The following is a 72,089-nucleotide window of genomic DNA, read 5'->3' on the forward strand; positions in this document are numbered from 1 at the left end:
CCAGCCAATGAAGTAATGTTTGAAGGGTAGTCACTACTGTAATATAGGAAATGCAGCTGCCTTTTTGCAAACAGCAAAATCCAACAAACAATATGACCAGACAGCACAGTGGGTGTCCATGTATCCTAGAGTCTACAACAGCACAAGAAGGCATCATGGTGGCTCAGTGGTTAGCATTGTTCCTTCACAGTGCCAGGGACCCAAGATTCAATTCCACCCTCAGGTGACTGTCTGTGTGGAGTTTGTACATTCCCCTCGTGTCTGCATGGTTTCCTGGCTGCTCTGGTTTCCACAGTCCTAAGATGTGCTGGTCAAGTAGATTGGAGCTGAAAATGTGTTGCTGGAAAAGCGCAGCAGATCAGGCAGCATCCAAGGAACAGGAGAATCGACGTTTCGGGCATCAGCCCTTCTTCAGGAATGGTCAAGTAGATTGGCCATGCTAAATTGCCCCCTTGTATCCACGGATGAGCAGGCTAGGTGTATTAGCCATAGGAAATTCAGGGATAGAGTGGGAGCTGGATCTGGGTGGGATGCTGTTTGGAGGGTCAGTGTAGATTTAATGGGCCAAATGACCTTTCTTGCCACACTGTAGGTTTCTAAGGCAACACAGCACCAACTTCTCCAGGGCAATTAGGGATGGACAATAAATACTGTCTAGCCAATAATGCCCATATCCCATGTACAAATTTTACCAATCTGTTTTGGTGATATTGTTTGAGGGGTAAATATTGATGGATGAAATCTGTTTGTGCTTTAACAAATGCCAGGCAATGACCACCTTGTGTGTGTCTGTGCTTCTGTAATGTTCAGTGCACAGTGATCAGCGTTGGCACACTGATCGTGGCATTGACACCACTGCTGCACATGGACCTCAGAGGCTTGTGCAACTGGTGAGAAAATTAGAGGGAATGCTGGCTTTAATATCTCCAACAAATGGATTGAATGGGAATCCCGACGATCGACATTTGGGGGGTCACCATTGACTACGAACTGAATTGGACCAGCGCACAAATACGGCAGCTAAAAGAAAAAAATCAGAAGCAGGGAATTCTGTGGTGGAAAATTCACTTCCTGACACTCCAAAACCTGTCTACCATGAATAAGGCACAAGTCAGAAGTGTGAGAGAATACTTTCCTCTTGCTTGGATGGGTGCAGCCCCAGTGACACTCCAGCAACTCATTTTGTCAGATTTTCATTGCTTTCAAGTATGTGAGCTTGAATTGCTATAGCATGTTACGTGCAAACAAAATAATCCTCTTGATTACCACCTCATTCACCAACTTCAACATTCAGTCTGCCCACCATCACTCCCCAGTGACAAGTTGCTCTGCACTAACCCACCAAGACTCCTTAGGTGGCACCTTCAAAACCTGTGCGCTCAACCATCTGGAATAATGAGGGCAGCAGTACACACACGTGCTCGCGGACACACACACACACACGTACTCGCGGACACACACACACACACACGTACTCGCACGCACACACACACACGGCACTGAGTCAAAATCCTTGAACACCCCTCCTAATAGCTATCCAGCACCCTCCTCCCCTCTCCACTCAAGGATTGTAGCAGTTCATGAGCTGTTTCATCATCAACACTTCTAAGGCAATTAGGGATGGGGAATAAATGCTGATCAAATCAACAATGCCGATGCTCACATTAAGTAAGAAATGCATTTTAACAAAATGCATCATCATAACCATTTGGGTATAAAGGCAATGTATCTCATTCAATGCTTTATTCATTTTGTGTCCAATTTTAACTACCATTAAATTTATTTTAACAAATAAATTTAGCTCACGTATGTTTTAACCTCCCAGAGCAACCTGACTTATAATAATGTCAACAAACTGATGTAACAGTAACTGACAACCAGTGCAAAACCAGAGTGTTGGTCAGTTTGCAATTGTGTGGTTTACCACAGATCAGGTAAAAGGAAAGGTGCCCAGATGAAGTTGAATAATTGGATTTGGAAGTTGTGATTTCCATCAATTGCATCGAACTTCCTGCCACAGATTCTCGAAGATTTGTTTCGATGGGTATGCAATTGTTTGGAAAACTGTGATCGGTTGAGGTGAATGGTGTCAGCCAGCAGTTCTTTGAAACCTGTTGTACAGCAGCGTTAGTCTCTGAATGCCTAATCAGTTTGGCTGGCTGCAAAGCAACAAAGACAAGCCTTTGTCAGTGCTGGATTCAAGGAAAAAGCTTTTGTGCTGGATATTCATTTTGGACAATCAAGCCAGTCAAACAGCTGTTTTGTCACCTTATTCATCATGGATACTTGACCTAAACTTTTTTTTTGCCATACAATATCAGTGTCTGACTGCTCAAAACATAGCCCATTGGGCTTCAATCAACCAAGTAAAAATTGGGAATTCTCAAATGGTTCAAAATCCAAGCTAATAAGCAAAATACATACCCCCCCCCCCCCCCCCCCCCCCCCCCAGCCCCCCACCCCGAAGCAGCTCACAGGATGCCTCATGATAAATTATTAAGTAGACATACAGGAAATGGGTTATTATGGCATTCTTAGAGATGGCAGTCTTGGCAATGACTCAGCTCAATGTGATAACAGACATGGAAAATCTGAGGGGGTGGTTATTTTATTTTGATTTAATTTTCATCTTGATGCAGAAAAGTTAGCTTGAATGGTATAATAAAACAGCTGAAGCAATGTGATTGATGGGTGAGCTCTGCTATCCAATTGTCAACATAGAGTGATAGAGTCATAGAGATGTACAGCATGGAAACAGACCCTTCGGTTCAACCCGTCCATGCCGACCAGATATCCCAACCCAATCTAGTCCCACCTGCCAGCACCCGGCCCATATCCCTCCAAACCCTTCCTATTCATATACCCATCCGAATGCCTTTTAAATGTTGCAATTGTACCAGCCTCCACCACTTCCTCCACCACTTCCGCAGCCTATTCCATACAAGCACGACCCATTGTGTGAAAAAGTTGCCCCTTAGGTCTCTTTTATATCTTTCCCCTCTCACCCGAAACCTATGTCCTCTATTTCTGGACTCCCCCTACCCCAGGGAAAAGACCTTGTCTATTTACCCTGTCTAAGCCCCTCATGATTTTATAAACCTCTATAAGATCACCCCTCAGCATCCGACGGTCCAGGGAAAACAGCCCCAGCCTGTTTAGCCTCTCCCTATAGCTCAGATCCTCCAACATTGGCAACATCCTTGTAAATCTTTTCTGGATCCTTGCAAGTTTCACAACATCTTTCCAATAGGAAGGAGACCAGAAATTCATGCAGTATTCCAACAGTGGCCTAACCAATGTCCCATACAGCCATACCATGTCCTCCCAACTTCTGTACTCAATACTCTGACCAATAAAGGAAAGCATACCAAACGCCTTCTTCACTATCCTACCAACCTGCACTCCAAGGTCTTTTTGTTCAGCAACACTCCCTAGGACCTTACCATTAAGTGTATAAGTCCTGCTAAGATTTGTTTTCCCAAAACGCAGCACCTCACATTTATTGAAATTAAACTCCATCTACCACTCCTCAGCACATTGGCTCATCTGATCAAGATCCCATTGTAATCCAAGATAACCTTCTTCGCTGTCCACTACGCCACCAATTTTGGTGTCATCTGCAAACTTAATAACTAACTACAACTTAAGCTCACGTCCAAATCATTTATATAAATGATGAAAAGTAGTGGACCCAGTACCGGTCCTTGTGGCATCCATTGGTCACAGGTCTCCAGTCTGAAAAACAATCCTTCATCACCCACCCTCTGTCATCTACCTTTGAGCCAGTTCTGTATCCAAATGGCTAGTTTTCCCTTTATTCCATGAGATCTAACCTTTCTAATCAGTCTCCCATGGGGAACCTTGTTGAACGCATTGCTGAAGCCCATATAGATCATGTCTCCAGCTCTACCCTCATCAATCCTCTTCATTCATTCTTCAAAAAACTCAGTCAAGTTTGTGAGACATGATTTCCCATGCACAAAACCATGCTGACTATCCCTAATCAGTCCTTGCCTTTCCAAATACATGTACATCCTGTCCCTCAGGATTCCCTCCAACAACTTGCCCACCACTGACGTCAGGCTCACCGGTCTATAGTTCCCTGGCTTGTCCTTGCCACCCTTCTTAAATAGTGGCACTACATTAGCCAACCTTTAGTCTTCCGGCACCTCACCTGTGGCTATCGATGCTACAAATACAACAACGAGAGGCCCAACAATCATTTCCCTAGCTTCCCACAGATCAAGTCCTAGAGATTTATCCACTTTTATGCGTTTCAGGACATCCAGCACTTCCTCCTCTGTAATAGGGACATTTTAAAAGATGTCAAAATCTATTTCCTTATATTCTTTATCTTCCATGTCCATTTCCATAGTCAACACTGATGCAAAATACTTGTTCAGTATCTCCCCCATCTCCTGCGGCTCCACACAAAGGCCGCCTTGCTGATCTTTGAGGGGCCCTATTCTCTCCCTAGTTAACCTTTTGTCCTTAATGTATTTGTAAAAACCCTTTGGATTCTCCTTAACCATATTTGCCAAAGTTATCTCATGTCCCCCCTCCACCCAAAGTACCAAGGGTACATTAAATGTGCAAGGTGCTGATGCAAGAACAATGCAATAAAAAAAAGATGGTGAGAAAGGAAGAAATAAGTCATTCTGAATCCTGAAAGGGCAGAAGGAGAAAAGTACCTTCACTGCAGGCGGTACAGTGACTCAGCGGTTAGCACTGCTGCCTTACAGCACCAGGGTCCCAGGTTCGATCCCATCCTCGGACGACTGTCTGTGTGGAGTTTGCACATTCTCCCTGTGTCTGCATGGGTTTCCTCTAGGTGCTCTGGTTTCCTCCCACCATCCAGGGATGTGCAGGTCTGGTGAGTTGGCCATTCTTAATTGCCCATAGTGTTAGGTGCATTAGTCAGAGGGAAATGGGTCTGGGTGGGTTACTCTTCAGAGGGTCGGTATGGACTGGTTGGGCTGAAGGCCCTGTTTCCACACTATAGGGAATCTAATCTAAAAAAAAATTTATATGATACCTTTCAAGACCACCAAATGTCCCAAAGTGATATACACTCAATAAAGGAATTTGTTCTTGACATATAGTCAATGTTTAATTTTGGGCAACACAACGTTAGACTTGCACGTGGCAAAGTTCTACAAACAACACTGTGTTAACAGCCAAGTCATCTGTTTTTGTGAATTTGATTTGAGGGATAAATATTAGCTGGGACATCAAGGGAAAGTTCACCAGCCCTTTGTCTAAACTTCTAGGTATCTTTTCCATTCACCTTAAGAACATAGGAACAGCAGGCGGCCATTCACCTCCCCGAGCGCATTCCACCTATCGCTGAGATTATGGCTGATATGTGGCCCATCTCAATATATCTGTCCCATATCCCTTAATACTTTAGCTTAACAAAAGCTTATCTATCTCAGAGTTAAAATTAACAGTATATATGAATGTGGCCGGGGTCTCAGTTTGCTACACCACAGAAAACCAGCATTACCGATGGTGTAGCACTCCCTCGCTACCTTAATTATGGTACTGCTTTCACCTCCTCTCTTCTCACCATCCATGACATAAGATGGCAATTTAGTTCTGTTTCATTCCATTTTGCCTGTATTCACTGTTTACAATATGGTCTCCACACACAGAGAATGGGTGCCCTCCTTCACACACAGAGAATGGGTGCCCTCCTTCACACACAGAGAATGGGTGCCCTCCTTCACACACAGAGAATGGGTGCCCTCTTTCACACACAGAGAATGGGTGCCCTTCGCTCCATTCAATCCACAAGCATGGTTCCAAATTTCCTGTCGCTTGTCATTTTAATACATTTTAATTTACTATTCCCACACTGCCTTTCTGCCCATGGCCTGTAGGACAACAGCACCTCATCTTCCATCTCTGACCTTGAAACCTTCTAAACTCAATATTGAACTCAACACTTGGTTTATACGTCTGAGGAAGGGTCAGTCAACCTGAAGCATTAACTCCATAGGTGCTGCCACAGCAGCAATTTCTACTTTTGTCTCTGATTTATAGCATCTGCAGTTCTTTCAGTTTTTACTTTACAGTATAACCTCTGCTTTCATCAGGAAATCACTGTCTGGAGCACCTCTGCATCACTTTAGGTCTGATGGCCTTATGATGTTTTCAAGTGAGATGATTAATAATGTCAAAAACATTGCAGGATAACAGCAAAGAGTCTTTGTTTATGTTCACACTTCTGACACACCTGATATTCATTCAAACGTTTTACTCAAATATCTCATGGATTAGATTAGGTTTGATTCCCTACAGTGTGAAAACAGGCCCTTCGGCCCAGCAAGTCCACACTGACCCTCCGAAGAGTAACCCACCCAGACCCATTTCCCTCTGACTAATGCACCTTACACTAAGGTGCAATTTAGCACGGCCAATTCACCTGACCTGCACATCCCTGGACTGTGGGATGAAACTGGAGCAAACCCGGGGAGAATATGCAAACTCCACACAGATAGTCGCCCTAGGCTGGAATCGAACCTGGGACCCTGGTGCTGTGAGGCAGCAGTGCTAACCACTGAGCCACCATGCCGCCCTAATGTTAACAATTGCCTGTCTTCTCTGTGTGATCTGTCACCAGGGTATCTGGCTGTTTTTGCCTTGAAGAGTTGCTCCCTATATCAGACACATGGCACTCCCACTGTACGTGCGAACCTTTACTATAAAACATGGAAATTCTAGTAGGTCAATGGCTTCGGCGACCCACGTTTTTATGCATTGCAACAGTTAGGTCTCCACTTCTAGTCAAAAAAAACCCCAAAGACGTGTTTTTCCATTTCTTTGTGGTGATGAATCTCTGGCCTCTAAGGCAGCCAAACTAGAATGGCAGACAGAAGCAAGATAAATAGTAGGGAGAGCAACACTGAGGTTGTAGGACCTCATCTGAACACTGCTCCTGGCAACGCCTTCAAAGGGAAAAGTGTTTTTACTTTGATTACAACAAAATAGAACGCATTGGGAGGGTGTGGATTGCAAAACCAAAGTAAGGATTTAGATTAGCATGATAAAGCGTGGCCAGTGGAGTTAGATTTACCCTGAGCACAGAAGCAGTTAATTATGACAAAGTATGACTTAAGTTTTAAAATACTGAAGGGAGTAGACAAATTGGGACCCAGTAAAAGCTTTGAACTCAGCCCAGAGCATTGGACTAAACTTGCAAACCACAAGAAAAATGAAAATTAAGACAGAACAACTTTGTTTAGAGAGTTTGGAGTTCTCCAGTAACTTTTCATCCCTGAGGGAGTGCTCTCTGGATTTCTAAGTGGGTTGTGGGGAGGTAGTGGGTCACAAGAGCACAGTCAAACAGCAGCGCCTGTATCAGGCCGAGGGAAAGGCCATGTGAAACTACATACAATGTTCAATTCAAGCTGCAGAAGGGACACATTATTGGATTCAGGTCTCGTCCTCTTCCAATGGGCCTAAAGTAGCATGGGCCACACCCCTCTCTGTGTTGTGTGCAATGGTATAATTGAGCTGCACAAGAAGTCCAAACAATGGAATTGTTATTTTGGCCTTTATAAAGTCATGGCTTCAGCTACTCATTTTACCCAGAGAAAATATGTGTTTGCGAAACCCATCCAAGTTATTCCTTAAAAGTCATCCATACATTCCCTGGGGAACAATGACAAGAAATTACAGAGGGTTGTGAACACAGCCTAATCCATCACACAAAGCAGCCTTCCCTTCCATCAACTCTGGATGCACTTTCTGCTCCTTGGGGAAGCAGTCAGCATCATCCAAGACCCACTCCCATTCCCACGACACTCTCCTTCACCCTCTTCCATTCGGCAAGAGATACAAAAGTTTGAGAACAAGTATCTACAGATTCAAGATGTGGAGATGCCGGAGTTGGATTGGGGTGGACAAGGTCAAAAATCAAACAGCAGCAGCTTATAGTCCAATAAGTTTATTTGAAATTGGAAGCTTTCAGAGCTCAGCTGCTTCCTCAGGAATGGTATGATAGAAAGGTATAAGACACAGTATTTATGAGCAAAACGTTATCAACGTTAAAACTTGCTTCCCTTGTTGAATCCTTTAATCGGTTAGGAGGTAGACTGCTGATTAAAATGCAAAATTCAGATTCCTTTTGAGTCTTTGTCCCTTGATAATTACAGGTTTTATCAATTTACAAGAGGTGACATCTCAGGTTAGACACTGCCCTTTAGGTGTGAGGTCCCGCGTTGAATCTGTCTATGGTTTAAGCTGGGGTCAGGTTTCACTTTTTTGACAGAAAAGAATCTTGAATGAAATAATTTGTGTGTGTATGCGTGATAGAGAGAGTTTTTGTGTGTGTCTGTCTGTCTCTCTCAAACACAAACACACCCTCTCTCTCTCACACACACAACACATTGTCTAACCTGGGATGTCACCTCTTGTACATTGATAAAACCTTTAATTATCCCGGGACAAAGACTCAAAAGGAATCTGAATTTTGCATTTTAATCGGCAGTCTACCTCCTAACTGATTAAAGGATTCAACATGGGAAGGTAGTTTTAAAGTTGGTAACACTTTGCTCATAAATACTGTGTCTTATATCTTTCTAACATTCCATTCCTGAGAAAGGAGCTGAGCTCCAAAAGCTTGCAATTTCAAATAAACCTGGTGGAACTAGAACTGATTCAAGAACAGCTTCCTTCCCACTGTTATCAGTCTTTTGAATGGACCTCTCATATACTAGAATTGAGCTTTCTCTGCAACTTCTTGGTAGCTGTAACATTATATTCTGCATTCTATTCTATTACTCTGATGTAAGTATGATTTGTCTGGATAGCATGCAAAATAGTACTTTCCGCTGTATCTTTGTACATTTGACAATAATAAATCAAATCAAATCAAGCACATTTAGGTAGCACTTTTAACACAGTGAAACGCCTGATACACTTCCCAGGATTATTCCCAAACATAGTTTACCACTAAATCACATAAGAAGACACGAGGTCAGGTGACTTGCTGAAAGAGGTAGGACTTAAGAAACATCTTGAAAGAGGCGAATAGAAGAGGAGGATGGGTTTGTAGAGAGAATACCGGAGCTTCAGACCCAGTCTGAAAACACAGCCGTCAAGGGAAGGTGAAGGGTAGGGATGGATGTGCGCACGGTGTGGAGCCAGTGTAGTTTACAGGGCTGGGAAATGATGTGAGGTCAGGGATGGGATCTTAACATGCTCGTAACAGAATTTTAACTTTAAGGTGTTGCTGGAGATTCTATAGGGAAAGCAGACACAAGAACTAGAGGGTCTGGGAAATATAGAGAATGAAATAAAATCATGACTGTCAAAGGATTTTACACTGCCCATTTCTGACCTAGAGTCATTCTGACCTGGAGCGAACACTAGCATTGAATTAAGTAACAAGCCCCAGTCATGCGAAAGTAAAAAAAGATTATACAAAGAATGACAGGAAGACCAGAAGACTTTTCCTAACAGAGATTGCCGGCAGAAAGAAGGAAACTTGTGCAATGCTCTCAAAGGAAAAGCCCGCAAAGAGCTTAAACTTGATGTTATCAGTGGCCCCTGACAGTGACCCGTTGTAATAGAGCAAATTTAATTTCATCGACCACCCAATGGCTGCTCCATAAGGCAAGTCAACAGCTGAGATTATTATCTCACAAGGCTGGAGGAAAGCAACAAGGAGGAAGCAGTGGTAACATATTCGGTCAATTCAATGAGGTCTTTAATAACAGGGGAAAAAAACTGCACGGGGAATCAAATTTATCTGAGAGGAAATAAAAGGAAGAGGTGGAATGGGATTCTCCTTGAAACATACAATAATCTGCTGCTTTTGATAAAACATCGTTTGGCTTCTTGTCTCAATTAGCTGGAGACGCTGATGACTGTCAAATATAACAAATACTTCAAATGCTTGTTTCTTTCTTTCCACACAACTGTTAACTATTATATTTATATCAGAGTAAACATATGAACTCAGGGTCTGGATAGTTACTGCAATTTGGGAAAAGTAGGTAGCAATTGAGCAATTGACATTAGCACTGCTCCTTTGAATCCCAGGGTGTGCCCTGACGATCCCTTCCCATCGCCTACACCTTCCCCTCCCCCCACCCTCTCACACCCTTCCTTCCCTTCCCTCTTCTTCCCACCGTCCACAACCCTTCCCTCCCCCACATCCCCATCAATGGGATGGAGAGAGAAACGTGAGGTGAGAGGGAGGGTGTAAAGAGAGAAAGGGTTGGGAACGGGGTTGAAAGAAGGATCAAAAGAGAGAGAGAGAAAGTAAATGAATGACCACGAGAAGCTGAGAGCAAGTGAGAGAAAGAAGAGAAAGAGAAAATGAACGAGAAAGAGGGGGAGAAACAGAGCACAATCTCAGGTTTCAGGTTAAAAATAAGGTCACCTTTTGTACTTTACTTGTAACATCATCTGAGCCCCTTTGATTATATTACTCATTTTGTAACAATCTGCTGCCAATCCATCATTACAATCCAGCATTGAGTGGATTAGAGTTTGGCGAAAGGTGCTTTGAAAAGTTCCTGACACGATTAACTGTTAAGTAACATTGGTCACAGATCAGTGTTGTGTACAACATCTTGCTCTGGTGCCATTTTGTCTGTGAAAATTGGTGATAATCATTACAAACTTGATCTGGATTCTAAGCAGCAGGTTGGCAGCTATTTCATTTTAAGGGTGGTTCAAACAGAACTCAAGGCACTGGATTAAAGGGCCAATCCGTCTAAAATTTACAAACAAGCTGTCAGCAATAAGTGGTTAGCAAAAACAATGATCAGAGCTCCTAATTCCCAAGATGAATGCTATAATTTAACCCTTATCACCCTCCATTCAAGGACCATTTTATACAATGAGATGTTAAAAAATCATAACAAAAATATGTTCTTAGAAATACTCAATTCTGTGAAGTAATTTTTTTCCTAGAAAGACAACATATCTCAAAAATTTGAATGTTAAGGAAGTCATATCATACTGCCAGATGCTATGACTATGCATATGGTATTTTCCACTGACAGGATGTATCTGTCAGTCAAAAGTATGTCTGTCCATCACGCCATTGAGCAGCATTATAAAGTCTAAGGGGAATAGTTGTTCAGTCAGTGGGTCCCAGCACAATACATTAAGGGCAGTCTCTGATATCAGTGCAGGAGCGTGGCAACAATCACTCAGCCACCCAAAGCAGTCAGAGTCAAGATTCCCTCATCATAGGGAGTGAGGAACCAAATATTGGTCAATACAACACCTGCCCTGGCTCTTTCTGCCTTATTTTCAGCTGTTTTCTCTTGGAGTGACAGAAAGGGAGGGATGATGTGAGATGAAATTGGGCACAATGTTCGTGATGGCATGGGTGAGAGAAAGGAGCCTTTAGTGAGTGAGTAGGGAGCACACGCAGAGTGCATTCAGAGTTAATGGAATGGGAGAATTGGATGGATAAGTGTGGGAGAGAGAAGATGTTTCAAGATATACACAGCATTAGCAGTGGAAAGTGATAAGCATGAGCCTTAATGGGAAGTGGGAACTGTAGCAGAGATAAAGTCAGTATGAGGTAGCAGAGAGGAGATGATGGCACTTACCCTGGCAGAGCAGAAAAAGTTGTTGACCAGGAAAAAGGTGTTGCTCCAGATCATTGAGACTGCACTGACCCAGGTGGGACCATTGGACCAAGATTGCAGGATCTGGTATCATAGACTCATCTGCCAGTCTTGGGGAAAGAGGATGCTGTCAACGAGAACCTCCAGATCCCTGTTTGCAAATGGGACCCCAATTTCCTTTTATCTGCCATGTCTAGGCGAGTGCCAGTAACTGTATAGGGCAGCTCTGAATTGACAATGTTGATCGGGTGCACAACTGTCTTTCAAAGATGGTACCAGTGTCAGTGAATCCAAGATGCTCTAGTTATTCCAGTTACAGTGAGTGAGAGAATCAAGGTACATAAGATGAGATATGTGCATTAAGAGTGTTGTACATCATCAAGGAGTTGGCTTTAGGAAAATAGCGTGAAAAACACCCGCTCGAGTTTTTTGACACTTTGTCCACAACATTTGAGATAGGATTCAGCGCAGGACCGTCCACATTGCTGCTCTTGTACATTTCCAAATGATGCCAAGTCAACACAAGATTCAGGGTCTCCTTCTCAACTGTTGAATATCATTATTGCTTCTGGTCACTTTCTTTGAATAATAACTGATTGTTCGTCACCTTGCAGTAAACAGGTCCACACTGAGGTGACTGGCATCAACAGCTAGTTTGAATGGCTTCTCATATTTGGCATGACTAAAACCAGTGCAGTTATTAGATTAGATTAGATTACTTACAGTGTGGAAACAGGCCCTTCGGCCCAACAAGTCCACACAGCCCCGCCGAAGCGTAACCCACCCATACCCCTACATCTACATCTACCCCTTACCTAACACTACGGGCAATTTAGCATGGCCAATTCACCTGACCTGCACATCTTTGGAGTGTGGGAGGAAACCGGAGCACCCGGAGGAAACCCACGCAGACACGGGGAGAACATGCAAACTCCACACGCTGACACTCAAAGTGTCTATTCAAACGTCTATCTTTCCTTATAAATTAATTAAAGGTGCAACAATACAGCTGACGTTCAGGACTAACACAAGGTGAAATTGTTTCATGCCAATAATGTGGAAAATTTCACATTTTGTCTGAGGCACAGGAAAATCCAAAACAGCCCTGACTGTCACTTTTCTGTCACTTGGAGTTGTCTCACAGTGTGGCCCAAAATAGTGATTTTGTTTTGGTAAATTCACTCTTAACCATATCTTCCCAATTTGGCTTTTTGCAGCTGATCAGGTTTGGCTAAAAACAACTAAATTGTCGTTGTAAACAATACTTCAATGCCTTTATAGGTTAATCATTGGAATACTACCAGTGTATTTTTCATTCCAAATGTCATGACTTTGTACTGACAATGTCCATTTGGTGTTACAGAAGTCAATATTTCTTTGGCTTTATCAGACAATTGAACTTGCTAATATCCTTTTAGTGAATTGACTTTTGTGACAAATCATGTGTCTAATTGGTTCAATGCAGTTCTGCAATCTTGGAAAAGAGGTAAGTTCACATTTGTTACTATGTTGAATTTACAATAAACAACACTGAATCTTTGAAACTTGTCCAGTTTCAGTAAAGTCATGATTGGGGGGAGGGGAGGGAGGTGTTCCAGTTACTGTGACTAGGTTCATTAGTGTCAATACTCATCATAAATTTAATCTCTTCCCTCACTTGAGTTAATCAGTCTGGATTGAGTCTGTAAAGATGTTTTATAGGTAATATATTCCCCATATTAACATCATGAACAGCAAAAACAGTTTTCTCCTGACCCATTCAAATAAATTGATTTATGATTCTCTAATAACTTTTCTACGTCACTTCAATAGTAAGGCTGTGATGTGGGAGTAGTTGAGATGACTAGCTAAAATAGATTTAAATGGAAGCTAACCAAACACGCAATAGAGGAAAGAGACAAGAGTATCTGCTGGTTAGCTGGAGTGAAGTCAATTGGGTGAATTCTAGTTTGGAAGATATACACAAACATGGACACAGTGAGATGAATGGCCTGTTTCTGTGCTGCAAATTGACATCATTCATGTAATAAATGAATAATATGGCAGCTGAAAACCCTAAGGAGATACCACAGTAAACCGTCAATATAAATTAATTCACTCTGCAAATAGTAAAATATTTCTTCAGATTGTATTACTTGCTCAGCAATACTTGTGAAAGAAAATCGAGTTTTGTAAACCTCTTGAAAAAGGGTGAGTTGATCACGTTGATCAGACAGAGACAAGAGTTTGGAATTTGACTTAGGTTGTGGTGAAGAATGGGAGGAGCAGACTGACCCCCTGTTACACACAGCAGCGTTTAATGCCATTGAGTGCAGTCCCATTGATATCTGGTACCATATGTAATGGGAAGTCGCATCGTACTGCCCATTCTGCAGTGTGGGCCAAGTCAAACATTGATCCCCTATAGAAAAGTATAGGCGATCTCAAGCTCTGTGAATGGTGTGGGTTAAATGGAAGACCTTCCCGTCTGTGTGGCTCGTCACCACACCAAATGTTCAACCCACAAGTCATAACATTTTTTTGAAAAAGAAGGTTTAGCACCACAAAAGTAATATGAGATATGCTTGTTCACTATGAAGGAGGGAATAAAGGATAGGCAGGGATCTGTAATATTGATGCTTCTGTACCATGGCTTTCTATAATGGGATGTTGAGAAACCACATCATATGCAGCCAAGCTGCTAGCTGTGTCATTTTTTAGTCAAGCAACGTGCATTTTCAAGGGTGGGTGTTTCGTATCCTAACTCAAAAATGTTGCACCGCTTAAACATTCAATAATATTTAAGTGACTAAATGTTAGGGATGGCAGGGAATTATGCCACGCACACCATTGGGCTAGAGCCATCCCATCCCCTGTTCGGACTGAATGTCTTCTTTCACAGTGTGCAGGAATATGACTGCAGGATGGTGGCCAGATCTGAAAACGTTTGCACAGTTAAAACTTTTCCTTTTGAATTTTATTTATAGTTGTGTGGAGGATTCTGTTTTTTTATATATATATATATATATAAATTGTAAAGTCCTGGGAGGATGTGGTAGTATTTCCCAATCGAGTCAGATATAATCCAAGTATCCCTTTCCCTCTGCCCTTAATGCAAGCAATCACAGCTAGAACAAAGCAAGCATTCTTAAACAAAGATGTATTTTTCACCCGCTTTAACCGCTGAACCTTTTAATAAGACCACATGTGTAGTGACTGTAACACTTCCCGTTCTGAATTGGTGACTATGCCAAGGATTTCCCCACTGATTCGGCAAATACTGGATATTTCCATGTCTAGCCCCATTAAAAAGATTGGCAAAGTTGTAATCTTGAGTTCAAAAGTTCTTCATTCTGCCATTTATGTCAGCACAGGCCTGTAGTGGCTGAAGACAAATACGCACTTTTCTTGCAGGACCTGATTCATGCTGAAATATAGTTCCAACTTGTCGTGCTATCAGTTAACAGTGTCGGCTGTGGCTCAGTGATTCGCGCTCTCACCCCTGAAGTCAGCAAGTTACATGCTTGTATCTCTCTGAGGCTTAAATACAGAAATCTAGGTTGGCAGTGTACTGGGGTATTAAAGGTCCCATTTGTTAAACAAAACCCTGAACTGTGGCCCTATCAGCTTTCTTAGGTGCACATGATAGGTCCCAATATGCTAGTGTGAAGAAGAGAAGTTTGTCCTGGACAATATTTATGCCACAATTAACATTACAAAAACAGATTATCCAGTCATTATCACATTCCTGTACACAAAATTTCTTTGAGCAAATTAACTGCTGCATTTTCTACATTACAACCATCACTACAATTCAAAGTGCTTCTGTTCATTATAAAGCCTTTTGTGACAAAAATTGCTGTAGTAACTCAGTGGGTCTGGCAGCATCAGTGGAGAGAAAGCAGAGTTAACGTGTTGAGTCCAGTGACCCATCTCCAGAACTGAATATTGTTGTGGTGTCTGGTGACTATGAAGAATGCTATAGGAATGCAAATTTTCCTTTTCACATGCACAGTCAAATGCACTCTCTGTAAACAATCGCTGTCACAATTGGAACTTTTCCATTAAATTCCCTCAGGTGTTCTTTAATATTCCAACATTTGATGGTTTCTATTCCTTTACATAGAAATTGGCACTTAATTGTGCACACCATGACCACTGTGGATAGTACAGTTTGTCAACTCTTCATTATTCTTCCTTCCTCCAAGTCACTTTTGCTGTAGCTCTGTATGCCTGTGCCTGTATGATTGTTATGTGTGTGTGTGTGTGTATGTGTGTGTGCGCGCGCGCGCGCGTGTGTGTATGTGTAGTGCATCTGACTGAGTGTGTCTGTGCATCAGTGTGGGTGTGAGAGTGTCTGGTGTCTGTGCGAGAAAATGTGTCTGTCTGTATGTGTACGTGTCTGTGTGTGTATTTGTGTGTGCAAATCTGTGTGAGCTTGTGTGTGTGGGAGAGTGTGCGTATTTGTGTGTGAGTGTGTGTGAGTGAAAGTGTAGGAGACTGTGTGTGTGAGAGAGGGTGTGTGAAAGAATGTGTAAGTGAAAATATGAGACTGTATTTGTGATAGGGTGTCTGAGTGATAGAGAAAGTGTGTGTGTGTGTGTGTGTGTGTGTGTGTGTGTGGGACTGCATGTGTTTTTGAGATGATGTAAGTCAGAGGCAGTGTGTGTGTGAGAGACAGTATGTATGCAAGAGAGTGTGTGTGAGCAACAGTGAGTGTGAGACAGTATGTATGAGAGAGACAGTGTGCATGTGAGAGACTGTGTATATGAGAGTTTGCATGAGTGCAAGTGAAAATACGAAAGATAGTTTGTGTTAGTGTGTGTGAGTGCGTGTATGAATGAAAGTGTGAGAGACTGTATGTGTGCACACAAGTGCACATGTGTGTGGGGGGGTGTTAAAAACCCCAATTTGATTGAGAGGTTGCCAATGAAAATAAGTGCTAGGCCAAACTGCCAAATTCATTGAAGGTTCCTTACATAAAGGGGCTGACCTTCCACATCTGATCAATGACCAAGCCTGTCTCTTTGCACAGAATGTGGGAGTTAGCAAAGTTTCCACCAAAACATAAATTCCTAAAAACAGGCAGTAAAGCTCCACTTGGGGGGTAGGAAAGAGAGAGAGAAAGAGGAGATGGTGGCAAAGGATTCTTTAATCATGAAAATAAGAGCCTCCAAGGCATTGTATTATTGACTGAGAAAATACAATGGGTTTAAGTGAATGGAACTATTGAAATTGCAAGGCTATTTTATTTTAACACATAAAAATTTGTTTGTTAGACCCTTCTAAAAAATACTTAAAGTTCATTTACAGTCTCTTGTAAATACATTACCACCTGGACTCTTCATATTCAGCTGTGGTTGATCAGTAATCTTTCTCTAAAGTCTACTAACTTTTAGGGATATAACAACTGGGGTTTCATTTTTGAAGATAATTCAAGCTCTTGGCTCCTATTTTTAATCATTCAAAGCGAGTTGTTTTTTAAACTGGCAGAATTTTGTTATTCTCCTTGTGTCATCGTTGATGCGGGGCCAGTTAATGATTTGCCAGGTGGGCTGTCACCCAACGCAGGACACCCCTCTTTTGTCGAAACCAGATATTTTCAATACGAGGTCAGTGGCCATCTTCCAGATCTCAGAAACTTCTTAAAAGTGAATTTGACTTATTCCTTTGCAAGAACAGGGAGCAGTAATCTCATTGAGATTGTGGCAGGGGCATAATGATCGGTAAGCTTGACTACAACATTGTATGCTAAACATCCTTGCCTCTGAAAGATTAGAATTTCAAGTCGAGACTTCAAAACGTTATATATTAAGAAGCATCTCACCATAAGCAGCGATCAATTTGGAAATCCCTTAAGAGTCAATGACAAGATCATACATCACAATATTTCACTATCTGAAGGATATATTCAGAGGTGTTCTCCCATAAACTTCATGGGTCCATTAAAAAATGCTTACAGAGTGGCAGCGCAGAGTAGTGGGAACAGAAGAATGTAGTAGAGAAATAATTGCCTCCTAGTCAGACAACATTAGCCCTTCAAAACCTGTGTTCACAGTCTTGGGTGTAAACAAAAATAAAGAGCTGTTGTCCCAGGCCATTATAGTGTTTAGCTTCATTGTTGACAGTGTCAATAAAAAAGGGCCTTCGACTGTTACATTTAAGAGCTTTGATTTCCGATGGAGAAATAACACATGAATGTATGCATGGTATCGTCATGGAGCCCAACTTAAGTTGTGCACCATTCACAAAGCACAAGCGGATCTAGGAAACAAAGGCATGTGTCATCCTCAGCAGTAAGTTCAACAGGTCAGGATTTTGAATTGTCCAGTTAACCCTTCTCTTGCTTTTTTAATCTTAAGATTCCTCCCATTCCTCATGCCAGCCTGTATGAATAAGGCACTGCCCATTAGAAAACAGGAACAATAGGAGGATATTCATCCTCCATTCAGTGAGTGGATGGTCAGTCTGTAGTTTTAACCCCAGCCTTGCTTCCAAATCCCTTCATATTCGTTCCTAAAAAAAACACCAGTTGTTCTCAGTTTTAACATTTTCACAAGGCTCTAATTTTAACCAGGAGACACCTTTCAGGAGATCGCCCACCAAAGGAAGCTGGGTTGAGTCTTCTGGGATCTATAATGTTGAATTTGAATGTGTGTGGGGGGGGGGGGGGGGGGGGGGGGGGGGGGTGGGCGGTGATAGCGGACTCCTCTCCCATATAACCCCACTTTTAGGAGATTTTCTCGGGGAGTGCCAACCAATTGGTGCAACAATGCCTGAGCACATCCGCACACCCCCCAACACAACGCCACTGTGTGTGGACGCTGATTGGAAGAGATTGTCTACCTCAGCCACAGCAAATATTGAAATTAGAGGTTCCGTGTCCCAGGAGCATGGGCTCAAGGATCCAAATCCATAAGAATGTCTGTCAATATTCCTGGCAGTGGGATTTCCCCTCAGCCCCAAAGGCCAAGTTGGTTTATTTGAACCTCCTTGACTGATGATGTCTCAGCGGGCAATTGATGGGGACTCACATTGAGGCATCCATGTCCACATCCATGTTCATCTCTCACAGTGACACTGCTGGTCTGGCACTGACAGAAATACTCACCATCCTCCCAGAGGCCACGTCCAATAACGTTGGTACCAGCAGGCAGGGACAGTAGTGTTGTGGTAATGTCACTGGTCCAGTAATCTAGAGATCCAGGTTAATGCTGCTTGAGTATGTTCTCAAATCCTGCCAAGGCAGCTGCTGGAATTTACTTCAATTAATTAATAAAGCTGGAATTGAAGGGTTGGCTCAGTGGTGGTGCCATGACGTTTTCATCAATTGTCATCCAAACCTATCTGGTTCACTGGTGTTCTTCAGGGCAGGAAATTTGCTGCCCATTCCTGGCAGTCTACATGCGTTTCCAAACTGCAGCAATGTGTCTCTCAGAGGCCCTCCAGAATGACCTCCAAGCCACACAGTTGTATTAAGATTCACCATTTCAGATTGAAGAGGTGGCTCAACACCACTTTCTCAAGGGTACAATGATGGGAAACAGATGCAGCAATGTCCATATCTCAGAATAAAAAATAAGGTAGATTTAGTGCAACCACCAGAAAATTCAATTTCTGGTCTCTTCACCCTATCAAATTCCTTGATCATATTAAACACATCAATCAGATCCAACCCCCTAACTGCCTGTACTATTTAGGATATAAATCTAATCTATGCAACTGGCTTCATATTTAACCCCTTTATCAATCTGGTGTACCTGTGCTATGTTTTCTTCAGAACTTCGTTTCCTGAAGTACAGTAGCCACAACTGAACATCGTTACACAGGACACTATCTAATCAGAGCATTAGACAACTAGAGCACAGCTTCCATCCTCTTATATCCAGTCACCTGGAAACCCCATTTAAATACTTTCCTGTGAAACTCTGCCCTTTACAAGTCAAAATGACTAAATCTAAAACGTTTTATTGAGTCAGGAAGAAATAGATTTATCTAGAGACCTTTAGGTTTCCAATGTTTTGAACTGTTGTCTTGATTGGTATGCAAACACATGCATCAGGAAGATTTTGAAATATTTTATCCAGTCAAAAATCCCAGACAAACTAACTGTTAGGAGGGGAATGGGAGGGAGATAACCCAATGGGAACCATTTGCAATAGCTAGCCAGGCATTGACAGCTAAAGACCTTCCTGCCAAATCTTTCCCACTGTTAATTCGCTGTTCTTTCTGCCAGTTAGATTAGATTAGATTACTTACAGCGTGGAAACAGGCCCTTCGGCCCAACAAGTCCACACCGCCCCGCCGAAGCATAACCCACCCATACCCCTACATCTACCCCTTACCTAACACTAGGGGCAATTTAGCATGGCCAATTCACCTGACCTGCACATCTTTGGACTGTGGGAGGAAACCGGAGCACCCAGAGGAAACCCACGCAGACACAGGGAGAATGTGCAAACTCCACACAGTCAGTCGCCTGAGGCGGGAATTGAACCCGGGTCTCTGGCGCTGTGAGGCAGCAGTGCTAACCACTGTGCCACCGTGCCAGTTATAGATTATTTCTAATCAACCTGCTCAGAGATGTTATCACCACTTCTACAGCAAGTTGGACTTGAAGCCAAACCTCCTGGCTGAGAGATAGGGACATTGCCACTGAACCACTGGAGCCTGGTCTGCCAATTATACTTCTAAGATTATTTGGTGCCCAGAGCAAATCTCAGAGCACACATAAAATAATCTAATTTAAAATATACAAAGCACATCTGCACGTGTAATGGGATAGCATTTCTCTTATTAAAGCAGAACCAAGGAGGGATATAACACTGAGGTTGCCTTTTCAAATCACCATATCTTTCCCCACTCCTCTGCCCTTGCTTCACGCAGGTCTGTAACTACATTCTCTTCAAAAATTTAAATACTTTGAAGTTTATTTGGAGAAGATCTTTGTGAACCTTGGATTTAAAATCTTCATTCTGGCTTTCAAATCCTTCTGTGGTCTTGCACTTCTCTGTAACCTCTTCCCACCCCAACAATCCTCTGAAGTCTCAATACTCTTCGAATTCTGGCCTCCTGAGTATCCCTGATTTTCATCACCATTGGTGGCCTTGTTTTTAGCTGCCAGCTCTAAGCTCCAGAATTCCCTCCCCGAACACCTCCGCCTCTCTTTTTCTCCTTTAATATGCTCCTTCAAATCTACATTCCCCCATTTTAATATCTCCTTATGTTGCTCAGTGCCAAAGGTTATTGGATAATGTTTCTGAGGCATGCTGTAGAATGGTTTGCTAAGTTAAAAGCATTAATGAATGCAAGTTGTTGTTCAAACTAATAATTATTTTTCAACTCATTCCAATTCTCCAGTAATGATGATCTGATGATCAAGATGAAAGTTTAGTTATCCAGTACCTCGTTAAGATAGTGGATGAAATTTTGCATTTTCGGCTTTCCCTCTATTTGAGGATGATGTGAACTCGAATAGGGGTCACAAGTTTCTGCTGTGGACCTTCAAGTGGCTGATTCCTGATCAGGTCTTTGGGCAGGATATCTCATAGGATTATGGGATATGGAATGCGGGATTTCCTGCCTTTCCATTCACTCTCTGCCTCACCATATACACATTTGGACTCAAAAGGTGACACAACTTTCTGAATAAATAGTTGCCATTTTGAATGATTGTTCGTGAGTGCCTGTCAGTCATTAGTGTCAATGCTCCCCTACTTTGCAGAGAATTTCAGAGTGTCTCAGTTGCATTTCCTTTGTCCTGCCCTGGAATGTTGGGCATTTGAGAGTTGAAAGGAATTATAGGAAGGTTGCTGGTAAAATGAGAGATTCAGCGATCTGGAAACAATTACATTGCTGTGAGGCTTCAAAATCAAAAGTGCATCATTTTTAATCCCCCACCTAGTGCATCAGGCCAAGAGTGAACACCCAGGCCCATTTGTGTTTTATAATGTATCATACCAATCCCTTGTCCACATTGAAAATCTCAATCATGTTATTAATGCATTAATTAATTGCTCAGAAATCAGCATTTTTACCAACTGGGATTGCTTTTCAAAACTGCAATTACAGGCATCATACCACAATACAGGCAACAAATCCAAAAATTGGTTATAACCATCAAAAAAGGCAGATTGTTGGTCTTTTTACACAGAAACAGAACGCTGTGGGTGGGGGGTGGGGGTGAGGGTGAGGGTGAAGGGGGCTACACCTAATAAAGATCATTAAAGTTATGAAAGCATTTGATAGAATTGGAAGGCCAAAACATGGAGCTGTATACTTAAGATTGTCATCAATAAATCCAGTAATGCATTTCGGAGGCAATACCTGTACATTAAAAGATGTAAGCACGTGGAAAGGTGGCAGTGATTTGCACAATGTATTTAAGGAGAAATTTGATAAATATATGAGGATATTCGTGATAGGGTTGAATCAGATCATGTGGGAGGAGACTTACATGCAGTATAAACTGTGGCACAGCTTACTGTAGTTGGGCAGGATGGTGAGTTTCTGTGCAGTAAATACTAAGTAAAAATTAATGGGGTTTGTTGTTGAATATTTCAGTGCCTCCAGTTACTTGTTCTCACTCTTACTGACCATTTAGCTATGTTTTGCAAACCAGGGCTTAATGGTCACCCTGTGTTGGCCAAGGGCGGACATAACTTTCTCTTTGCCAGTAAGCATTATGAGGTCAATGTGTGACAATGGGTGGCAGTCTCGCCCCCAGTCAGAAGGTTTGTTCATTCAAACCCCACTCCAAGGACTCGTGCACAAAAATCTGAGCTGACAGTCCCTGCTGCAAAACTGAGGGGGTGCTGCAGTGTCAGATGGAACATTAAGCTGTGGTCCTGTCTGCCTTCTCAGATGATTGTTACAAGAAGCAGTGGTCTTCTCAGTGTCCTAGTGAATACTCAGCTTTCAGTCATCATCCTAAAACTGAGTATCTTCACGTTGCTGCTTGTGTGACCTTGCATTAATTGGCTGTTACATTCCCAACATTACTGGGGTGGCTACACTTAAAAAATTACCTACTTGGCTATGACGCACTTTCGAACATCGTGGAAAGTGATATTTCAACGATGGGAAGCAAAGTTGGATCTTGGTGAAGCTAAAGGAGACTTCTTTCGATCCAATGTGGCACAGAATCCAAAGTGTGGTCGACACCATTAGTATTGTTTAATCAACCTGTTCGGCGATGTTATTACACATCTCTGACTTGAACCCAAGCTTCTGGCCCAGAGGTAGGGACACTATAACAGCACCACACGAGATTCTCAGCTGACACCATATTGATAAAGACGTTAGGGTGCACAGTTGACATCCACCAGAAGCCTGCAAGCCAAGCCAATCATCAGGTCAGTCAGTGTGCAGTGCTGGTTAGAAAGCCGAACAGCCAGTTTGGACACCGTCTCCCTATTGCGCTTCTGCAAACCTTCCCCCTTAACTTTAAAGAGTTAAGTTTGACATGAAGCAGAAAGCCAGACCTTCCTACTGGTACTAACAACCAATCCCAGATTCCTACCAATTCAGTCAAGCCCAATTTCCCCAACTGCCCCACTTTCTATCTTCTATCTGCCATCAATCATCACATGCCCAAAATGAAAAAACAGCCAACAGGAAAATATGACATGTTCGACCAAGAGTGGGAGAGCTGTGTCAGTGATTGTTGCGCAATCTGTTTGGGTACTGTTAGGGGTTATGGTTGAATAGCAAGCTCCATCGTGTGGGGGTGAGGTTGTAACCATGGTGTGTCAGGGCGGGGTCAGCAAATAAAGATGAGTATGAGTTCTGACTGATGCTAGTTGATTGAGTGGGATCCTGATTGATGGTAGAACATAAGAACACAAGGCATGGAGCAGGAGTAGGCCACCTGGCCCATCGAGCCTGCTCCACCATTCAATAAGATCCTTGCTGATTTTTTCATGCCTCAGCTCCACTTACCCGCCCTGTCACCACTGCCCTTAATTCCCTCACTGTTCAAAAATCTATCTTCGCTTTAAAACATTCAACGAGCTAGCCTCAGCTACTACACTAGGCAGGGAATTCCATCGCTACACAACCCTCTGGGTGAAGAGGTTTGTCCTCAGCTCAGTCCTAAATCTACTCCCCCTAATTTTGAGTCAATACCCCTTAGTCCGAGTTTCATCTGTCAGTGGAAACAACCTCTGTGCTTCGAAAACTCAAGTGAGGGCGATCCTGACTGATGGTAGTTGAGTGAGGGGGAATCTGACTGATGGTAGTTGAGTGAGGGGGAATCTGACTGGTGGTAGTTGAGTGATGGGTAACGTGGTGAATTGAATGAAAGCTGAGGCTGGTGTAGGTGATCAAATGTGGAATTTGAAGGTGTCTTCCGTGATCTGGACCATTCAAATGAGGTCATTGAACATCATGTGGCACTATTTTCACATCACTGGCACTCGAGCTCTGACATTGATGTCCATAGCTTTCTTCTCCTACTGTCTGGAGTCCTCTCTGGCCTTTGGAGATGTAGATCATCTGCCCTCATTTCCACCTCCCTGGCCAGTGTAGTATTTGAATCTTTGCAACCTTTTTCTCTCATTTGGTGCCATTCTCCACTCTTTGCCAGGTTCGATTCTTCTCTCAAGTGATTCCCAGCACATGCCCCAACCACAGGGCACCATCCCTTTTAGATGTGTTTTCATTAGGACCTGTTTGTCAAGATGTTTGGCTTCCTGATGCTGTGAGCAGACAAGGAGTAACACAATAGCACTGGCTGCATGTCAAAGTCATTGTAGAAATTCTATGCCCTGTTTCACATGCATATTGCATTAAAGCTCATGTGGCAGCCTTGTGTTCGGAGTGTGAAACTCACAACTTAATGATATAAAAACAAAATACTGCAGATGTTTGGGGTATCTGGGCGTTCAGTTGGTTTTAACATTGATGCAGCTGGCTGCATTCCACTACATGGGAGTATGTTAACCATGTATCATGATCTCTAGACCTGTATGTAGGGTTTCACTAAGTTTACCCCCAGGTGCATTTTCTTCAACATTATGCTGTCTTTTGTGGTTATTTTGTTATGTTACCTCAGAGATTGCTAAAATTATTAAAACTCAACTTTGCAGCCTTACTGCAGAGGGGCATGATGAGTACAAACATAAGGTTGCCACACAAGGTTATATGGAATGTACATTAGAAGCATGCTACAAAATCTGTGACTTTCACACAGGAATTGGGATTTGTTATTAGATTGTTTAAGGATTCTACTGATGAAAACTAAAGCCGTTTTTCCAACTGAACAGAATTAATCACCAAACAAACTGAATGAAGAAAATATGGCTTTTTATTAAGTGCAATAGATTTTGATCTTCTGCACAATTACAAATTAATAGAATTACATTAACGCTGAGGAAAGAGGGCACGATCTTCAGAATACCATCTAAGCTCAAGACCTATTAACAACTATCAAAGGCTGCATTTTATCACAAAAAGAAAGCATTACTCTCTAATTGGCCTGACGTACTCCCATTCAATACCAGATCGTAATCTTGACTGATTTTTGAAATATTTTCCACTGAAGCATGTTATATTGGACTTCAATACATCTTGACCCAGTCTAATAGCTTGTCCATAGGTCAACTGATAATATCAGAGATTCACATTAAATGGATATGATCAAATCCACCCACCATCTTAAACATTCACTCCCTCTCCCAACAATGCACAGTGGCAACAGTGCGCAGCATCACAAAATGCATTGTAGCAACTTGCCAAGGCTGCTTCAACAGCACCTTCCAAACCCACGATGTCTATGTCTAAAGGATCAGGGCCCTGGAAACACACCTTCTGCAAGTTCCTCAGCAAGCTACATAATACCCTGTCTTGGAAGTGTATCACTGTTCCTTTCCTGTGGCTGGGTCAAAATCCTGAAACTTCCTCCCATTTAGCTCTGGTATATTAATACCATGTGGTCTGCAAAAGGTAGCTCACCAATATCTTTCTAAGGATCACTAGAGTTGGGAAGTAAATAAATGATGGCCTTACTAGTGTTGCCATTAATGTATCAAAATTGCCATGTTACAAAAGAAAGACTAACAAGTTTTTATGAGGGAGTTACCACAGCATATCAGTTAGCTCAAAGAGGTTCCTAATTCAGTCCAAGTTCACCCCAAAGTAAGGTCAACACATATAGAGTCAAGCTAGACAGTGCCAGAATAAATAGCAACTCTCAGCAGCAGCCTGGGGTGGAAATAGGAGCTACACTGAAACCAACTAGGAATTATATTCATCGCTGACCTCTCATCATGACTGAAACATAAACAGAAATAACAGTCCGTCTGTGGCTGAAGCTTCTAAAGTATGATATCATATAAGCAGAGATCCACCCTCTAAAGCATAAGGTTGTAATAAAATGCCCTAGCCAATATTTTCTCCTCAACTAACTACATTGCGAGTTGTACAGCACAGGACAAGACCATTTGGTCCATTGTGCCTGAACTGGTTCTTTGGGGGAAAAAAACCATCCAGTTAAAGAAAAGCTTGCTTTTACACAGTGGTTTCCATGACCACCAGCCATCCCAAAGTGCTTTGCAGTCTCTGAAGTATTTCTGAAGTGTGATCACTATAATAACATAGGAAACGTGTCAGACAACTCCTGTGAAGGTCTTGGGCAGAAACAATTACATATCTAGGTGGAGATTTTTTAAAAATTAGAACTGCAAAAGCAGTGAATGATAAATCATTTATTTCTTGTTTTTTTCTGTCAGACTCCCTCTGCTGGTACATGTGTAGATAGTATACAAGTCCACAAAATGCAATTAATAATAGACTGCAACTGTCAAAAAAAGGAATGTGATCATGTTTTTGTTATATTGATTGAATACCAAATATTGGCCTGGGTGCCAGGGTTAACTCCCCTGTTCTACTTTGAGGTAATGCCACAAATTCTTTCATGTCCACCTGACATGAATTTTGCAGCAGTATCTCCAACAATGCAGCATTCTATCAATGCTTCACTAAATGGTCAACCTGGAGTTTTAGACTGAATGGGGACTTAAGCTCACAACTGTCTGACTCGGATTTGATCTTTTAACATTGATGGAGGTCTCAGGTGGCTTCATTAGAGTATTAATGGGGAAAGTCTGACACATAAATGCATAAAGAAATACTAGCTTGGTCAAAGAGAAAGGTTTTGGGTGTGGTTTGAAAGTGGATAAAACTTTTCTATTAAGTATAAAAAAATTCTCCTCCCCATTGCTTTTGCCAATGATCTTAAAAACTGCATTTACGTTGGGAAGCGAGAAAATAATGCTTCATCCAAGGAGCACCAGATATTCCACACTTAATTGTATTTAGCACAGAAGCTGACACAGAATCCCAGAGTTTACTGTGTCTTTGGTTAGGTTAGATGAGATTCCCTACAATGTGGAAACAGGCCCTTCAGCCCAACAAGTCCAACCGACCCTCCGAAGAGTAACCCACCCAGACCCATTTCCCTCTGATTAATGCACCTAACACTATAGGCAATTTAGAATGGCCAATTCACCTGACCTGCACATAGAACATAGAACAGTACAGCACAGAACAGGCCCTTCAGCCCACGATGTTGTGCCGACCATTGATCCTCATGTAAGGTAAACCTAATGTACGAACCCTCAAATTTCTGTGACCATATGCATGTCCAGCAGTCTCTTAAATATCCCCAATGACCTCGCTTCCACAACTGCTGCTGGCAACGCATTCCATGCTCTCACAACTCTCTGCGTAAAGAACCCGCCTCTGACATCCCCTCTATACTTTCCGCCAACCAGCTTAAAACTATGACCCCTCGTGTTAACAATTTCTGCCCTGGGAAAAAGTCTCTGGCTATCAACTCTATCTATGCCTCTCATTATCTTAGTTAAAAATCACACAACACCAGGTTATAGTCCAACAGGTTTAATTGGAAGCACACTAGCTTTCGGAGTGACGCTCCTTCATCAGGTGATTGTGATCTCATTATCTTGTACACCTCAGTTAGGTCCCCTCTCTCCCTTCTTATTTCCAATGAAAAAGGTCTGAGCTCAGTCAACCTCTCTTTGTAAGATAAGCCCTCCATTCCAGGCAGCATCCTGGTGAACCTCCTCTGAATCCTCTCCAAAGCATCCACATCTTACCTATAATAGGGCGACCAGAACTGGACACAGTATTCCAAGTGCGGTCTAACCAAAGTTTTATAGAGCTGCAACAAAATCTCACGGCTCTTAAACTCAATCCCCCTGTTAATGAAAGCCAAAACACCATTGGCTTTCTTAACAACCCTGTTCACTTGGGTGGCAATTTTAAGGGATCTATGTACCTGCACACCAAGATCCCGCTGTTCCTCCACACTGCCAAGCATCTTGTCTTTCATCCCGTACTCAACTTTCAAGTTCGACCTTCCAAAATGCATCACTTCGCATTTATCCAGGTTGGACTCCATCTGCCACCTCTCAGCCCATCTCTGCATCCTGTCAATGTCACGCTGCAGCCTACAACAGTCCTCTATACTGTCAATGACACTTCCAACCTTTGTGTCATCTGCAAACTTGCTAACCCATCCTTCAATCTCCTCATCCAAGTCATTAATAAAAATTACAAAGAGGAGAGGCCCAAGAACAGAGCCCTGTGGAACACCACTCATCACTGACTACCAGGCAGAATACTTTCCTTCCACTACCACTCACTGTCTTCTGTTGACCAACCAATTCTGTATCCAGACAGCTAAATTTCCCTATATCCCATTCCTCCTGACCTTCTGAACGAGCCTATCATGGGGAACCTGATCAAATGCCTTGCTGAAGTCCATATACACCACATCCATCGCTCGACCCTCATCAACTTGTCTAGTAACATCCTCAAAGAACTCAATAAGATTTGTGAAGCATGATCTGCCCCTCACAAAGCCGTGCTGACTGCATTTAATCAAGCCATGCTTTTCCAGATGGTCATAAATCCTATCCCTCAGAATCCTTTCTAACACCTTGCAGACGACAGACGTGAGACTGACTGGTCTGTAGTTGCCGGGGATTTCCCTATTTCCTTTCTTGAAGAGAGGAATTACATTTGCCTCCCTCCAGTCCTCAGGTACAACTCCGGTGGAGAGCGAGGATGCAAAGATCTTCACAAGCGGCGAAGCAATCACATTTCTCACTTCCCAAAGCAGCCGAGGACAAATCTGGTCTGGCCCTGGTGACTTGTCAATCTTAAAGTTTGTCAAATTTTCAGCACATCAGCTTCCTCAATCTCTATCCATTCCAGCATGCTTACCTGCTCCTCAATGGGTTCATTCACTACAAGGTCCTTTTCTTTAGTAAAGACAGAAGCAAAAAACTCACTTAGGGCTTCCCCTACCTCCTCAAACTCTATACACAAGTTCCCTATGCTATCCCTGATCGGCCCTACTCTTTCTTTGATCATTCTCTTATTCCTCTCATATGTGTAAAATGCCTTTGGATTCTCCCTAATCCTTCCGGCCAAGCCTTTATCGTGCCCCCTCCTGGCTCTCCTCAGACCATTTTTGAGCTCCTTCCTCACCTGCCTGTAATCCTGTAAAGCTGAGCTAGACCCTTGCTTCCTCCACCTTATGTAAGCTGCCTTCTTCCTTTTGACGAGAAGCTCCTCCGCTCTCGTCATCCAAGGTTCCTTTATCTTACCCTTTCTTGCCTGTCTCAGAGGAATGCACTTTGGCATCACTCGCAACAACTGTTCCTTAAACAGTCTCCACATGTCTATAGTGCCCTTTCCATGGAGCAATTGCTCCCAGTCCATGCTTCCCAATTCATGTCTGATAGCATCATAGTTTCCTTTTCTCCAATTAAATATCCTCCCATTGTGCCTGCTTCTCTCCTTCTCCATAGCTATGTAAAATGTGAGGCAGTTGTGGTCACTATCACCAAAATGCTCTCCCACCGCAAGATCTGACACCTGCCCCGGCTCATTGCCAAACACCAAATCCAAAACGGCCTCTCCCCTTGTCAGTCTGTCAACATACTGAGTTTGGAAACCCTCCTGAACACATCGTTGGACTGTGGGAGGAAACCAGAGCAAACCCATGCAGGCACGGGGAGAATGTGAAAACTCCACACAGACAGCTGCCTAAGGCTGGAATCAAACCTAGGTCCCTGGTGCTGTGAGGCAGCAGTGCTAACCACTGAGCCACTGTGCTACCCCAATCAGGGCTGGTTAGAAGTATCTGTCTCAATTTAATACTGGGCCTATCGTGATGTTGTAATGAATGGACGTTATCATAAAACAAAGTGACATTGGCTGGATCTAGGGGCTTAGGATGAAAATATATTGCAGGCAAGAGGGGAATGTTGACTTGGATGAAATGAGTTTGAGGAGCTAACCTTTAGTGCAAACAGGTAAATTGTTAATGTTGAGTGACCTTACCCTTTGCAATTTGATGGGTCAGGAGGGGGAAAGTGGTGAGAGTGTGGTGCTGGAAAAGCACAACAGGTCAGGCAGCATCTGAGGAGCAGGAGAATCAACATTTCGGGCATAAGCCCTTCATCGGGAATGTGGCTCATTAAGGGCTTGTGCCCGAAATGTCAATTCTCCTGCTCCTCGGATGCTGCCTGACCTGCTATGCTTTACGATCACCACACACTTGAATTTGATGGGTGAGCCAGTTGCAGTGACACACCAATAATGCAAAAAACCATTCACTTCTTAGGAAGTGATCTGCTTCCAAGGTAGAATTCAAGGCTAGCCAACAGGATTACACTGATATCAATGGGATTAAATATGATTTTTAACTGATGCCATTTAAAACTACACAGTGACAAGTCACAAGTGAATGCACACTCCTCCATGTAACAGGTCCATGGAATAACAAAGCTTGACACCAATACCTGTTGACACATTGTCATGATATTAGAATTGCAAGATGACAAGAGGTCAAGGAACATCCAGCTCATTATCCAATCTTCTAGTGGTCTCATGCTCCACTGACAAGGAAGCTGTTGACTAATCTTACAAATCAATCTCTACCTATTGGTCTTTAACATAATGAGACATGAGAAAAGATTCTTCATTGTGGTGAGCTTCAGAACCCTGGGTTGAAAGCAAACTGTTCCTATGACAAGCTACACTCAACATATAGTTAACTCAAAATGTACTCATACACTGCATCCCAAAATATTATTCCCAAGTACAATTATGGGGAAGTGGTGCTTTCGTGGTAATCTCACTGGACTAGTCACCCACAGCTAATGCTCTGCGGACATGGGTTTAAATCTCACCTGGTAGAAATTATAAGAACATAAGAACCATGAACAGGAGTAGGCAATTCAGCCCCTTGAGCCTGTTCTGCCATTCAATACAATCATGGCTGATCTCATCTCAGCTTCAATTGCACTATCCCGCCCGCTCTCCATAATCCTTTAACCCAATACTAATTAAAAATCTGTCCATCTTCTCCCTAAGTTTATTCATTGTCTTGGCATCCACAGCACTCAGCGATAATGGATTCTGCAGATTCATGACCTTTTGAGAAGAGTAGCTTCTCAGAAGTACCAGCATGGTGGCTCAGTGGTTAGCATTGCTGCCTTACAGTGCTAGGGACCTGGGTTCAATTCCAGCCTCAGGCGGTTGTCTGTGGGAAGTTTGCACATTCTGTCTGGATCTGCTTGGGTTTCCTCTTGATGCTCCAGTTTCCTCTTGGAGTCCAGGGATATGCAAGTTAGGTGGATAAATTGTTCAGAGTATCCAGGGATGTGCAGGATTGGCCATGGGAAATGCAGAGTTACAGTGATAGTTGAGTAGGGGGGAGATGGGTCTAGGTGGGATGCTCTTTGAAGGGTGGTGTGGAATTGATTGACTGAATGGCCTGCCTCCACACTGCAGGGATTCTCTGTTCTGAATCGGTCACCCTATTCTCTGACAAATTCATTAATAAAAGTCTGGATTAACAAAATGTAATCTAAAGTCGGCCATTATCACAAAAACCAACCTAGTTCACTAAAAGTCCAATATTTAAGGAAATCTAATGGCCTATGTATGATTCCAGATCTACAGCAATGTGGTTCGCTGTTAACTGCTTTCTGGCTAAGTAGGTTTAGGAAATAAATGCTGGCCTAGCCAGTGATGACCACATCTCATGACAAAATAAAAAAAAGTAAAGTGGTTTCCCAGAGATCTAAGTTAGCCCAAGAAATGGCTTTGTGCCTGATTCAGGCTTAATCAAGAGCCCTAGCCTTCATTACTGAATAGGATTATTGAACTTGTCCTTCAAATGGGACACAAATAATTGCTCCTTTCAAAAGGACCAGATGTATGTGGGATGCAAGGACATGTCTGAGAGGAAAATCAAGATTGCTAAAGCCATCTGTGCATTTGTAAGACCAGTCTCCTCCTTTCCACCTGACCATCCAAAAATAGAAAGGAATGAAGAGTGGCAGAGGGCACACAATGAGCTCAATAGTGACGCACAAGGTACCCGCTTTGGAAGAATTACATTTTTGAGACAGGGAGCAGAACATTAGATTTTGGCAGCAAATACTCACAGATCTATTTCCAGAACAACGAACTTCAGAAAGACTTTGTCAATCACCTCTGGGCATATTGCCACTCGAGTGCAGCTAGAGGAAGAATTAAACAATTATAATAAGTACAGATACATATGGAGACCTTGAACCCAATTACAAGTCCATTACCACTGATAAGTACTTTGGAGCTTGGGTGGCCTAATAGCTTTAGCAACAGTTCCAAGCTCCAAACTTCAGTGGGTGAGTAACTTGTCACAGCTAACTTGAAAGCTAACTTACTGTTCTGTAACATTTGCAGAAATCCTTTGAAAATAACTGTTCGATTGTTTTCATTCATATTCTTAGACAATCCAAAGCATAGACCTTGATTAATTCAGTCTTCCTCTAATTTTGTAATGTGTCCAGCAACATACCTATGTCTCTCAATTCATTCTCAGATCTGATACTAACCAATTGCAGGATGTTAGGATCATTTGTGAGAGGTGTTGGGGAGGTCGGCGGGGGTGGGGGGGGGGAAGGGTGGGGTTGGGGGGAGGAATAAATAATTATAATTATTCATTTTACATTTCTGTCAGGTATAAATTAATCCATATAAATACTCCAGGTTGCATATTTGTCAATACAGTGTTTATGGCTCCTTCTGTTATTCATGACTATCCCTATCATACGCTTTATATATGGCTGTCAAAATGTACTTATACAAAACGTCTCCCATAACGATAACAGAAAAGGAATGTTAATTGAGGCTTTAATGTCATTTATGAGCTCATTTTCGTTGTGGCCTTTCAAACCTGGATTATACTGTTCCCTTTCCAACTCCTCCTCCCATTGTCTCCTTTAACCAAGCTCTGTTGAAGACAAAAATCCACAATGGCATATGGTCCCAGAGGTAAGACAGGTGCTTGGGTATCCCTCACACTCTTTACCTGTGAACCAAGACAGTGAGTTTGCTGTAGAATTGAAAGGCAAACTAATTAGGAAATTAAATATGAAAACGGGTCTGCGCCATGTTTGATTTGTTTCGTTTGACTGTATTTTAACAAGCTCAGAGAAACTGATTGAATCTTGTCCCAGTCTGGGTGCCTCAGTGGCTTTCTGGGATTTTTCTTTCGCCTTAAATTATTGTTGGAGCTCTTCATTACCGGGTGCTCAATGTTGAAGAAGAACTAGATTTATTGTGGTTGGAATAAATTAACAGTTTGCAGTTCACTGTCACTTAACACACACCATCTGGCAGACTGATTCATTTCTCCAGTCTCAAACTAGCTGCTTGCTTAATTGCAATATTGCAACAGCACACGCTGGTATTAAAGGAATGTCTCATTCTCAACTGGATGTATCATTATGAGTGCCACGCTATACAATACATTCACCCCCATCAAGTCAGCAGAGGTGGGATTGAGGATGGAAGATGGCATGATTTTATTTCATACCAGTTTAGAAATCATGTGCAAGGGCAGCAGTATTTATAAGGATTTCTATTTTTGGTTCAAGCCAGTGTGCTGCGAAATACAAATCAGTAGAAAAGTCCCAAAAAGGGAAAGTGCAAATATAACATCTCACAAGACAGAATCCAGAGCTGCCCAAACACACAATGAATGTTTATGATCACCAAGTGACCACATGAAAACATTGAAGCAACATACTGGAAACACCCGTAACCATTTCTTGAGCCAGCTCTGATAACTACTGTACTCAAGAGAGTCTGACACCAGGCAGACAGACCAAGTGTGCCAAATACCTTATAGATAAACAGTGTCACCACAAGGCAGGCTGATGCAGATCACATTATTAACAGCTGTCTATTTATAACAATGATAATAATGTCTGAAAGGGTGTTGCAAAAAACATTCTCAACAGCATCTTCCAAAAGGGAATTTTCAAGGGAGAAAAATTTGAGGACTATGAGGAAAGTGGACTAATTGGACAGTCCTTTTAATGGTCCAGCATAGACATGATAAGCAAAATGGTTTCCTTCTTTGCTGAAGCTTCCATGATATACCTGGGGAATTGTAAGCTTAATTGATGACTGTTTTCACCAAATTAAACTCCCCCAATTTACAATTATGCGTAAAATCTACCCTGAACTCCAACCAGTTTTACATTTACAAGCTGGTTTCTACATGTCACAAATGAATCAATCAATAAAGTGAGCGATCAGACACAGCTCGCCAATAACAGATAAAACTGCTGGAAAGCACTAAAACTACAACTCAGTTGGAAAAGCAGGAGTATCTCATCTGTTGTCAGCTCACTGTATTACTTGCTGATTAGCTTGAAGGAATGTGTGCTCCAGACACCATTCCTCAGTTAATGAGAAATCAAGTAGTCCTCAGTGCAGGTTGTAAATCCTTTCCCAGTTCATCAAAAGAACATAAATTGGAAACCACCCAACAAGGAGAGTCTAAGGCACATGGCAATTATTTCAAAGAGGTCACACAATTTGACTCACTTATAGCCTCCACTGAGGTTATAATTTTGGAAAACCCTGGCTCAGTTCTAATGAATACAAGTGTGCGAAAATTGAACACAATCTGGATGAAAGTATGATGTGTAATTTTCAAGTTATTTGAAGCAATTTTATTTACTTTTACAAAAATCATTCCTTTCATAAAGCACTTAATTATGTTTTCTAAAACAAAAATATGATAGATCAGAGATAAATGTGGGAATATGTGCTTCACATTTTAGAAGTCTTTAAGGAAGAGTAATACGGAAGACCATAACTTTCTACAAAAGAACTTGAATACTCTTTAGGTTGCACAGTGCCGATTAGAGTCAGAGTCTTATTTACATATCTTCTCTAAAAAGCCCAATAAAAGATGGTGACTGTTTCTTCCTGCTCTCCATAATAGGCAACCTCAGGCTGCCTGCTTCAGGATGCAGGTTCTCAGAAGTAATAATGTAACATTATGAGTCTTTAGGATCATGGTGTAACATCTCATGGCTGAGAGACAGAGAGCTGGAGAGAGATCACATGAAGGAGAAACTAAGTTGTGGTAGGTCTATACCTGTATGTGGTGTTGGTATTTAAATAAAGGTTGTGGTAAGACATACCTAGACTACAGTAGAAACATCTCAATGACCCAAAGACCAAACAAGGTTACCACATGTGAAAACAAAGTGTTCGAGAGAAAAATTTAAAAGCAGCTAGAAGTAACGGACGAGCTTCAAAGGTGGAAAACCACAGACAAAAAAAATTCCACTTTGGATTGAAGAGGAAGATAGAGAAAAGTAATCAACTCACAAGGGAGCAGCCATAGCAACCTGGGAGCAGTCTTGACAACATGAGAATAGCCATAGCAACCTGGGAGCAGGATAAGAATCCTGACTCAGCAGCAGATGTTTGAGTAGGCAGCAGAATGGAAGCACCTCTACCATGACCAGGAGTATTCCCAAGAGGAAAAACCTGCAGCAGATCGACCTGTGAGACAACTGGGCAAACACTTTGTCATATATCAAACAGTCTCTGGTGCATATTAAAGATCAGTGTGATCAGGTTAATATTTTACCCAATTGGAACCATGATGAAATGTTAACCCAAATAAGGGATGGATGAGACTTCATCTTCCTATGATAAAGTTCTGAAAGTCATATATAGGTATCTGAAAAGATTGTGATAATAGAACAGGTTAGACTTAATAACGGAGACAGAAACCAAAGGAGTACATTAATTTCTTCATCAACTACCTCTATAGGTCGTACATGCAGATGTTTAAAGATCAAATGGACACAACTACATAGTCATTGACATGATGGATGAAAACTGCCAGTGTTTTTACAGGTGAAGGAAGACTTAATGCTCACTGAAGTGATATAGTTTGCAAGGCAAGCTTGGTGAGCTGAAAAATGAGTAACAGTTAACATTACAGCCAAATGCAACATCGATTTATCTTTCGTTCTGGAAAAAAAGATACTGCAGCCAAAAATGGATAACGTGGAAACAGAAGTTGAAAACAAGCAGCCAGAGGGAACATTTTCATCAGAGTACTCACTAAATGGTGTTCAGGAATGTTCTCTATTCCTAAACTAATTGGGAATATCAGAATCTGCACAGACCTGGAACAAAGCTGGAAACGGAGAAGTACATCCAGTGTCATGAGTTGATGATAACTTTGCAAAATTGGCGAAGAACACACTGTTGACTAAATGCAAAAATGTAGATTCTGGCATGTGCCCTTAGACCAACAAACAAAATTGTTAACTACTTTTATTCTACCATTTGCACAACATTGTTTAAATCAACTACCATTTGGAACAACATCAGCACCTGAAATATTCTAGTGGGCCATGTCCAACAGGAAGGAACAGATAGTATACCAGATGGATGAGATCCTCATTCATGGATCAACCAAGGAGGAACACATTCCTAGAGATTTGGACTTTCTGCAGACATTGTAGGAGACAGACCTGACACTAATCAACAAATGCCAACTTCGAAAACCTATGATCAAGTTCTTACATCACTTACTGCGAGCCAAGACTGTGACAACGCTGTCACTTTAACAAGGTTATTTCGTCCTTGGGTTTTTTTTTAAAAGAGAGGTTGTAAAGGCAGAGGTGCTGAGGGGTCTAGGAAGAGCCTAGTTCGACAATGGCAGGGGAGTGGCCAGTTCCCCCAGTTCAGGTTTTTTTTCTAGTCTGGTTTAGCTGTGACAGTCACAAGATGCTGGAGTCCAGGAAGGTTGCAAGCTTCAGCAAATGCTTCCTGACTAACTTTCTGTCTGAAATCTCTTTGCAAGTTGTTCCTTCCTGCCTGTAAGAATCTGTGTTTCAATTTAGCTTTTTACCAAGGGGTGTGTTTGTGGGATGTTACTGGATTGGAACAGTTCCTTAGTTAAGTTGCAGTATCGGGTCAGTTAAGTTTTCCAATAGTTAATTTCTTCTAAATTCCGATTTCTGTAGTGTTTAAATAAATTCCGATTTGCTTAAAGCCAAATAGTTTGAGCAGCTGCATCACACCTGGAATATCCACTATACACCTGCATTTAAAATAAGAAAAAGTTAGGTTCTAGGCTACCTTCTCAAGGCTTTTTAAGGGGGTCTGGCCTGCTCCATAACATGGCATAAATGTTCATCTTCAAACAATGAAAGCAATGAGAGAACTTGTTCAACCCAAAAGAATGACATAATTGCAGAGATTTTAGGACTGGTCAATCAAGAATGGTGAAATTTATTCCTAAACTGTCAATAATCAACAAGCAATTGAGCGATTTTTAGAGTCATAGAGATGTACAGCACGGAAACAGACCCTTCGGTCCAACTCGTCCATGTCGACCAGATATCCCAACCCAATCTAGTCCCACCTGCCAGCACCCGGCCCATATCCCTCCAAACCCTTCCTATTCATACACCCATCTTGTTAAGACAAAGCCAATGCTAGTGCTGGAATGTTGATTGAAAAGTTAAGAAGTTATTAACTTCCTCAGAGGTACTCAGACATCGCAACACATTGTTACCAACATTAATAACAGGTGCATCATCCATCACGTCAGGTTTCAGAGAAGTACAGAAAGATGATAACAGAAGCCCTGTACATTACAGTTCAAGCTCTTGAAGAGAAACTCAGAAAAGGTACATCACATTTGAAAAAGAGGCCCAAGCAAGGTCATGGGCATGTGACCAGTTTTTCAGAGGAGATTCACAGAGATTTTAAGATCAAAACAGATCACAAGCCTCTGGTTTCTCTTCTCAATATGAAAGAAAATGGTGAGAATGCCAACTTGCATTCGACATTTCAGATTATGTTGATGAGATGTGACTTGTCCAAGGAAAATGTCACTGGACCACTAATGCGTTATCTACACTTCCAAACAACAAGGCCGAGAAACATGATTTCAAGTTGGTTCAGAGGTAGAAAACTTTGCATTCTCAGTTACAGAAATCTTACCAACATCAGAGAAGAAACTGTGGTAAATCCTAGAAGCTATAGGTAGACATGAAGAATTTCTGCAAATCAGACCATACTGTCAGGAAGGATGGGATTAGTGTGGTGCTGGAAAAGCACAGCAGTTCAGGCAGCATCCGAGGAGCAGGAAAATTGATTTTTCGGGCAAAAGCCCTTCATCAGGAAAAGAGGCAGAGTGCCTGAAATGATATATCTCTCCACCCTTCAGACACTCTGCCTGTATTCCTGATGAAGGGCTCTGGCCCGAAACATCGATTTTCCTGGTCCTCGGATGCTGCCTGAACTGCTGTGCTTTTCCAGCACCACTCTAATCCAGAATCTGGTTTCCAGCATCTGCAGTCATTGTTTTTACCTGTCAGGAAGGATGGCCAGCATACATTCCGAGGAACTGAATGTTAACACTGTGCTTTGAGCAATGGAAATATCTTCTGATTGTTTATGATTTGTTAGGTTTTAATAAAAAGAAGCACTCTGAGGGAATATCCTTCCATGATTGCATCAAGATTGTCCAGAAAAATCAAAATGCAGAGCAAGATCCCAACAGCCAATTTGGTCACAAATTACTCTATCATTTGAAGAAATGATAGTAACCTGTAAAAGTTGGCAAATCAGCTTTGGGAACAGAGTGAACATTTATTACTGTCAACATTTCTGTCAAGATCTTGCAAAGGGCTAGAAACCGACTAGCTTGAATTTAACAAAAATACATATGGTCCTTATTATTGACTATTACTTAAGATGAATTGAGATCAGTCTTTACAGCAGAGATGGTATAAAAATATTGAAAAGAATTTTTTCAACTCACAGAATTCCTGATGCAACTGTATCTGATAACAGACCACTGTTTGTGAGGGAGCAATTTACCGAATTTGTCAGGGAATGTGGAGTCTTACATAAAGCAAATTCACCTCAAGCAAAAGATGAAGCAGAATGACAGTTAGGTTCTGTTGAATGATAAATCATTACCATTGCAGGACAGACTACCATCAGCAGAATTATTAATGGGGAGAAAACTATGAAACAGCTTCCATCATTGCCTCAGAAATTAAGACCACATATTACCAGGGATGATCATGTTAGACTGAGAAAATGGGATAATGTCCAGAGAGAAGCAATTTAGGAACTTTGATTATTGTCATCCTGCAAGAGATTTCTCAATTTTTTAGTGAGGAGAAGGAAAAGCAACAAAAAGTAATTGTTGTTAAGACAACAGCCAATGTCATGTTGGTGGAAATGTCACGAGGTATTATAAAGAAAAATTGAAAAGTCTTAATATCTTTGACCAGAGAACCAAGGCAGGAGATGCCTAGTGGCATGATTGCGGGCCTGTTAATCCAGAGACTCAGTTAATGATCTGGAAGTCCAGGTTCGAATCCCCCCCATGGCAGATGGTGGAATTTGAAATCAATGAAATTCTGGAATTAAGAGTCTAATGATGACCATGAAGCTATTGTTAATTGTCAGAAAACCCATCTGGTTCACTAATGTCCTTTAGGGAAGGAAACTACCATCCTTACCTAGTCTGGACTCCATGTGACTCCAGACCCACAGCAATGTGGTTGATTATTAACTGCTCTCTGAGCAGTTAGGAATGGACAATAAATGCTGGCCTCGCCCTCCCCCTAAGAATGTATAAAAACATTATCATAAGGTTATCATAATGTAATATCACATGACGAAGAGCACTGGCAAAAGATCTCATGAAGGCGACACTGAGTTAATTAAATCTGTGTGTATATATAGGGTGAAGACAGTGTTAAACTGTATCTTGACTACTGCAGGCATTGAAGACCAACAAGTCCCCTCTTCCTATCACACTGACCCAAAAACAAAATGTGATCTGTCCCCATTGCTCACAATCCTCAGCTGACTTCTAGGTTTAAATAAACCACCTGCTTATATTTCAGTCAATTAATCCTGTGTAAGTTCTTGCATCAAGTTACCCTTTCCGGGTTTCTTCTCAGCTGTTTCTCAGATGGCTGGAAGATCAAGAAGAATCCAATCTCCTGATCCTCATTATTAAAAGTAGACAGCAATGATAGATTCATACATCGTATGATGGAGGCTTTTTAACCCATTGAGTTTGGTTAATGTAGCTGTGAAAGAGTCTTCCAACTTACCCATTCTTTCACTATAGTCCTATCTGTCACTCCTCTGCAAGTATTTATCTAACTCTCATGAGGAACTTACTTCTCAATCGGCCTCCATCACCCCCATAGGCTGTACACTCCAGATCAGGGTACATCTTTGTGAGTAAACTAAATATTCTTCATCTCACCCAGGTTTCTTTTCCCAATGACCCTGAGTCTATGCCGTCAAGTAACAATCCCTTCTGGAGTGGAAATTGTTCCTTATTGTCCCCCCTAGCAAGAGCTTTGATAATTTTGAACAATTTGGCTAATCATAATTACTTTAACCTTTCATTAAAGCCTGCTACTTTTAGGAGAGGAATTTCAGTGTGTTGAGTTAAGGAAATATTTGAGCAGAAGCGGGCATGCTTCCCTTTTACAATGCTCCCTCCCTGGTACCATTCTGACAAATCTCCTCTACATCCTCCCTAAGACTGAGATAAGGATTGGGAAATGTAGTGCCCCGTTCCAAGAGCTGCCAGCCAACCTGATGATCCAGGATTGCCAGCCACTGCCAGTCCCTTGTAGCAGCAGCAAGGATGCCAGTGTTAAGATGAGTAGGTATTGAGGGGTTCACCAGAGGCTCTTCGAGGTAGGGGGATAATCAAGATGCTGGAGGCAGCAGTATTGTTGGACTTTGCTTCTTTTGACCTTTGTTGGGGCCGAGGGTGTCTGAACAATCCTTCAGGTTCCCCCAGTCAAGCAACCTTTCCAAGTGGTAACCAAAGCCATTGATTTGCTACATGGGGTCTCAATTGGGAGGTGACTTCCCCATTGAGCTGGGTGGCAAAATTCCAATGAAGCTGTAAAATTGCTCCTTACTGTAGATTTTACCAACTAATTGTTGGTTCAGCTCCATGGTGTGGTCAGAGTCAAAAAGTGTGGCGCTGGAAAAGCACAGCCGGTCAGGCAGCATCCGAGGAGCAGGAGAGTCAACATTTCGAAATGTCGATTCTCTTGCTCCTCGGATGTGCTTTTCCAGCACCACAGTGTTTGACTCTGATCTCCAGCATCTGCAGTCCTCACTTTCTCCATGTTGTGGTCAGCTGATCTAATTCCCAGCCTGTCTCTGGGAGATTTCTCACTGCGAGAATGCATCTAGAAGTCATCCTAGAATGGCAGCCCCCAACCCTGCTAATCGTTTGGCGCTCCTGTCCCACCAACCTCCAAATGCTCCACAATGGGGCCAGCAAAATTCAACCCAGTGTCTACGCATTTGAGTCTCATTCATGCATTTGAGCACAACCATCAAGGCTGGTACTCCAGTGCGGCGCTGAGGGAATGCTGCACTGTCGGCGATGCTGTTCTGCAGGTTTTAAAAAGTGGTCCCTCCACCCTCCTAGATGAATATAGAAAAATCCCGTCGAGATAATCCTGAAGCTGAGCATCGTGATAATCCCCTGCACCCCTTGGTCAATATTTATCCCTCATCTAACAATGTAAAAATAAACAAATCATTTCAGTCTGAAAATGTGAACTTTCCTTCTCTCCACTAATGCTATCCAAGTTGCTGAGTGTTTCCAATCATTTTCTGGTTTAATTTCTCATTTCCAGCATACACAGTATTTGACTTTTGCAAATAGCCAGACAATCTGCCATGATTGCAATGCTATTTGTAGGACCTTACTGTGTACAAATTGAAATGGAATACCCTTTATGCAATATCCTTTATTGTTATGTGCATTCAATATAAAATGCAGTGAAGTGTGTACTGTTGCTCACACATAAGCACCATTCACAGAATAGAATAAAGAAAGATAACTTCAAGAGAATCCAACTTGCCCTTCTCCACTGCTACAGCATACTGCTACCAGATTCCCACTCCAGGCTTCCCAGCCCACGCCATGTTGCCTTCAGGGGCCTACCCCATGTGGAGGAGAAAGTGAGGACTGCAGATGCTGGAGATCAGAGCTGAAAATGTGTTGCTGGAAAAGCGCAGCAGGTCAGGCAGCATCCAAGGAACAGGAGAATTGACGTAGGGCTTATGCCAGAAATGTCGATTCTCCTGTTCCTTGGATGCTGCCTGACCTACTGCGCTTTTCCAGCAACACATTTTCAGCCCTACCCCATGTGGAAGCTAGAGTCCCACTCCAGACCTCAAAGGCCGACCGACTAACTCTGTAGCTACGCTGCTTCTAAAAACGCTGCTGCCGCTCCAGAGCCCATCAAAGCCACCTCCTGCCAAAGAGCACTGTTTTCATGTAAGTTTGGGGAAAAAAAGGTGTAGAAGGAAAAATAAAAAAAGTAAAATGCAGACTAGGAGGACAAGCCTGAGCATAAGAACCCGAACACTGCCTACTCCACTGCCGCCATCTTGAAATTGAATGCTCACATTTCCTGTATTACAAGAGTGACTACACATAAGAAGCATTTCATTGGCTGCAAAGTGCTTTGGTGCATCCTGGGTAATAAAAGATGCTATATCAAGGTGAGCCTGTCAAATCTTTATAAAACCAAGCATACCTCTCTGCTCCGAAGAGATACAATGTCAACTTTCACTTTCTCCAGCTCAAAAGACTTAAAACACTAGAATCACTAAATGGAAGCAGACTCTTTCTAAGGTTTAAATTATTGTAGCAGTGTGAGAAATCTGTGTATGGGTTAATACTATGCCAAGCCTTCAGAACTGAAACCCATACTTTAAAATGCAAGCAGTAACAACGCATAATCACCACCCAACTTACCTCAATAGCCTCAGACTGAAGGATTACGGTGATTATTGTTTAAATTTAACTTTGTGCATAGACACAATGGAATAGTGCTGGAAATTTCATTCCATTTCATCATTTCCACAAAGACTTTGCTGGTGCTTGTGCCCAAAACCAGCATAATCGAAGAAGGGAAATGTTCTTAAAATACTGGGAAGAATTGGTTTCCTGGTTCAGGGCCTCACTGGTAAAGGTTGTGTTAATGCTGGGGTTCACTTTTCTTTCTGACATTACGGCAACAACATGTTTCTATCATGTCTTTAATACAGTGAAATTCGAAAGGCCTTTAACACTAGGGTTACCAGACAATTATGACACCCAGCCATGTCTGAAGATATTTCTGTCTCTCTCTTCACAGGTGCTGCCCAGACTCCTTAGAGTTTCCGGCACTTTCTGTTTTCGGATCTACTGCCATCTCCTGCCCCTGCAATATAACAGGAAATTGATACCACTGACATCATCATTGTGTATCGACACCACACATGGGACAGGATATTGGAGCTACTGATGTCACTGCTGTGCATCTGTTGTTCTTTCCCCTCACTCCCCTCGCCTTCCTCATATCACCCCATTCTGCACCACCACTGCATTCCCCCAATCTACCCCATTCTGCCACCCCACCTACTCCATTCTCCCCTGCCACCAACCCATTCCCCCTCCCCCCACCCCCCATCACCACCCATTCAACCCCCAATCTGCCCCATTCTGCCCCTGGTACATTGTAAAACTAACCATTTGAAGATGTACTGGCCTGCCACACTGAAGTAACCTAAAGTGAGAATCGGTATAACATGAAATTGCCTCCATCTGGCAGGCCCCTGCATCCAATACCCAAAATATAATTTTATAATATTTATATCAATATGTTGAGGATGCCATGACAAAAGTCTTGCTGTGTGATGCCAATGAGATCACAGGCATTGCGGCTGCATGAGCAGCTAAGGCAGTCGGTGCAGTTACAATGATTATAAACACAGCCGCTCAGTTCAGGGGCTATCAGGGAAGGTCACATTTTCTTACAGTGTCATGAATCTTTGGAATTCCCTTCCTCAAAAGGAGATGGAAGTAAAATCTTTGAATATTTTTAAGGCAGAAGTAAGCAGATTCGATTAGCAAAAGGTTATCAACAGTATATGAGAATGTTGAGTGATTAGATCAGCCGTGATCCAACTGAACGGCAGATTAGGCTCGAGGGCTCCAGTGGCCATCATCTTCTCAAATCCATGTGTTCATCCGAATCTTATTGTGCGAGAAATGGGGCAAAGTGATCCTGCAATCAGGTTGGATCTAATCTCAGAGTCCTACCACATCCAGTCCGAAATGTGATCGCCTCATATTTTGCTCACTTGAGGATAAGGTTCTCCCCTTATTCCCAGTGATGCAAGAACCCAGCACATCAGTGCAAACAAAAACAAAGCTAAAAGATTTGCAATCATCTTCAGCCAGAAATGCTAAGTCAGTGATCCATCTTAGCCTCCTCTGGAGATCTTCACGATCGTAGATGCCAGTCTTCAGCCAATTTGTTTCATTCCTAATGATAATGGGGCAGCATGGTGGCACAGTGGTTAGCACTGCTGCCTCACAGCGCCAGAGACCCGGGTTCAATTCCCGCCTCAGACAACTGTCTGCGTGGAGTTTGCACATTCTCCCCGTGTCTGCGTGGGTTTCCCCCGGGTGCTCCGGTTTCCTCCCACAGTCCAAAAATGTGCAGGTCAGGTGAATTGGCGCTGCTAAATTGCCTGTAGTGTTAGGTGAGGGGTAAATGTAGGGGAATGGGTCTGGGTGGGCTGCTCTTCAGAGGGTCAGTGTGGACTTGTTGGGCCGGAGGGCCTGTTTCCACACTAAGTAATCTAAACAAAATCAAGGAACAGCCAAAGGCATTGTATACCTCCATGTACCCACACATCACTCCACCAATAGCACTGAAACCATATGGTCCAGAAAAACAGCTACAGCATTAGCAACCTACCCAACAATGTGGAAAATTGCCAAAATCCAACCCAGCCAATTACTGTTACTCATCAACAAAATGGTGGAAGGTGACATCAACAGTACTATCAAACAGCAGTTAATCAGCTATAACCTGCCACTGACGCTTAGTTTGGATTTAACCAGGGCCACTCAGCTCCTCACCTCATTGCAGACTGGTACAAAACAACTGAACTCTGCAGATGAGGTAGGAGTGACTACACCTGACACCAAGACAGCATTTCAGTGAGTGTGGCATCAAGAAGACCTAGCACATATGGACTCAATGGGAATCAGGGGAAATGATCCATTGGTCTGAGCATTGGAGTCGGGTTCAGAGAAGGTTCTCTGGGATGATCCCCAATATAGAGGGATGGTCTTCTAAGCAAAGGCTAAACAGGCTAGGGCTCTACTGACCGGAGTTTAGAAAGATGAGAGGTCACCTCATTTAAACATAGGGGATCCTCAAGGGGCTTCACAAGAAAAATGTTGAGAAGATGTTTTCCCTCATGAGAGAATCTAAGACCAGAGGGTATTGTCTCTGAAAAAGGGGCAGCAATTTAAGATTGAGATGAGCAGGAATTTCTTCTCAGGGGTTGTGAGACTTTGGAACTCCTTGCCACAGACAGCTGAGGGGGCAGAGTCTTTTTGTATATTTGAGGTTGAGATAGATTTTTGATCAGACCGGGAATCAAATGTTACAGGAAAAAGGCAGGAAAATGGATGTGAGGAATGTCAGATCAGCCATGATTCCACTGAACAGCAGAACAGGCTCAAGTGCCTGAAAAGCCTATTCCTGCTGTTATTTCTTTATGGTCTTATGGTCTAAGTTTAAAAATTACATATGACAATGAAATGAGATGATTCCCTACTTTCACTGCTTCTTTGAACTTACTATTTCTGAAGGTTTGAATTCCTGGAGTCACATTCAGGGATTTTAAGCGATAACATTTGAAGAAGCAAGGACTGATTAGGAATAGTCAGCGTGGCTTTGTGCATGGGAAACCATGTCTCACAAACTCTATTGAGTTTTTTGAGGACGTGACCAAAAAGATTGATGAGGCAGAGCGGCAGATATTGTCTTCGTGGACTTGAGTAAAGCCTTAGACAGATCCTGCATGGTAGACTGGTTAGTAAAATTAGATCACATGGGGTGAGCTTTCAAATTGGATACAAAATTTGCTTGATAGTAAGAGATAGAGTTTGGTGATGGAGGATTATTTATTGGACTGGAGGCTTGTGACCTGCGGTGTTCCAGTAATCGATGCTGGATCCACTGTTATTGGTCATTTATGTAAATGATTTGGATGAGAATATAGGAGGCATGGTTAGTAAGTTTGCAGATTACACCAAAATTGGTGGGATAATCAATAGTGAAAAAGATTATGTAAGATTACAAAGGAACCTTGATCAATTGAGCCAGTGGGCTGAGGAGTGGCAGGCAGCATTTCATTTGGATAAATGTGAGAAATTGCATTTTGGTAAGACGAACAAGGGCAGCACTTATACAAGTAATGGTAGGGTCCTGAGTAGTGTTGCTGAACAAAGAGACTTAGGGGTTCAGGTACATAGTTCTTTGAAAGTTGCATCACAGGTAGACAGGGTGGTTAAGAAAGCATTTAGCATGCTTGACTTCATTACTCAGACCATACTCGTTGCGATGTTATGTTGAGGTTGTACAGGATGTTGGTGAGGCCACTTCTAGTGTACAGTGTATGGTTCTGGTCACCCTGCTATAGGAAGGAAATTATTAAACTGGAGAAGGTTCAGAAAAGATTTATAAGGATGTTGCTGGGACTGGAGGTTTGAGTTATAAGGAAATGGCTGGATAGGCTGGGTCTTTTGTCATTGGATCAGAGGAGATTGAAGGCTAACCTTGTACAGGTTTATAAAATCTTGAGGGGCATCGATAAGGTGAATAGTAAAGGTCTTTTCTCTGGTATAGCGGAGTTCAAAACTACAGGGCATATTTTTAAGGTGAGAGAAGAAATATTTATAAGAGACATGAGGGGCAACCTTTTCACACAGAGGGTGGGTCATATGTGGAATAAACTGCCTGAGGAAGTGGTAGATGTAGTTACAGCTACAACAGGTAAAAGATATAACACTGCAAGTGTTCCTGAGTGTAATGCCTTAGGCAAAACCCTCTTGAGCTGTTTAATCGTTGACCTTCTCTCTAACGAAGATCAGAAGTGGTAAAAGATCTTGGGAGCAGGAGTAGATGATTCTACATCTCAGTCCTACACCACTATTCAACTAATCTTCTACCTTGATGCTATTGTCTCATACCATCACCATGTCACTTGATGTTTTTGATATTGAGAGATGTATCAACCTCTTTCTTTAATATATTGAATGACTGGGCCTCCACAGTCAACTGGGGCAGAAAATTTCAGAAGTTCATCACTCTTTCGATGGAGAAATTTCACCACATCTTAATCCAAAATAGCCTACCTCTTATTCTGAGACTGTTTTACTTAATTGTTGATGAGCTGTGAGCTTTGCTGGCCATGTCAGCATTTGTTACTCATTGCTAATTGCCCCTGAACTGAGTGGTTTGCCAGAGCCATTTAGGGCAGTTAAGGGTCAACCAGATTGCTGTGGGTCTGTAAGGTAAGGTCAGCAGGCTTCCTTCCCTGTGTTTTTGTGATAATTGAGAGTTTCATGTCCACCATAACTGAGACCAGTTTTCAATTCCAGTTTTTAGTGAATTCAAATTCTGCCAGTTCTCCTGATGGAATTTAATCCCAGGTTCACAGAGTATTAACCTGGATCTCTGGATTACTAGCCATGGCCACTGCAGTGCCACTTCTCTTTGCAATCCAGCCATCTTGCCTTGACTTTCATTGGCATTGCCATTGCTGAATCCCCCAAGATATCAACATCCTAGGGGTTAGCATCCTAGAAACTGAACTGGACTACCATACGTACACTATGGATATAAGGGCTTGTCAGAGGCAGGAAATTCTGTGGTGAATAACTCATCTCCTCACTCCCAAAGCCTGTCCAGCATCTATAAGGAACATATAGAATGTGCAATGGAATGGTCTCCTACTGTTTGATGACTGCAACTACAACAAAATCCCCTTTCTCTTTTCATCCAAGTTTTCCCTCCCTCTCTTTATTTAACTTGCAGTGCGTGTTTTGATATTGAATTTACAATTCAGGCAGCTCTTGGTTCTGATCCTATGCAGCTCATTAATGACTCTGGAAGCTGATGGGTTTGGGAGAACAGAATTTGGTGCCATTTGGTTGATGCCTTGCCAAAGTCACAAGCCATCTCCTTCACCCACTGACAATGCCTAGTGCCCAAGCCCATGGGGCAAGGGCAAGGCTAACAAAAGGGCAGAGGCATTGGTTCTTCAGCCATAGCACATTCTGGCCCATTGGCAGGAAAACAAATCAGGTTCTGTCAAAAAAGCCTGACTCAACAAATTTTCAACTGAAAGATCAGAATCCACAAAGTGAGCTTTCAGGGAAAGGACACTGAGAATCAGAGCCACCCGTAGACAAGGTAGAAGATTCTAGCTAATCCAACAAATGAGGCGGAGCAGAAACTGAGTCCAAAAGTCCAAACTCTTCCACAGAAGAGTTTTTTTTTTGGCCTTGTGGGTTCAGGCACTGGTCACTTGAGCGTCGAGTGTAACAGAGTCAATTTCCTTCATAAACTGCAGAAGGCAGTATCTATTTTAGTTGATTTGCTCAGCTCTGAATTGGCCAAGGTCCAATGGGAATCCACTCATTTGCTTACAGGGATTAGAAAATGAGACCCTTGCAGTGAGGGACATAATGCTCAGTCCATGACTAAGTGCCAGCAAGGAAGTTGTTTGGAATCATAGAATCCGGGATTGATCCCTTCGTATGCCCAGACCAAGAAGAAAGTGGCAATTGGAATAATTTCTAAAACCTCAATGGTGAGGGAGGGAGAGAAAGAGAGGCAGGTTTGTTGCTTCATAAAGAAAAATAAAGTTAAGCATCAGAGAAACAATTGCTACTCAGAGTAAAATTGCCCCTTTCGTTCAAGGCTTGCTTGTGATGATACATTTCTTCTGGTAGAAATAGTCAGTGGAGGCAAGAAATTTTCCCACAGGAAGGGAGCTGGATTACCAGGAGTGATTCCCAATCATTGGTCACAGGGGAAAGACGCCAGTGCTGTGTGCCAACTTTTGTCTGGTATGTACCAGGTCACGGAATCTGAAGAGGGGGAGAACACACAGTGTACAGTTCCCTTAGTCCTCACAGAATTCATGCATTTTGGCTGTCGCGTTTCATAAGTATTGTATTTCAAACGACAAAAATGCTGCATATTCCTTTATAGTTTCATCCGAGGCTCTCTGGGGTCTGATGCAGTTAAGCAGTGTCAGAACCCAAGCTATTACAGCTGAATATTTCCCCATCAATTTTCACATTTTTTCACAAGAAAAGTTTCTGATGTCTGACCAGCAAGCTCTGCTTTTAACTGCACAGAGTGAAATCGGGATTTCCATGGCAGACAGCGGGGAAAGTGCGGTCCACTAGTTTTCTTTTTCTGCGAGCTGCCAGGCCTGAGTTTAGAAGGCAACTTGTGTTCATCCCTCCCTGGTCAAAAGCATTTAAAAGTAACTCTCTAATTTACACATGCAGGAGCTGTGGTGGTCTGGGTGGGGTTATGTAAGGACATAAATTGAGAAGTTCCCACTTTTTAATCCATTCACTTGTGCTGTTCACCAAGCTCCCACCCAGAAACACAATAAATAGCCTGCACTGTATTGATACAGAAAGCCAAGGCGCCTGTATATGTCCTTCAGGTAATGATAAGGTCACAAAGCTGGAAGCTTCAAGTTAAAGAAGGTGTTCCCTTAGATCTAGGCTTCACAGATTATTTGTTTGCTAAGGGGCCATTGCTATCAGGCATGTTATTTTATTTCCTTTAAAGCATCAGGATCCCACTTATTTTATGAAAAAAAGAACCCAGAGGCTATCCCTGCCAGAGGTCAATGGTTTATTAGTTAAACAACTAGCCGCAAGGCTAAAAAAGTAGAGAAAACACACGGCTGTGTTTGGTTTGCAGTAATCAAGTTACACACAGTGTATTTTAAATGTTCTGAAAGATGCAAATAACCTAAAAGAACCTGCTATTTACTGCTTTTCCGGGTGTCAAATGGTCGGGAAGAATGAGACTATTTGTTCCTTAGGCTCTGATGGTTTGGATGCAATCCCTTTTATTAAATAGGCTGCCACATCACTTCAAACTTCCTACTCTCTACATTTGTGTTTGTCTTGGCTCTGAAGCAATAGCTTCAGAAATGTATCAGGTGTCCAAGGAATCATTTAATAAGGGCAGTTCACACATAAGTATTGATCTGGGTTCATAGAAAAGAAAGATTTGAAAGAAAGAACATGTATTGATATGGAACTTTCCACATCCTGAAATACTTACAGCCAATGAAGAGCTCTTATCCTCCTTCACGACAAGTCCCATTCATTCAACAACTCTGTACACATGGACCTGCAATAGTTCTCATACCATCAATGCCTCCTTCTTGTTTTCAAATCTGACTATGGCCTATGCCCCATCTTTGTTGTCTACCTGACTGCTAGGTCTTCCAAGGTCAGCACTTTTCCAATGAGAGAAAATGAGGACTGCAGATACTGGAGACCAGAGTTAAAAAGTGTGGTGCTGGAAAAACACAGCAGGCCAAGCAGCATCTGAGGAGCAGGAGAATTGACATTTCGGGCATAAACCCTTCTTCGCTTTTCCAATGACATGCTTTAGTGCATCTTTAGTTCACCATTGGTGCCTGTGCCTTCAACTGCCTTGGCTTTCAAGCTCTGGTGATTCCCTTCCTGAAGAAGGGCTGATGCCCGAAACGTCGATTCTCCTGTTCCTTGGATGCTGCCTGACCTGCTGCGCTTTTCCAGCAACACATTTTCAGCTCTGATTCCCTCCCTAACCCTGTCATCTCTCTGTCCTTCCTTGAGATACTCTTTCAAACCTTATTACCCATTCTAACATCTCTTAAATGAATCCATGTCAAATTCTGTTTGATAAGAAAATGACCAAAGAGAGCCCAGGAGCCTTATGTCAAAGGTAGTACATTAGATGCCCATTACTGTTAAACTGCAATTTGTGGCTTTAACATAGGATTCCGTTTACTTTCAATTCTCAGCCTTTATCCTCTGGAAATTTATGAAATGAATTCACTGAAGAGAGTGGAGACAAGCCAAGTGAAGTCTTCACAGAAAAAGGAAAAAGTGGAGAGAGGGAATAGGCTAACTGGAAAGGGCCAAATTTCCTTCATTGCCCCCTTTCTTGTTTGTAACCTATTGGAAGCTATGCAATAGGCAGCAGCAGAATGACGCAAAGGTTGGAATATAGATACTGAAATAAGCTTATTGAAGATCATGAGATTGTTGGTGACATAGTTTTGATCAGATCTGCTCTCAGGTCTGGCAACACTAATAGTTAATGGTGAAATTGCTGATTATCAACACCACAACTTCCAATCAACTGGTTTAAGATTTTACGTCAGAGATTGTCCAATATTCACAGTTTGTGAATGCTCATAAATAGTGAAATAACTCCTAGGAGGCTGGTATCCTTTCACCAAGTCACCCTTTATTTACACAGCCAGCTTCCTCAGAGCCAGTCTCAGAGTGAGCAGAACCTCTGACTCTCCTGTTTATATTTGTCAGCCCAGGCTCCCTGATTGGGGCCGTTAACCTGGGTGACCTCGTTACGATCACTACAAATGTTTTTTTTCTGAAGACTGTATGGAGACAAAAGATCCCATTCCTATAGAACCAGGAATCTATAAAAGCTTTGGCCACATCAGCAAGCACCATTCACCATTAAGCTACCAACATGGCAGCAGGAAATGGGAAAGAAAAAGGAGGTGTTATCATTCAGAAGGAAGGAAATCTCCATTAAAAGAAGAGGCAGCAGGCATTGTCGCCAAGCCAGTGAGCTGGAGGGTAAAAAAATGTAGGTAGGCTCAGCTAGAATGAGAATATATAGTTTGATGGAGGCAAGCTACATGTGCTGCAGTTATAGCACAAAGGTTCTACTCCTGTGCTGTGCTCAACAGTTATGCCTCAGGCAGTATCATCAAGACAGATTCTTTAGTCAGTATTGCATTGCTGTTTGTGGGCTCTTGCTGTGCACAAATTGGTTCCTACTTTGTGTTCAAAGGTAGTTCAGAGACCATGAGGTGTTGCGGTTGTGAAAAACGCTATAATAATACAGACCTTTCTTTCTTCCTTTCCATTTGCACGTGCACACAAGTCTAAAATTAAATACCCTATGCAGTTTCTATAATGTAATCCATGCTTTGTGCAAATACACACTTGTGCCTTCTTTTGATTTTCTTTATAAAGATTTGATCTCAGCAGGTACATACACAGACCAAGTTATTCAGAATTATAACAGAACAGAGTGGAAAACAGTAGAAAGTGAATTCCTTTTTAATATAAACGTCTGTCAACACAGTAAACCTCTCGGCATTCAATACAACTTGCCTGAGAAAGAATTCAACAACATTAAGTATAATTAACAGGCATAAACAACCTCCTCTGAAATCTTTAGACATAGTCGTAACAAACCAAGGACAGTTAATCCGTATAATTAAAAGCTGTGTATTAGTGCTGTGCAAAGTTTTCCGGCCCACACATTCACAGTTCTGCTGACAGCACAAACACAATCGCTATTTTAGACATAATTGTAGCTTCTTATTAACAGGCATCATTTGCATCTTTCCGTTGCATAACCTGCTATCCATTATACATTACCCATGACTTTTAATTCAAATCGCTTTCCTCTTTTATACACTCCCTGTAGATGCCCTAATATCCATTTATGTGGCTTGGTGTCAGATTTTGATTCACAATTGCTCCAATGAAGTGCCTTGAGGTGTTTTATTTCCTTAAAAGCAACATACAAATGGAGTTGTTGGCAGTAGAGGTGATATTTGCAACCTAAGGAACAGGCCATTCTGCCTGCTACTACTATTCTACTGGGACATGACTCAACGGTATGCTGAGTTCATGGATCCATTTTTGTTCTGCAACTATAATACTGTTACCAAAGGAAACACTTACCAATCACAGATTTGAAATTTTCAATTGATTCCTAGTATCAAGAGCTCTTTGAGGGAGAGAGTTTCAGCTTCCCACTACTCTTACCATGAACAAGTGCTTCCTGACATCATCCCTGAAAAGCTTCACTCGAATTTCATACCTGTCTCCCTTTGTGTCTCTCACCAATGAAAATAGTTCCCTCTATTTCCAACCCCTGTGTTAAGTACTTTGTGCCCTTTCCCTTGAATAGAGACCCTTGGAATGGGAAAATTAAATGGCGAATTCATTAATTCTGACCCAATAAATTAATTGTTCTAGGAATTACAGACTTTTTAAAATATGATAATTTTAATTAATCATGCATAATTATTAACTGTTTCTTTAAATTCTATTTTTAGGTTAAAATATCGTTTTTCTTGTCCTTCAGAACAGTCATTATAATTCGCATTAGGACTAAACTCTTTAAAAGGATTTTCAGATCTTAAGAATCTTTCATTACAACCTCTATAGTCTCTTTTTTTATACATATATAAGGTGACAGTTCAAATCCAAAACTGTCATTTCTCAGTGGTATACCATGTAGCACTATCATCTCAAAGATCAGGCATGTAATCATGGTTTGCTGTATGAGAGGCGAGACGTGGTGTTTTTTTTAACTATCTCCAGAGTATGTTTCAGGAGATTACTAAGTGTCAGTGAAAGGGCAATACACATTACTTGCCATCAAAAAGTGACCTGATAATTGATAGTACCTTAGCATGTGACTCAAGGAACAATGTCTCATCTTTCAATCGAACACTCTATAGCCTTCTGGTCTTAATACAGAGTTTAACCATTTCTGACCTTAACCACCGCTCCTATTTTTTGAACAGCCAATGCTAGTAATAATGGTGGGTGCCATTTTGGACCAACATTTGTTAATTTATTTGTTCCAATACCAGCCTCACTTTGTCTTGCACCATCAGCCTTCTCATCCTCTCTGATGTCCCTTCTATTATGGACTTCCTGTTTCATTTCTCCCCTTCCCCACCAATGTTCTCTGCCCCTTGTTCTCTAATGGGCGGCACGGTGGCACAGTGGTTAGCACTGCTGCCTCACAGCTCCAGGGACCCGGGTTCAATTCCCGCCTCAGGCGACTGACTGTGTGGAGTTTGCACGTCCTCCCCGTGTCTGCGTGGGTTTCCTCCAGGTGCTCCGGTTTCCTCCCACAGTCCAAAGATGTGCAGGTCAGGTAAATTGGCCATGCTAAAATTGCCATAGTGCTAGGTAGGGGGTAAATGTAGGGGTATGGGTGGGTTGCGCTTCGGCGGGGCGGTGTTTGACTTGTTGGGCTGAAGGGCCTGTTTCCACACTGTAAGTAATCTAATCTATCTCAGAACATGTTCCCAAATTTATGATGAAAGATTAACAAACTGAAAGTTTGGGCAGAATCTACTAGGGGTCTGAATGACATGGGTTATGGTGAGATTTGTGGCAGAATGTGACAAGCAGTCCAGTGAGGCCTACCTCAATGCTGGGAGTATCTTGCTCCATCTGTCATGCCTTAGGTAATTGGAAGAGTGAATGTCACACTAGGCAGCAGCAAGATATCAGTTAAAATGGGATTATTGCTTGTTAAACGCTTTGCTGATGGCCAAATTGACTCATGAATACAAATCTTTACATCTTACTAAATTTGCCAAACAAGGTGGATGATGAGAAAATTGGACATGAAAACAATAGAACATAGAACATTACAATACAGCGCAGTACAGGCCCTCGAATCCTCAGTGTTGTGCTGACCTGTGAAACCAATCTGATACCCATCAATCCTACACTATTCCATTTTCATTCATATGTTTATCCAATGACCATTTAAATGCCCTGAAAGTTGGCGAGTCTACTACTGTTGCAGGCAGTGCATTCCACGCCCCTACTACTCTCTGAGTAAAGAAACTACCTCTGCCATCTGTCCTATATCTATCACCCCTCAATTAAAAGCTATGTCCCCTCATCCTAGTCATCACCATCTGAAGAAAAAGGCTCTCACTGTCCACCCTATCTAACTCTCCCCTCTATAGAGGGGAGCTGACAAATTCTTCTCTGAATGACCTCCATATTGCATACAACCAAAGTGAACCAAGAGCACCAACCACATGCACTCCTTATCCATAGCCATTGGCATCTCAACCATGATGGCACCTTTCTGTTACACCGGCTGTGTACTGGAGAAGCACAGTGTTGCATTGCAGGTTACACTGGCAACTAGCATTGGAAGACTGCAGCAGGACTGCACCTCAAGGATTGGACCAGGCTGCATGGCTGGGCTGCTTGCTTGCTCTCTTTGCACTTGATCACTCATCACCAACTGGAATGCTCACAAACATTCCTTCCTCGCGTTAATGTACCACTTTTGTGCAGTCAAGCCATCAAAGCAGCTTGCCTTGCTGGTTAGCAGTCCTCCATCAATGGAGTGTACATTTTGCTGAACAGCAGTGTGCTGTGTAAATCATACAGCTCCACCATGAGCCAGTAACGTACACAGTAAACACAGCATTACAAATAAAGAACACCTCCGACCATATTAGCAAAGCATCTGGGCAGAACATAAAGGTAAACTCACCATACTCCTGCCAGACCATTGGGCTGGTCTCTCATTAAAGAGACAGAGAGAGAGAGATGGCTGGTGGTGGCTCAACCTGAGGTTCACCATGCCTCAGGCAATGAGGGGGGGCGGTGGTGTTGAGAAGATGAGGCCTTCATGGTAACCTCAGCCAGTGCTGCAACTGAACTCATGCTATTGGCATCACTCTGCAGTGCAAACCTGCTATCCAGCCAATTGAGCTAACCAAAACCCCCATCTGGGCAATCACCCACACAACACGATTAGGTGGAGACAAAGCTTTCAACATAATATCTTGGAAAATGGTTCTCTGGTCATGAAAGAATATGCTCAGGTGTAATTTCATTACTTAAGCCAGGCAAACAGAATATATTGGTTATGACCATATTGAGTCGGTGGTCAGTTGTCCTTCATCCTGTCACAGGCCTTTCATTTTATTCTCCTTCCCACCCTGTACCCATTTACTTCCTCAAAACCTGTTGCTTTTCCTATTTTTGATGAGAAGGTCACAGACCTGAAATATTAACTCTGTTTCCCTGCCTGACACTGTTTGACTTGCTGAACATTGCAGCACTTTCTGATTTTATTTCAGATGACCAATATTTTGCTTTTGTTTCCAGATCTATTGACTTTGCTCTGACATTCATTGAGTCGTCATAAGATTGTGAAAAGTCCTTATTTCTTATTTTCAATTTGAGTGGAGGACAAATGGCTGAGTAGCAAGTGCAGCTGACTAAAAAAAATCTTAAAAGATTATACACAGGGGAGAACAAGGGATTTTAGTTTATTTGTTCATGAGATATGGGCATTGTTAACATTTATTGTCCATCACTAATTGCCCAAAGGGCAGCTGAGAATCACCCTCAATGATGTGGATCTGGAGTCATTGAGTCATAAAGCACAGTCCAAACAGTCCACGCTGAACTTAATCCCATACTAAACTCGTCCCACCTGCCTGCTCCGAGCCCATATCCCTCCAAACCTTTCAATAGACAATAGGTGCAGGAGTAGGCCATTCAGCCCTTTGAGCCTGCACTGCCATTCAATATGATCATGGCTGATCATTCCTAATCAGTATCCTCTTCCTGCCTTATCTCCATAACCTTTGATTCCACTATCTTTAAGAGCTCTATCCAACTCTTTCTTAAATGAATCCAGAGACTGGGCCGCCACTGCCCTCTGGGGCAGAGCATTCCACACAGCCACCACTCTCTGGGTGAAGAAGTTTCTCCTCATCTCTGTCCTAAATGGTCTACCCCGTATTTTTAAGCTGTGTCCTCTGGTTCGGCACTCATCCATCAGTGGAAACATGTTTCCTGCTGCCAGAGTGTCCAATCCTTTCATAATCTTATATAATCATAATCTTTCCTATTCATGTATCTATTCAAATGTGTTTTAAATGTAAATGTATCTGCATCCACCACTTCCTCAGGAAGTTCATTTCACACGTGAACCACCATCTAAAACAGTTGCCTCTTACATCAGACCAGGTAACGATGGGAGATCTCCTTTTCTGAAGGGTATTACTGAATCAGATGGATTTTTAACAATAATTGACAGTGTTTACATCGGTACCATTAGACTAGCTTTTCAAATCCAGATTCTTATTGAACTCAAGTCTCATCAGATGCCATGGTGGGATTTGAACTGCTTTCCCCAGAACATTAGGATAGACTGGGGTTCTGGACTACTAATCCGGTGACATTATCATTCCATTACTACCTCCCCCAAACACCTTGCATGAAGACACATGCTTGTATCAGCTCCTCACTGGCCCATTCTTCAAATGGTCTTGATTCAAGCTCGGGGAAGAGGAAGTTGGAATGAGGTCACTTTCATAGCTGCCTGGAGAGACTTTCTAAATTCCAGCAATGTTATTGTGTCTCTTGTCAGGTGAAAGTTTACAGCTTCACTAACACCAGATCTCTGAATATACATCCATGATTTGTAGCTTCCTCTGTTCTTCCCCTCTCCCACACTCTTAACCCCTCCCCATTTACTGCAGAACACCAGTAAATTCATTGATGCAGCTGGTTGGAAGAGCACAGCTCCCACCTCTACTAAGACAAATAGGAAGGGGCCGTGAGAAAATGTGAGGGGGATGTCAGAACTTGGCACATTCCTGGGAAATTCCAGACAGTGGGAATGACTTGACTGTGTTATCAAAATATTATTGCTTCCCATTTTGTGCTCTTCATTGCATGAAGATTTTGCCATTTCGGTACATCTAATATTTCCAGATTTCAATCTTCAACTCATGGATTATGCAATCACCAGAGACGGGGTTTCAGCCTTAGTTTCTTTCGTTATGTTACAGTTTTCAGGATTGCATTCAGCCACCTGAGGAAAGCAACCTCGACTGAAGTCATCACCTCACATACATTACTTTGATTTATTTTACTTACTCTGAAAATACCTCAGACATTTCTCATTGCTCTGTTCAATGTTCCCTCTGCTCATTCATTTGTGTTACGTCAACTGCAATTACAGAATATTTCTCGCAAAGATTTGCCAGTAAATGGTGCTGAGCCAAAGATGCATCAACAGTGATTTTATTTTGAGAAGATTTGCAGCTCAGGCTGAGATTCGAGTTGTACGTTTGTTCACTGAGCTGGTAGATTTGTTTTCAGACATTTCGTCACCATGCTGGGTAACTTCATCAGTGAGCCTCCAGTGAAGCACTGGAGTTATGTCCTGCTTTCTATTTGTGTGTCTTGGTCTCTTAAGGTGGATGATATCACTTCCGGTTCTTTTTCTCAGAGGTTGGTAAATGAGGTCCAAATCAATGAGTTTATTGATGGTGTTCCAGTTTGAATGCCAGGCCTCTAGGAATTCCCGTGTGTGTCTCTGTTTAGCCTGTCCTAGGATGGATGATATTACCCACCTTCAGGGACCAAGACATAAATGGAAAGCGGAACACAGCACCATCGCCTCACCAGAGGCTCACTGATGATCTGACCTAGCATAGTGACAAAGCGACTGAAAACAAACCTTCCAGCTCAGTGAGCAAACTTACAACCTGCATCACTAGTATCACATGTGTAACCTACTTCTAGAAACAAACACAGAGAATGCTGGAGAAACTCAGCAAGTCTAGCAGCAGCATCTGTAATGTTGAATTGAATTGCATTGAGTTTATTGTCACGTATACCGAGGCACAGTGAAAAGTTTTGTCTTGTGAGCATTACAGGCAGATCACAGAGTTAAAGAGCATAGATAATTAAATAATAGATAACAGTGGCAAAGCAAAAACAAGGTACAGGCGAATGCTAAGACTTTGTGAATCCATTCAGTATTCTAACAACAGTAGGGTAGAAACTGTTTCGAAACCGGCTGGTGCGTGTGTTCAGGCTTCTGTACCTTCTCCCCGATGGTAGAGGTTGTAGAGAAACATTGCCAGGGTGGATGGATCTTTGAGAATGCTGGCGGCCTTTCCTTGACAGCAGGCCTGGTAGGTGGATTCTATAGATGAGAGGATGACCTTTGTGATTGTCCGAGCTGAGTTCACCACTCTCTGTAACCGTCTCTGATCTTGAATGGTACAGTTGCCATACCAGGACGTGATACATCCAGACAGAATGCTCTCGATGGTGCACCTATGAAAGTTGGCAAGGCTATTCGCCGTCATGCCAAATTTTCTCAGCTGCCTGAGGAAGAAGAGACGTTGTTGGGCCTTTGTAACCAGTGCATCCACATGAAGAGTCCAAGAAAGCTTGTTGTTGATGACAACTCCCAAGAGCTTGACACTCTCCACTCGTTCCACCTCTGTGCTATTAATGTGTAGGGGGCATGAGTAACATCCCACCTAAAGTCATAGAGTCATAGAGTCATGGAGTCATAGAGATGTACAGCATGGAAACAGACCCTTTGGTCCAACCTGTCGATGCCGACCAGATATCCCAACCCAATCGAATCCCATATGCCAGCACCCGGTCCATATCCCTCCAAACCCTCCCTATTCATATACCCATCCAGCCTTTTAAATGTTGCAATTGTATCAGCCTCCACCACTTCCTCTGGCACTCATTCCATACACGTACCACCCTCTGTGTGAAAGAGTTGTCCCTTAGGTCTCTTTTATATCTTGCCCCTCTCACCCTAAACCTATGCCCTCTTTTTCTGGACTCCCCCACACCAGGGAAAAGACTTTGTCTATTTATCCTATCCATGCCCCTCATGATTTTATAAACTTCTATAAGGTCACCCCTCAGCCTCTGACGCTCCAGGGAAAACAGCCCCAGACTGTTCAGCATCTCCCAACAGCTCAAGTCCTCCAACCCTGGCAACATCCTTGTAAATCTTTTCTGAACCCTTTCAAGTTTCACAACACCTTTCCAATAGGAAGGAGACCAGAATTGCATGCAATATTCCAACAGTGGCCTAACCAATGTCCTGTACAGTTGCAACATGACCTCTCAACTCCTGTACAAATACTCTGACCAAACGCCTTCTTCACTATCCTATCTACCTGTGACTCCACTTTCAAGGAGCTATGAACCTGCACTCCAAGGTCTTTTTGTTCAGCCATACTCCCTAGGACCTTACCATTAAGGGTATAAGTCCTGCTAAGATTTGCTTTCCCAAAATGCAGCACCTCGCATTTATCCAAATTAAACTCCATCTGACATTTCTCAGCCCATTGGCCCATCTGATCAAGATCCCATTGTAATCTGAGGTAACCCTCTTCGCTGTCCATCACACCTCCAATTTGTCAAAAATGAATTCCTTAGTTTGCCGGCATTGAGAGCTAGGTTGTTCTCAGTATACCATTTTCCAGGTCTTCCACCTCCCGTCTATAGTCCAATTTGTTGCCATCTGAGATTTGTCTGACTATGGTGGTGTCATCAGCGAACTTGTAAATGGCATTAGTCTGGTATTTAAACGTGGTATGAATCCTCTTCAGAATCTATTCTTCAGAACCACCATTTCTAGAATGTTTTTGTTTAAAAATATTCTTAAATTCTGGTGTAAACAGTATAGGGAGGTGAGTGAAAATGTGGTAAAAAATATTCAGCTAGATTGATACCGGAACTGAGAGGTTGTAAGTATCAGAAAAGCTAAAGAGATTGGGACTTTTTTCTCCACAAAAGAGAAAATCCTAACAATGATCGTTCAATTAATAGGTGTAGAGACAATGCTTCCTCTTGTTGGAGTGTCCAAAACTACAGGCCACAATTTTCAGATGGCCACCAGCACGTCCAACAGGAAATGTAGAAGAAGGTCTTTGTTTTGATTTGACTTATTTATCATCATGTGTATTTATAACAAATACAGTGAAAAGTGGTGTTTAGTACCAACACTCTCCGGCAGCATCTTAAAATACAGAAAATAAACCAAAACATAGGATATAAAGCCAAAGGAATAAAACATTAAAGTCCATCTTGCAGTCTTATCACAATAAAATTAGATGGCTTTTGGAACAGCTCCCACTTCTAACTCAGACATGGGCCTGGATTTGGGTTTCCTCCACCCTGGTGTCTTGAGTCCCTGCAGCTAAACCAATGACATTGCTGTTACTGTGCTACACTGTGCCACCGCCACTGGAACAAAGGGTCGTCACTCTCCAGCACTACCTTGCCTTCGCCAATGCAGCCATCGTCTGGGACCAAACTCACCCCCTCCACCATCAGGCACCCCTGGGCCTAGCCGCTGAACTGGAGCCTCAGCTCAGCCTGCAAGAACTTGCAACCAGCTACTATGAGTGAAGTGAATAGTATCAGTACATTTATTGGAAAGTTACACATGCGTGTGAGGAATAGGAGGTTAAGTTGTGCGTTCAGAAGGCGGGAGGCTCAGGTGAAACCAGAGACCTTTCTCTATGCAGCAAATTCCATGTAATTCCACCCAGGGTTTCTTCATACTGTAATAATTGGTACAGTTAACCTGAGAATGTAACTTTTTAAAAAAGTTTTGTGATTTACGTATGAAAGAAGTGAAACTATCATGGTCATTCTAACAGATGAGAGACGTGACAAACAATCAAGGTATTTTTCAATGTATAACTTCAGTTACATCACACTGTAAACTTTTGCTATAAATTCTGAGTCTTATAATTGTGTACTCCACAACCACCTGATGAAGGAGCAGCGCTCCAAAAGCTAGTCTTCCAATTAAACCTGTTAGACTATAACCTGGTGTTGTGTGATTTTTTTAAATCTGTGGTAAAGAAATGGAAACATAGCCAGTTTACATCATGAAAACATGAGGGTGTCAACATGTACCTTCCTAAATGTATTTCTCACTTTCCTCACTGTCCTGTTCTTTATTTCATTGTCCTCATCTTCCATCCTACCAGCCTCCACAGTCGAATGACTAGTGATTGCTTTTTGGTAAATCTTTAATCAGGCATTGAATGATGAGGGTTTGAGTCAATCTGAATTTACCTTTGACTCCCCTGTAAAAATAAAAAACCTCACAGGCTGCAAACAAATCTAGATAGCATTTATCAATATATATGCTGGTGTATTTGATCTCTTTTGTTTACCTGAATGCCATAGGTACATCTGGATCTGTTCAATTACTTTATTGCACCTTGACTGCTATAAACAGATGATACTGAAGACATGAGTCTTCATGATTTGAGCAGTATGGAGTAAAGAAAGCCAGGACATTAGAGTTGTAGACATTGGTGTTAATAATACAGTAAAGTGATTGTTTCTGACAGATGGTTGGGATTACTGCACATTTGCAATTCTATTCACAAAGCTGTCCTCTGATTCGCATTGTCCACAGCATCTCTTGGCCACCAATTGCAAAAGGTTAAGAATGCCAAAGAGATCTCTGATTGGTGGCATTTCCAGGTCAGGATGACAGGTTGTGGACTGATGGACTTGAAATAGAACTAATCTATCTGACCAACTGACATATTGTGGTGCATGGACAAAGGGCACGATTGAGGACCACAAACGAATTTGGACAGGATCCAAAGAATGTCAATGATTTGGGTTTGAGTCCCACTTCATAGCTATGGAAGGTGCATTCATAACTTGGAACAAATAGATTGGTTATTAGTTTGTAAACCTCTCGAATATGCCTGATGGTAGGCGGCAAGAATGGGAGAGTGTCCCAGCCACAGCAGTGCTGAGCCCATAAACCTGGACCAATCCAATCGAGTCTCATTGCCAATCCTCAGAAGCAAGGTTGAGTAAAAAGACAGACAAGGGAAATCAGGAATATATTTTACTGCATGCAGTTCTGGTCACCACACTACCAGAAGGATGCAAATGCTTAGGAACAGATGCAGAGAAGGTTTACCAGGATGTGGCCTGGTCTGGAGGGTTTTAGCTGTGATGAGGGATTGGATAAATTTGGATTGTTTTCACTGGAAAGAAGGAAGTTGAGGGGTAATCTGATCTTGGTCTACAAAACTATGAGAGGCATACATCGGGTGGATAGACAGAGGATTTGTTTTCAGGGTGGAAAGGTCAACTACAAGAAGTTCAAGATGAGGGGGAAAGTTTAAGGGAGAAGTGCAGGGAAAGGTTTTCACACAGAAAATGGTTGGTGCCTGGAAAGCGCTGCTAATGGAGGTGGTGGAAGCAGGCATGTTACCTGTGTAGGAGTATCTTGACAAGACACATAAACAGGAGGTGAAAAGAGGAATAGAAAAGGCGTATGGACAATAAGTAACAGACCTAAATAAGGATTAGAATCATTGCAGGCTTGGTGGCCAAAATGGAGTACTGAATTGTATTATGTTGTATAAATTGAATTGTATTGTATCACGAAGATATAACCAGTGTGAGCAAATGGACTACAGTTCAGAAATAAATGATTGAGGAATGTCAAGGAGGGAAGACTAGAGGAGGGAAGGTGTTTTATAGCTGAGCAAGTTGAGGTTTTTTAGGGCTGAAAATTCTTCAATTGAACTCAGTGAGGATCTCGTTAAGGAGGAAGTTTGTGTCAGTCAGCAGAATCAGAGCGAGGTCTTCAAACTAACCACCGCTGAGTTAGCAACATAAGAGCAAGGATATTTCCTGCAAAGCAAACAGCAGAAGATAACAGGTGTTAAAGTTGTTAGAGACCAAAAATCTTTGTGGGGCTGGTTTATACCCTTCCCAATGTTGATGTAAGAGAATCATCATGTATTTTTGACGGCTCAATTCTTAATTCTCCAAAAACTTATCGTAAACTTTCAACATTAACCATTTCAATGGTTTTAGGTAACTTTCCTCATTTCACTGCATCATTTTTAATTCTGGAAACTACAGTTTTTGGGCTATTCTCAAAGGAGTTATTTCAATAGCCATTGCTACTTACTGTTCCTCCTCTTTGACGAATCAATAAACTAAAACATGAAGCATTGGCAGTCTAACACATGACTTGCATCTTATGTTTCATTAATTGTTATTTTCTGATGTTAAACCTAACAGAGATAAACAATTTCTCAACAGTAGTCAAGGGATAACTACTAAAGCTTCAACTTGCAGTTACTCCTTAAAATCTTAAAATTTCTGAACAAGACTTTGGTCTCCTGTCCTGACAGTTTTCTGTGGTTTGATGTCAAATTTGGTTTAATAGCATTCCTGTAAAGTGCTTGAGAGATTTTGCGCCATTAAAGATGCAATGTAAATTCAGGCTGTTGTTAAGGTTCCCTAATTCCATTGGACATTAGTAGCCACAAACTTCAATATTCAAGGAGCTTTCATATTCTTGAAAAGCCCCCAGTTACGATTTGAACCTGAGAAGCCTTAACAGGTCGTGAGGTGCAGTTTTATCCTGTGTGTCAGCTATGAGTACTAATCTCAACTGACAACAGTCTGGATACATTCCCAGGAGATCAGCGCCAATCTATTAGGAACAATAGCTCAACAGCTTTTCATTTGGAGATGCACAACCTGTAATAAAGCAGCTGCACAGTCAAGAACTGCTGTGAAAGAAATGTCAGCAGAGCCTCACATCGCTCGGCCCTACAACGCCTGGTCATGTCAGATGTGCAAACAATGGTTCATGGATCAAGCTCTCATTTGGACTTTTCACAAGACATTTCTGAAAGGTTGATTATGAATCAGATGCAATATGAAGTTAATAAGAATACTAAAACATATTAAAGGTCAGAATCATTGTAGTCACCAACAAATAAATCTGAAAGCTGGTTAAAAAAATAAACCACAAAAACTTTAAGAATACTATAACCACTCTTTTTTTCCATAAAGCTTTTTCAATAATTCTTGGTATGTGAGTGTCACCACATTATAGCCCATCCTTAATGGCCCTTGAGAAGGTGTTGGTGAGCTGCCTTCTCAAATTGTTGTATATTAGGGAGGGTGTTCAAAAATGTTGACTGACAGTGAAAGAACAGCAATACAACTCCAAGACGGGAGATTCTGTGAATCAGAGAGGAACCTCTCGATGTTCCAATATATTCACTGCCTTTATTCATTCAGGTGGTAGAGGTCACAGACCTGGATGGTACTGGTAATGTAAACAACAGAAATGTTTAATACGGTCTGCCAATGATCATTAACAGGACTACAGGGAAAGAACATGCATGTCGGACTAACTGGATAGCTGTTTGAAAGCCAGAACAGAGAAAATGGGCTAAATGGCTTCCTTCTGAATTGCATGATTCTAAGACAAGTAAAATGAAAAGTCAATCCTTTTTTCAAATATTACTTTTCTCTTTCTTCTATACATTATCCCTTCCAGATTCCCAATTCCACCCAACCCTTATCTCCAGCAGAATCTGAATATAAAGGGAGACAATACTAGGGTAAGCAAAGTTGCTTATGACAGCACATCCCCCGACCACACATTGAACCACAAGGTTGAGTGGCTGCTAGACTTTTCCCTCTCTCCTTTACAGGAGATCTGGGCAGTATTCCTGCCATTCACACATTGCCAGTGACACTGAGCTTTCTTGTGAAATCAAATGGTGCAGGAGGCCATTCAATCATCATGTCACTGTTGGTTCTTCCAAAGAGTTAGCTTTTTCACCAGAACCCTGCTAATTTCTTTCCTTTCTCAATTTTCTATTAAATTCCCATTTTAAAATTGCACCTAGTGCAGTATTGTTTGCCGCAGAAAACAAATTTGCATCTTTCCTGATTGTTTTGCCAATTATCTTCAATCCAGGTCTTCCAGCTACCAATTCTTTTTTTGTCTGTGGAAACAATTTCTCCTTAGTTACTGTGTTCTCCTGCAGCCTTTGATCCACTTAGTAGTTACCTCTGTCCTAAATATGCTCAATGACTTGGCCTCCACAGTCCTGTGCAGCAATGAGTTTCACAGAGTCACCACCCTCTGGCTAAAGAAATTCCTCCCATCTCAGTTCCAAAGTGTCATCCCTTCACTCTGAGGCTGTGCCCCAAGTCTCACCTCTCCATATCCATTTTATCCAGGCCTCTCAGTGTTCTGTAGGTTTCCATGAGATTCCTCCTCATCCTTCTAAACTCCAGGTGCGGACCCAGAGTCCTCACCCGCTCCTCATATGACAAGCCCTTCTTCCCTGGGATCATTCTTGTGAATCATTATCACATTGCTGCTTGTGGGAAGTCTGCTGTGTGCAAAGTGGCTGCTGGATTTCCTGCAAAATCGACCACACTTCAAAAAATATTTCATTGTCTGTAGAATGCTTTGAAGTGTTGGTTAGCAACAAAATATTACATACAAATGCAAGCTTTTCTTCCCCCGTTCAGTTTGAAAGCCTCTGTTAAATCTCCCTTAACCTTTCTATTCACAGAAGAATAGTCTCAGTTTCTCCAGAATCTTCACGTACTCCAGCTAGTTTTATAAGCAAGTGATTGTGATTAACCAAATCCAGAGCAAATATTAGAGATAGCTGCATCACTTAAATAACACATAAAACACATGAGCCTGACAACCAGCTTGCAGACAACAGCACTATACCTTGCCTGTAATTAATGTGTGCTCAGTTGCTCTGAATTAATGCAGTGTAACATTACTGAGTGTGCAAAGAAAACATTCCTTTAATTAAATCATTCCCATTGAGTAAACACTGCTGAATATTTTAGGAATTAATTGCTGTCTCAGTAAATGATCCACTGTCACATTAACGGTGTGCATTGTACTGTCGCGCTCCCAGGGATCCTTACACAACCATTAAACTGCACTCTGAATGCCTTGCTAGAAATGGTTACTGGACTGTAACGCTTTTAGGGCCTTTAAATAGCACTGGAGTGTACAGTTTGTAAACACTTAAGCACACCTTTCAAAGAGGTAGCTGCTATTGTATCAGTACTCCTTGTAGGCAATCCCTGTTCTTGTCCAACACTGCAAATACTGAGAGGTCTGAATGACTGCCACCTTACCCTGACACAGTGTGGTGTGTTTTGTGATGTAGGTGTGATTTGTCTTGTTGCTGAGGTTTAATGGTGTGGCTGTTTGCCACATCATCAATGGAGATTTAATAGGAAATAGCTCATTTGTTTCATAATTTCTCTGTCAGTGCCAAGGTTATTGGTTTAGTGAATTACAAAAAAACAATTTTGCCCTCATGGCTGGAGTAACATTCTGTTAACAGTCAGATTAATTAGGATCAGATTAATGAGGTGTGACTTTCTGAACCTTTGAGTCCTAAAGGAATAAAGCAGATGTTGCTATTTGATATATTAAGAAATGTTCTTTTAGTAAAAAAGTACCTCCCACACTGGACTCCCCTTCAAGGTTCGAAGGCGTATTATCATCTAGAATGATGTTTGACCTTCCTCTTCCTATCTCTCGTGACATGTTTTGGTTAAACTACAGAGAGGACACAGAGTCTAAGTGTGGAATTTAGGGCCAGAAAGAAATTAAAACCCAGAAAAAGGTCTAGACAACATATTTAAAAATTACCCAATGTCATCTGCTACTCAATAGTACGAATGAGAAAAGAACAGGGATAAACACAGTGTGGAGAGAGTGTCATGGTGGTTACATTACTGTACTAGTAATCCGGAGGCCCTTGTTAATTTTTCGGGGAGATGAGGTCAAATTCCACCACAGCAGTTGCCATCCTACATGTGACTCCAGACCCACACTATTGACTAATAAATGCCTTCTTGAAGTGGTCTAGCAAAGTATTCAGTCATATCAAAGCCACCCAGAACTGACAGTGTACTTGTACCAGGAGACTGCAGTGGTTGAAGAAGATAGCTCACCTACTACAAGAAAGTAGCTCACCAGGGCCTTCAGTTAAGGATGCAATGAATGCAGGTCTTCCCAATGACTCCCATTTACCAAGAGAAAATCTTTAAAATGCTGGAAATACTTATCAGGTTGTGAAGAGAGAAACAGGGTTGATATTTCAGGTCAATGGCCTTCCACCAGAATGTGGAAAAGTTGGAAATGTAATAGGTTTTAAGGAGGTGAAAAGTAAAGAAGAGAAGATTGGAAGGCAGGAGGCATTAAACAGCAAAATGGTTGGTGGAATGGAGCCAAAGGGGAACAGGAAAAGTAAAGCAAGGAAAGATGTGACCAGGGCCAGGTTTAAATGGCAGAACAATAAACAGCCACTGTCTGAAAGCAAAAACAAAGGGAAAAAAAATACACCATCAGGATGGAAGTTTGCAAAGGAAAAGAAACAAAATGGACAGTTGGGAACTTATGGATTGAAATTGTTCAACTCAAGGTTGAACCCAGAAAGGCTGCAAGGTACGTAATGGGAAGATGATATGCTTGCATTGAGCTTCATTGTAATTTGGCAGCATGGTGAACATAGGAACAGGAATAGGTCATTCAGCCCCTCAGGGGAGTGATGTCAATCTGAGAGCAAGGCAGAGAATTAAAATGGCAGATCGCGAGAAGTGAGGTGTCGCACGTACAAAATGATTGTGCAAACAGTGTTTTGCTTCCACGATGTGAACTCATAGAAAGAATAACTTGCATTTATATATATGGTGGATGCGAATACAATTACATCGTTCAAAAGACATTTGGAGAGTTACATGAAAAGAAAAGAGTTTGGAGGGATATGGGCCAGGAGGAGGCAGGTGGGACTAGTTTAGTTTGGAATTATGTCCGGCATGGATTGTTTGGACTGAAGTGCTGTATGACTCTATATAGCACCTTTCATGACCACAGGATGTCTCACAACACTTTATAATCAATGAGCTATCTCTGCAGGATGGTCATATTTTAATGCAGGAAATGTAGCAACCAGTTTTCCGAGGCAAGGAATTATAAATAACAATCATTTAGTCACTGGATAATTGCAATCTTGTGGACAATTTTCTTTTTTTGCTGTCAATTGAGTGGCCAGTATACGGAGGAAAAATTCCCTGGTCTCCATCAAATATTGCCCTTTCCATTGTCTTCATTCTGCCTGTAGAATCTCAACATCCGGCTCAACAGCAAAGGGGTGGGAGGTGCAATGGTACCATTGGAGACCTCTGACTAACTATTCACATCAAGAAATGAGGATAAGGAGTATTCATGGAAGTAATCCATGCAACATGTCCAAAAACAGAATCAACATCAGCAAAACTTCAATAATGCTGACGACTAGTACAAATTGAAGTTGATCTTACCTTGGGCTGAGCGACAGATTTATGACAAGAAGGAGTAAATTTATATTAGCTTGTGGCGCATCAAGACAAATTCTCCTGCTAGTCTCTGCGCAGGGTAAATGGAGAATACAGTCAATGAATAAGGTGTATTAAGTTGTGCCTTACTGGAAATTAAAGCAGAAGTCCTCTTATTTCAATATAAATTAAGACCACTGACTCTTGTCACCCTGGTGTGTTCAGAGAATGTAGGGAAAACTCAGCATTGCCTCTGGGATGGATTGACTGTTTCAACTCCCATTAGCACCCACAAAAGCAGCTCCTGATGCCAATAAAGCATCAACATTGAGGCCAGATTTGGTTAATAGAAAATGATCAAACAGAGAAAGAGAAATAAACATTGGCAAAGAATATAAGACCTGTTTTTTTTGACAGGGTGGGGGTGAAGGATGGTGTGGGAAAGACAAAGCCAAGTTCTTGGATCCTCCCTATCTCACATCAATGGTTTGTGATGCTGTTTTAATTTACAAGTAGTCTGTGATGAGCAAATCTCGAAGTGAACCACAGACACAAAAGAAGGACTTCAATCCCTGAAAGCCTTCATCAAATGAAACCATTTCTTTTATTGTAAAAACACAGATTAAAGCGATCTTGTTTATCCAGTTTTGATTGACATGAAGGGCTTTCTTAAAGATAGAGTGTTGGCATTTTCTATCAAAGGAGTGAATCAAGTTTGAATCAAATAACGGACAAAAGTTCAGTAATTGGGAGAATATGCCTGTTTTCAAAATAATTACTTTGTGCATTCAGTTAGAAAGCACAAAAATGGTGACGTAAAAGAATCAGGACATTGGTGTCTGGTGTGAAAGTTAGAAAAGATCATTTGCTTGCCATTTGTAAATAAATGATAACTTGTACTAAATGCCTTTGAAGGGTTTTTAAAGCTCTCAAAGATGTTTAACCCATCTCCTCTAGAAAGAAAACCACAAACAGCACAGGAGCCATCACATTGGGGGAGAAGGTGGATTGGAACAAGCACTTGGCTCTCTTTAGTTTGATTTAGCTTTGCAAAGCTGCATCTTACCAGAAATTGACTAAGTGTCAATTTTGACAAGTTTCACGAAAGTATTCTCTCAGTAAGCCTTGGTGAGATTTCTCATTCTATTCTCATTCCTTGCCTCGTTGCCTATTCCCACATCTCTCTGGAATCCTGCTTGTCCTATTTTCCCTCTTTCCAGCTGCAGAACCACTTGCCAGAGCCGGGACTTCCTGGACTCCCTGTACCAGTAGAACCAACTGTGCATTGGTCAAGCACAGTCAAGCAGCAGTGGCCCTTCACCATGCCTGTAGTGTGAGGGAATTAAGGTGACATGGCTGACATTGCATTACAAGTGCACATTTGAAGATATGTTGCTATTAGTGAACCGAGTTATACAGGTTTCCCATCCTTCACCTCATCATGTCTTATAGCCCTGTCTAAGGGAGTCCCAAGCTTCCCTCAATAGCCCCAGTATAGTGTACAGCTTGGTCAATGTCCCCAGTATAGTGTACAGCTTAGTCATCCTAACCATAGTGCTGCATGTTCCCCTTGTCAAAACTAAGGATTTTGTGATAATTGATGACTCCCTGCTCCTGCAATAAACCATGCCCTCCAATGTTCTGTCACTCCCCCCATCAATACGTTGCATGTACCCTCTTTGGAATGATCATCTCCTCTGCACCCCAGCATGCTGTCTCCAAACTTCAGAACTGATTTCTCCTACTTCCCTGTCACAGCAGTGTACCCTGAAAAAAGCCTGTTGACTTTCATTGAGCTGACGCCCAGGACTAATCATGGCTAACCCCATAACAAACTTGGTTAGACAACCTGGACTGATGACTGACAAGACCTCTGATTGATCTTTGTGAAGCTCCCCAACAGAGTTACCCCAAATCCCTGGACTGGGTGCACCAAAGCTACAGGATTGATTGTAGTCCAATCCTTGGTCTTTCAAGATACTGAGCCCCTTATCCTGACCACACTGAACAGCTGAGTGACTGGATCCCCAAAGCCCCTGACTGAGCACTACTAACCCTTAGCTTTGAGATGTGTCCATTGGCTGAGGTACACACAGTGCAGTTTGCCACGTCCATTACTGTCACATGCCGCAGAGTGACATTAACTTAGCATGATGCTGTACAGTAAAATGGCCAATCCCTTGACTAATCACTGCTAATCCAGGATATGCTGCCCCATCGTACAGAACAGAAAGACTAGATAGCAGTATTGTGAGCCTTTAACCGCTGACAGAGGAGAAAGTACCCAAGATGGCAACTGAGTAGGGCTTCTGAGCAGGAGTTCCTCTGCTCCATCTGTTTCTTTTCTTCTTTTTTGTACTTTTCATGTTTTTCTTTGCTTTCTATTTACTTCCCATCCTCAGATGGAATCGGTGGCAGTGCATTGTGTCAGCACGGTCTTGAGATAAGGCCCAGTGTGTACTCCCGGCCTCGAGGTGAGGCCCAGTGTGTACTCCCGGCCTTGAGGTGAGGCCCAGTATATACTCCCAGCCTCGAGGTGAGGCCCAGTGTGTACTCCCGACCTCAAAGGGAGACCCAGTATATACTCCCGGCCTCGAGGTGGGGCCCAGTGTGTACTCCTGGCCTCGAGGTGAGGCCCAGTGTGTACTCCCAGCCTTGAGGTGAGGCCCAGTATATACTCCCAGCCTTGAGGTGAGGCCCAGTATGTACTCCCGGCCTTGAGGTGAAGCCCAGTATATACTCCCGGCCTTGAGGTGAGGCCCAGTGTGTACTCTCAGCCTTGAGGTTACGCCCAGCACGTACCCATCTTCTCCATCTGCTGTTACTCTTGTTCTCTTTCTCTGCCTAATAAGGATTGTAATGCTGAACTTCTAACTTTATTTTTCTAAACTATACCTAAGATTTCTAGCGAGGCACCTCTAACATGACACTGGAAATAGTGACCTTACACACTTTTCATTGTACTCATGTATCCCTGTACTTGAGTCCACCTGACATTATAACCTAATTTGAATTCTGATTCTAAAATGCACAACATATGGCAGAGATGCTGTGTCACCCAAGTTGGCACAAAATGAGTGAGTGCCAAGAGAGCAAATGAGATGCAACAATCCAACAGTTGGGGTTCCTGCCCCTGACCGTAAAGTGCCCTGGCAACACCATTACAATTAAAGTTGCCAGTGCACTCCGAAACACAATGTAAAAGGGGCAGC

The sequence above is a fragment of the Chiloscyllium punctatum genome, chromosome 40, assembly GCF_047496795.1.
Source record: "Chiloscyllium punctatum isolate Juve2018m chromosome 40, sChiPun1.3, whole genome shotgun sequence".
NCBI classification, from domain to species: Eukaryota; Metazoa; Chordata; class Chondrichthyes; order Orectolobiformes; family Hemiscylliidae; genus Chiloscyllium; species Chiloscyllium punctatum.